We start from the raw sequence: 67,037 nt of genomic DNA, 5'->3' as shown, positions 1-67,037 counted from the left end.
GGTGCGGTGGCTAACGCCTGTAATCCCAGCACTTTGGGAGGCCAGGGTGGATAGATCACGAGGTCAGGAGTTCAAGACCAGCCTGGCCAACATGGTGAAATTTCATCTCTACTAAAAGCACAAAAATTATCCAGGTGTGGTGGCACACACCTGTAATCCCAGCTACTCGGGAGGCTGGGACAGAGAACTGCTTAAACCCAGGAGGTGGAGGTTGCAGTGAGCTGAGATCACGCCACTGCACTCCAGCCTGGGCGACTGAGTGAGATTCTGTATCAAAAAAAAAAAGAAAGAAAAAGAAAGAAAGAAAAACCAGTGTAGAGGCTCAGGCACAGAGTCCTGGAAATGCCACCTGGACCTCCCAGGGGTCCTCTGGGCCTCCTTGACCACCTCTGCCTAGTGGGTCCATTCCAGTTTCAGCCTGCTCTGGAGAACAAGGCCCCTGCCCCACTGCCCAGGGACCTGAGGCCGCAGCTGGTCCCCAGGCAGGTCTGGGGCTGCAGAAAGCGGAAAGAGGAGATCCTGGGGTTTGGGCTCCTCTGGTCTATACTTCCAGCTTCTCTGGAGGCTGGATCACGTGACACAGTAGGGGCTGGTCCTGCCCCATGGGATTACCTTGCAGGCAGCTGAGCGCCCCCACCCCACCCCACTGACGCTGCCCAGGCGTCAGCTCCACCTCCGCAGGCAGGGTGCTGCCTGTCCTGAGACTGACGCTCCATATGCTGGGGGGATGCCCTTCCAGAAGTGACGTTCTGTGACTGTCTGGCCTTCTCCGGAGCAGTGGTGGTGCCAGTGCAGCTGCTGGGGCCTGGGGAGGCAGAGAAGGCACCAGGGCTGTGGGGGTGGAGGAGGGCATGTGCCATCCTGCCTCTCAGGTGTGGAGGAGGGGTGGTGACAAGGAGGGTGTGAGAACAGCACAGGAGGAAGTCTGTGTACCCACTGGAGGTGGCGGTGGGAGGGCCCTTTGCATGGGCTTGAGTGGTGTGATGGGGGGTATGTGCCTGGGTGCACCCACACGGGGTAGATGTGTATATGCGTATGAGCAGGACTCTGACATCGGGGTGGGTGCAAGTTCATGTGGAAGGGTGTGATGTTCCCATCTCAGTGGGTGGGTCTCAGAAGCAGCCTGAGTTTAGGGTTCAAACTGGCCTGAATTGATTCCCAGTTGAGTTCCTTTCTGGCTGTATGACCTTGGCCAGGTCACTTGCCCTCTCTGAGCCCAATTTATCCCCTTCACAAGTACACCCTGAGATCTTGTGCCAGGAGCAAACAAGGCAGAGAAGGTCCAAACCTTCATGCAATTGGTGGTCTTGCCTCAGTTTCCCCATCTTTAAAGTGAGGATGGCAATATCCATCTTCCAGGCAACATCTGTCAAATGCAGGGCATCAGGTCCGAGTGCTCCGTGGATGTCTGTTTTCCTCCTCCTTCTGGAAATCTGGAAGGGCACTCCTTCTTCCAAGGGACACAGCTTTCAGCTGATGGGTAGAGGGAGCCAAGCTCTCCCCACTTAAGGCACAACTGAGCCCTTGCTCTGCTGTCTGCCGAGGGCCCTGGGAGGGAATGGCAAAGGCATCTGGGGTGGGTGGGTGAGACAGGGGCCTCGGCACTCCAAAGAGCCTGGCGCCTCCCAGGCAGTGAGGGGCGCGGGTCTGGAGGACAAAGATGCTCTGTGGGCCCCCATCAGAATTCCCCTGACACACCCAGTATAAGCACCAGGCACCGATGTGGGATAGAAACTCCTCCAACAAGCTGGGACACCCTCTTTCCCCGGGTAGGCGGGGTTCACGGGGTGGGGATGGGGGAAGAGCAGAGGAGGAGGCTGCCAACCTCCCACTGGGCAGTTGTTTACACCCAAGTGATGAGCTGGCTCTTGGCTTCATCATCTGCTCACCTGGCCAGGTGTGCCAGGAGAGGCAGGCTGTTCCTGCCTGGCCCCAGTCAGCATTCAAGGTTCTGGCCCTGCTGGGACTGGGCACGAGACTAAAGGGGTGACCAGGAGAGGATGACTGCAGGTCTTTGCTTGGAACCCGATGTCTGATTTTCCTCTGCCTGATTTCCCTTATGTGCCCACAGCAGCCCTGGAGTGAGAGGAGTGCCAGTTCCCTTTGCAGGGGAGGCTGGCAGGGATTTAGGGCATCCCTGGCCCGGAAAGAACAATGCCCTGCTAGAGGGATTGGTGACATCTCTCTCTCTCTCTCTCTCTCTCTCTTTTTTTTTCTGAGATGGAGTTTTGCTCTTGTTGCCCAGGTTGGAGTACAATGGCTCGATCTCGGCTTATCACAACCTCCACCCCCCAGGTTCAAGCAATTCTCCTGCCTCAGCCTCCCAAGTAGCTGGGATTACAGGCGTATGCCACCACGCCCAGCTAATTTTTTATCTTTAGTACAGATGGGGTTTTCTATGTTGTCCAGGCTGGTCTCAAACTCCTGACCTCCGGTGATCTGCCTACTTCGGCCTCCCAAAGTGCTGGGATTATAGGCGTGAGCCACCGCGCCCAGCCAGTGACCTCTCTTTTCCACATCAGTGAAGTGTTTGGGGTCTTGATAGAGGTGGCTGCCACCTGCCAGCCCAGAAGGCAGGTGGAGAGGAAGAAGTCTGTACCCAAAGTAGGAAGGACGCAGGTTAGACCCCAGAGAGTCATTGCAGCCCACGGAGGAGCTCTGGAGTTAGAAAGGGATGCTTCCTCACAGGACCTGCCTTTTGGTAGGGTAGGGAGGTGGAAGAGAGGCCAGGACAGATGGAGGAAGGGGCCAGGTCTCCTCTCCCTCTTGCCAAGTGAAGAGCATGTGGGCCCTTCACCCACCTACCCACCCACCCATTTCATTCCACGTTGCCAGCCAAGAGAACCCAGGCCTGGGAGTTGCACAGTTAGAACTGTAGGGAGATGATGAGCGAGCTCCTTTAACTTCTCTGAGCCTCAGTTTCCCTGTTCTGTATGATAAGCAGCATGTATTTGACTCTCAGGGCCCAGGCGTGACCAAATTGTGTACCAGGCACTTCACATGCGCCACGCACAGTATACCAGCCACATCGTATATGCCACGAACAGTGTACCGGGCACTCTGTATGAGCCACGCACCCTTGCACGTGGTGCCTGCCCTTAGTTCCTTCTTCTGAGGCAGGCACCATTATAGACCCATTTTACAGATAAGGAGATTGGGGCTTAGAGTCCAAGGGAGACACCAGGTAGGGCAAGAGATATCCCTGCCATGGGTCCCTGTCCTCTCCCAGATAGCAGGCAAGTAAGGCATGGTCTTGGACTGTGGCATGCAGGAGAGGCTGACAGCGCAGCTTGGGCTCTCACTGGCTCTGGCTCAGGGAGTTCTTGTAATCCAGGCAAGGTGTTCTCTCCTGGTGGCCTTCCAGAGCTTCGTTTCTTTACGCGATGCGTCACAGCTGCAGAGTCCGTCTCCCTTACTCAGGATGTGGGAGCACTGGCGAGTGGGTCCCCGGCTGTGGTTCGACCCTGTGCCTGCCATCCTCAGCTCACGGGGCTGCCTCCAGGACATCTGCTCCCTCTAAGGCCCCTGTCCAGGCAAGAGTGCTCCTCTCTACCCTGCAGCTGCTTCCTGCTTCCTTGTGTCTGTTTCTGGGTGCTGGGCATCCGCAGCCCTGGGTGTTTTGTGCTGCGGTGTCCAGAGACAGAGGCAGGAGGCTCTCTTTGTTCTGCCTCAGTTCCAACCTCACTTTTGTTATGTTCAAAAGACAAGAGGGATGGACTTCACACGCCATCAGGTACACGGCGGCCATGCCGCCAGGAAGAGGAGGCGCTGCCCCACCCCAGTGCCTGCACCACCAATTCTTTTCCTTTCTTTGTTTTTTTCCTTTTTTTTTTTTTTTTGAGTAGGAGTCTTGCTTTGTCACCCAGGCTAGAGTGCAGTGGATGATCTCGGCTCACTGCAACCCCCGCCTACCGGGTTCAAGCAATTCTCGTGCCTCGGCCTCTCAAAGTGCTGGGATTACAGGCGCGTGAGCTACTGCGCGCAGCTTGCCCTCCCTCCCTCCCTCCCTCCCTTCCTTCCTTCTTCTTTCTCTCTTTCTTTTTTTTTCCTGGGTTCAAGTGAGTCTTGTGCCTTGGCCTCCCAAAGTCCTGGGATTACAGGCATTAGCCACTGTGCCCAGCGTCCAATTTCTTCATTTTTCTTTCTCCATCATTCACAGGCATCCATTAAAGCTTATTCCCTCACCCCTCTTCCGTCATGTCACTGATGCCCAAGCTGTGGCCGCCTCTTTTCACCTGGACTCTACTCACCTCCCTCTGGCCTCCCAGACTCCAGCCTGGCCCCTTCCTGCACCCTCATCTGATCACCTCCTACCCGGGTGCTGAATCCTTCAATAGCTCCCCTTTGCTTCCTGATGAAGGCCGGGCTAGTGGCTCTGGCATTCAGCGCCTGCCCTGTGGAAACTGACAGGCGGAGAACCATGTGGGCCTGTGGCGCCTTCTCAGCCAGTGTCCAGGCCCGGAGTCAGCCCTGTGTGTGGAGGGGAGGGAGGCAACGGCTGCACGAGATGTCAAGTCATATGGCAGAGAAGCTCAGCAGAGGCCCTGCCCCTTTCCCCTGGGCCTTGCCCCTGCGGGCACTGGGCACCTGGGAGCCAAGAGACCCATGGGTAAGGCTGACCCCTCCTCCTGCCCTGTTGGCCTCCCGAATCCCCATAAATCAGAGCTGAAGAGCGGATGGCATTCTGCGCAAATCACCCTCGGTGCCGTGTGTGCCCATTGGCCTCGCTGCCCGCCACCCCCCCCACTGCCTGCTGCTCCCCGAAGCCATGAATGTCAGGGAAGCAGCCAGCCCAGCTGCCCCTCGAAGGCAGGTTTGGGGCACAGGCCCCCGAGGCCTCCTCCCAACTCCGTCCCAGGGGAAGCCCGAGGCTCAGCCCACTTCCCCCTCTCTGGGCAGAGAGGCCTCCACCCCGGTGCCCACCCTCCTGGCCCTGCCCAGGCGGCCTCCAGCAGGTTGTTTTCCCGGCTGCGCCTGGCTCAGCCTCCAGGTCCTGCCGGTCACGTAGCCAAACTCGTTCCTCCTCTCCTGCTGCCCAGGCTGCTGAGCACAGCGGTTTCCTGCCGGGGAGAGCACAATGGAGCCCGCCCCAAGGGACCCACCCCGGGGAGGCGCCAGCCCAGCTGTCTGTGAGCGCTGTGTGACCTGGGACTGGGCCCACGCCCTCTCTGAGACTTGGTTTCCCTCCTGAGACGGAAGGAGGTGAGGCGAGGTCACGGGAGGCCACTCTCCAGTAGTGACAGCCACCTTTCCCTGAGCACTGAGCCCACGCCAGGCTCTGCAGCCCCACGTCCTCACCGCCAGCCTTCGGGGCCAGGACAGAGTCAGGCTAACTCACTTGGCCACAGCCAAATCTCCCTTTTCTGGCCAACATCTCAGAGCTTCTTCCTGTCTCCTGTTTAGGAATCTGCTCTCCCTGTTCCCACCCCTGCCCTACCATCCGCCTCTTCCTCCCAGGAGGTGCCCAGCCGGGGCTGGGGTGGAGAAATCGGAGGAAGTGTTAGAAAGTACAAATTAGATCAGAGGGCACCTGGGCCAAGGTGGTCCTGGCCTGCCTGCCCCAGCTGTCTGGCGGGGAGGAGGTTTGGGAGCTGTGGGGAGAGAGGCTGATGTGGGGACACACAGGGAGGAGGGAGAGGGACTAGGGACTTTCAGAGGCTGAGAGTCAGTGGCCCTACAGAGTTTTGTTTTGTTTTGTTTTATTTTTTTGAGACAGTCTCGCTCTGTTGCCAGGAGCCAGGCTGGAATGCAATGGCGCGACCTCGGCTCACTGCAACCTCCACCTCCCGGGTTCAAGCAATTCTTCTGCCTCAGCATCCCAAGTAGCTGGGACTACAGGCGTGTGCCACCACGCCCAGCTAATTTTTGTATTTTTTAGTAGAGACGGCATTTCACCATGTTGGCCAGGATGGTCTCGATCTCCTGATCTCGTGATCCGCTTGTCTTGGCCTCCCAAAGTGCTGGGATTACAGGTGTGAGCCACCGTGCCCGGCCAGCCCTATGGAGTTCTGTTCCTGCCTCCCTACCCCTGCTTCTGCCACGTCATCGCCTTCAGCCTGATGGCGATCTTACACCTTTTCTGCCCAGAGCCTGGACCCAAGGCCTCTCAGTAGTGGGGAAGGAGGAGGGCTACCCTCCCCATAGTGACGAGCAGCCCTAAGCCCCAAGTTCTCACAACCTCAGTGTGCCTCCCCAGTTTAAACCCATGTTCATGAGCTCCATTCCCAAGTCCTGGGTCAAGTTGAATTAACCCAAGTCCAAGCCCTGGAAAACTGTTATTTGCAAATATTGTTGTAACCATTTAGAAATATGTGCACACCTGGTTTTGTCTTTTGAGAAAAACTATCCGCCTATAAAAAACTACCTTGACAAAAACAGTTCTGGTTTGACTGATCGTTTTTTTTCTTTTTTTTCTTTTGAGATGGAGTCTCACTCTTGCTGCCCAGGCTGGAGTGCAGTGGCGCCATCTCGGCTCACTGCAGCCTCCACCTCCCAGGTTCAAGCAAGTCTCCTCCCTTAGCCTCCTGTAGCTGAGATTATAGGTGCCTACCACCATGCCCAGCTAATTTTTAGTATAAACGAGATTTTGTCATGTTGGCCAGGCTGGTCTCGAACTCCTGGCCTCAGGTGAAACACTTGCCTCAGCCTCCCAAAGTGCTGGGATCACAGAGTGAGCCACCTGCCTGGGCCATTTTGTTTCTTCTTCTTTTTTTTTTTTTTTTAGATGAGTTTCACTCTTTTTGCCCAGGCTGGAGTGCAATCTTGACTCACTGCAACTTCTGCCTCCCGGGTTCAAGCAATTCTCAATTCTCCTGCCTCGGCCTCCTGAGTAGCTGGGATTACAGGTATGCACCGCCATGCCCAGCTAATTTTGTATTTTTAGTACAGATGGGGTTTTACCATGTTGGTCAGGCTGGTCTCAAACTCCTGACCTCAGGTGATCCACCTGCCTCTGCCTCCCAAAGTTCTGGGATTACAGGTGTAAGCCACCAAGCCCGGCCTCCCATTTTGTTTCTTTAAATGGTAAGTGTACGCAGGGTGGGTCCTGGGCGAGCCCACATTGCACGGTGGATGTATTTCTATGTCCGCGTGCTATCTGAACAGAAGGCACCCTGAATAGCAATGTTGCTTTGAAGCAATATTTGTAGAACATGCAAACTTCTGTATTTGTATTTGGAAAAAATGAAACAGGTTCTTGTGCTTAAGAAAAAAAAAAGAGGAAGGCACCAGGCACAATCGCTTAGGTTTATAATTCCAGCAGTTCGGGAAGTTAAGGTGGGAGGATCGCTTGAGCTCAGGAGTTCAAGACCAGCCCCGGCAACATAGCGAGCACCATCTCTACAAAAAATTTTAAAAACTAGCCGGGTGTGATGTCGTTTCTACTCAGGAGGCTGACATAGAAGGCTCGCTTGAGCCTGGAAGGTTGAGGCTGCAGTGAGCTGAGTCAAGACAAAGGGGGAAAAAAAAAAAAAAAGAGCAAGACCAGGCATGGTGTCGCACACACCTGTAATCCCAGCACACTTCGGGAGGCTGAGATGGAAGAATGGCTGGAGTCCAGGGGTTTGTGACTGGCCTGAGCAATATAGTGAGATCCTCTATTAAAAAAAAAAGCACAGCTCAGACCCCCTGCCTGACAGTGCCATGGGTCCGGGGCTGCCCAGGTGTGTCCCCAGAAAAGTGGGTCTGCAAAGCAGGGCTTCCTCAGAGCACTGCTGAGGTTTCTGGTGAGAACCAGGGAGATGGCAAGGAGCAGTCCTTCCCTGGCAGGGCCTGGGAGGATCCCTTGAAGGGAAGAGGAAGTGACCACTGTCCCCAAAGCCACTTCTCTCCCCTCCTCGGTCCGAGGTCTGGCAAACACGCCTGAGTCCACCACCCCAGCCCTCCAGGATCAGAAGGTTTGACCTTGCCGCTGCTCAGCCCCGACCTCCATCCTGGCCCAGCCAGGCCCTGGAAGTGTCAGCAGCAATTCAACCCTGAAGCCCAGGGTCCACAGGGGGACCAGCCCCAGCGCAGCTGGCCCATGCTCTCCTTCTCCCCTCCTGTCTCCATCTTGAGATTTGGAGCGCTGCGCTCTGGATGCCCTCTTGGGCGATGGAATTTGGAGTCCTAGCACTTGCCTCTTAGGGCCTCCATTTCCTCGTCCGCACAACCGTCCTCTAAACAATCCCACTTCCTCAGCTGGTTGTGAGGACAAAAAGGGACAATGTACAGAGGAGCCTCACCCAAGAGGTGCAGAATCATATGAATGTTTTTTTCTTTTCTTTTCTTTTTTCTGGAGACAGAGTTTCACTCTTGTTGCCCAGGCTGGAGTGCAGTGGCTCGATCGGCTCACTGCAACCTCCGCCTCCCGGGTTTAAGCGGGAGCCTCCTGAGTAGCTGGGATTGCAGGTGTGCACCACCACACCTGCTTAGTTTTTGTATTTTTAATAGAGACAGGGTTTCACCACATTGGCCAGGCTGGTCCCGAACTCCTGACCTCAGGTGATCTGCCCTCCTTAGCCTCCCAAAGTGCTGGGATTACAGGCGTGAGCCACCACACCTGGCCATGAATGTTTATTTCTAATTGAATTGTCTCGCCCACCCTCTCTGTCTCCCACCCATCCCCTTCTCTCCTGCACTTCTGACTTTTTAATTTCCACTGTTGCCTCCTTCTGGCCTCTAAGTCTGTGGAAGTCCCCCTTCTTGACAGAGCCTGTCCTGGAGCCTGTTCCGTCCCACCCTTCCCCACTTGGCTTCTGCCCTTCCCAGCAGGTCTGAAAGCCCAGTTCAGGGAGCCGGGTGTGGTGGCGGGTGCCTGTAGTCCCAGCTACTCAGGAGGCTGAGCCAGGAGGATTGCTGGGGCCAGGAGTTCGGGCCTTCAGTAAGCTATGATTGTGCCACTGCACTCTGGACTGGGAGACAGAGCAAGACTTGTCTTTAAAAAAAAAAGTGGGATGTTGGGGAAGAACTTTTTTTTTTTTTTTTTGAGATAGAATCTTGTGCTGTCACCCAAACTGGAGTGCAGTAGTGTGATATCGGCTCACTGCAATCTCTGCCTCCTGGATTTAAGAGATTCTCCTGCCTTAGCCTCCCGAGTAGCTGGGACTACAGGTGTGTGCTATCACACCCTGCTAATTTTTGTATTTTTGTAGAGACAGAGTTTTACCATGTTGGCCAGTCTCGTCTTGAACTCCTGAGCTCAAGTGATCTACCCACCTCGGCTTCCCAGAGTGCTGGGATTACAGGGGTGAGCCACCACACCCAGTCAGAATTTTTTTTTAAAAGAAGGAAAAAAACCCCATTTGGGGACTTCCTACACGTCAGTCTATTCTCCACCCTGGCAGGGAGCTCAGAGTTCCTACCAACTCAGGGAACCAGGACCTGGTGGCAGGGAGAGGGGGTGGAAGGACCCTGCAGTCTGTACATTCACTGAGCTTGCTGGGGGGCTGCTGCCCACCGCTCCTCCCCCAGGCAGGAACATCTCACAGGCAGGTGAGCCCTGGGGTCCACCCCTCGGCTGGTGCCGCCCTGACCCGGCCTTGTGCCCCCTCCACACCTCTGCTGGGAAAAACACTTTCCCACAGTGTGAGTTTCTCCGCCCCACCCCCACCCGCTTCTTGGGTTGGGAAGGCAGGAGTGGGCCGGGCAGGGCTGGGCAGGGCCGGGCAGGGGAGACCAGCTGGGCTGTGTTTGTTTTGGGGTTTTCTTCTTAGACTGGTTCTCTAAACAAAAGGCCTGGATGGTTGTGGAGACAGAGCCAGCCCCAGCCCCTCCTGGGGCCAAGGTAGTCCCAACAGAAGAGTCCCTACCCTCTCCTCCTTCAAACTCCCTCCCTCCCCTCCCCACCCCCCCCTCAGTGCAGTCGTGTTTCCGCCCCCAAATCTCCCAGCCTCTGCCTCTCGCTCTCTCTTCTCCAGGCGGCTCCATCCTCAGTTTTGTCCTCGTCAGTCTCCCCCAGGGTGGGCACAAGCCCCTGGTGGCAACATCCCAACCACTGACACCAGGCCATGACAATGCCATGTCAGGAGTTTGCATGGGCCACGCTCTGTTCCAAAAGGTTTTACCCAAGATTAGCTGCCCAGTCCTCACAGCAGCTCTGGGAGGTGAGTACTATTCCTATCCTTGCTTTGCAGGTGAGGAAGCTGAGACCCAGAGAGGGGACATCACTGACGGTAGGTGGCGGAGCCCGTGTTCAAACCCAGGCAGCCTGGCCCCGGGGCCCACACACTTGCTTCTCCATACGCCCCTCTGGCCCTCCAGCCTAGACCTCTGACCTGGACTTCAGGCTGGACATCTCTCCCCCAGCTAGGGAGAGACGGGAGCTATGGTGGCAGAGGAGGGACATTGCCCTGGGCACCATCCCTGCCTCGCCCCCACCATAGCTCCCATCTCATTCTGTGTTGGGCCTTGTTGCCCCATGACCCCGCCCCACCCCCTTGGGTCCCATTCATTCATGGCCAGGTCCTTTTGCCCAGCACAGCAGACAGGGCCCACAGTAGGGCCTCAGAATGAGTTCTCATAGGAACAAAGTGGATTCCAGTCCTGGATCCAGCCCCAGCTTCCCCAGAGTGCCCTCTGCTGGTCAGACCAGACACTGCCCCAAGGCCTCCAGGCCGTCATCCCTGCTTGATGCTGGATCACCTAATAAACCCCTGGGTTTACAGAGTTCCGTTCTCCCACCGAGCTCAAAGCACTTTCCCATCTGTGATCTCTCTGGCCTGGGACCCACCCCAGAAGTGTGGGAGGGCCCAGTATTCATCTCCCCATTTTACAGAGATGAACCAAGGCCTGGAGAGTGATGGGCAAGCCCCAGCGTGCTGCTGGCAGATGCAGAAAAGAACATACGGGTCCATTCATCCAGCCCTCTAGGGTACAGATGAACACACTGAGGCCCAGAGGGAAAGAGACTTGCCCTGATGAGTCCTGGGCTAGAACCCTGGTGTCCTAAATGCCATCTGGGGCTTTCCCACGACATCAAGATCACTGCCTGCAGAGACAAGGAGCAAGGCCTTGACCAAGTCGTCAAACATGAGGAGCGTCTATTATCCTGTTCGCACTTTCCTCTCCTGCCTTCCTCCCAGGGGATGACTGGCAGGGAAGGGCTCCTGATCTGCTGTGAAGGCTGTGAGGCTAGGTGAGGTCAGGTGAGGCCAGGTGAGGTGGTGATGAGAGCAGTGGCCTCTACTGCAGATTTGGCCGGGAGCCTTCCCTCTGCCTGGCATAAACGCTGACCCAGCAGGAGTTCCTCACCCAAGGCTTTGCCTTCTGAGGGACCAGCACGCTGTCTGCTACCCCCATCCTGCCCTGGCTGACCTGGTCGGGGGACCAAAGGTGAAAATCAATGGTCAACCAGTCCGACCCTGAGCGCCAGTTCCTGGCCCCTGTCGTGCCCCTCCTGGTACCTGTGATGTGTCAACTTATTTATTCCAGTGACTTGTTAACGTTCTGTCCTCTGCCACATTCTAGGCATCATAGCTCACTGCAGCCTCAACCTTCTGGACTCTCCCGATACTCCCACTTCTGCCTCCAGACTAGCTGAGACTACAGGTACATGGCAGCATGCTTGGCTAATTAAAAAAATTTTTGGCCAGATGCGGTGGCTCACGCCTGTAATTCCAGCACTTCGGGAGGCCAAGATGGGCAGATCACCTGAGGACAGGAGTTTGAGACCAGCCTGACCAAAAAGGAGAAACCCTGTCTCTACTAAAAATACAAAATTAGCTAGGGGTGGTGGTGCATGCCGGTAATCCCAGCTACTCAGGAGGCTGAGGCAGGAGAATCGCTTGAACCAGAGAGGCAGAGGTTGTGGTGAGCCGAGATCGCGCCATTGCATTCCAGCCTGGGCAACAAGAGCGAAACTCTGTCTCAAAACAAAACAAAACAAAACTGTAGATACAAGGTCTCACTATATTGCTTAGGCTGGTCTTAAACTCCTAGGCTCAAGTGAGCTTCCCATCTCGACCTCCTGAAGTGCTGGGATGATAGGTGTGAACCACCATGTCCAGCCTATTTTCAGCTTTGAGGGCCTTGCCATCTCTGTCTACACCACCGTGCCGTGGGAGGGTGGGGCAATGAGAGACAATAGGTAAACAAATGAGCGTAGATATGTTTCAATAAAACTTTGTTTAGGCCAGGTGCGGTGGCTCATGTCTGTAATCCCAGCACTTTGGGAGGCTGAGGTGGACGAATCATCTGAGGTCAGGAGTTCGAGACTAGCCTGGCCAACATGGCGAAACCCCCATCACCACTAAAAATTAAAAAATTAGCCAGGAGTGGTGGCACATGCCCATAGTCCCAGCTACTCAGGAGGCTGGGGCAGGAAAATTGCTTGAACCAGGGAGGCAGGGGTTGCAGTGAGCCGAGATTGTGCCACTGCACTCCAGCCTGGTGACAAAGTGAGACTCCGACTCAAATAAATAAATAACATAAAATACAATAAAAATTTACTTAGAAAAACAGACTGTTTTCTGTATTTGGCCCACAGGCCATAGTTTGGGGGCCCCTGCTGTAATCTCCAGGGCCGGCAGGCCATCTCCAGACCATGGCTGTGCCTGAGCTGTTCCCTCTGCCTTGGAGGCTGAGCATGGCTGTTCGCTGTCAGCTGTAACTCACTGTAGGTGCTGCTTCAATCAACATTTGATGAATAAAGGTGGGAACAGAGAGTGAAACAGGCAGGACCTCTGTGGGTAGGACTCAAGGATGTGTGAGCTGTGGACTGATCGTGGTGGGGTGTGCAGCTTGTACAAATGTCCAGAGGCAGGAATGGGGGGGATGCTCAGTCCACAGTGGTTACCAGGCTCAGGATTGCCCCCAAGGTCAAGATAGAGGGGAATACCAAGCATCTAAGGGCTGTCCCAGCATGATGATGGCTTGGACCACCCCCTACCCCTCCCAGGGTTACTGGGAGGGTGAAACAGGACAGGTGGATAAGGGCCTGCATGCATCTGACACACAGAAGGGCCTCAGCTGCCGTGGTTATTATTGGTATTGTTAATAACCCAGACACCTGCAACCGCCCCTCAAGCTCCCACCAATGGCTGGACTCGTTCAGCAGGGCTCTCGCCACACTGGGGCTGGACCCTCAGAATGACCATGAAATGTCTCTGGAGGAGCTGAGGACACCTTGGCACCTCATCAGGCTGGGAGCTTTCCCAGCACAGGGACTGGATTATTCCGTGTTCCCAGTGCTCAGGACAGGGCCTGACAGCATGGCTGTGTCTCCTCCATCAGACTTGGAATTCCCTGCAGGTTCTGTCTCCCCCATCAGACTAGGTAGGGCCTTGACTTCTGTCTCTCCTTATCCCACCTAGTCTAGCTGGTTGCCTGGGGAGCTCCCTGAGGGCCCTGACGTGACATCCAATTTCAGTCAGAGCCTGGAAGTCGGCACATTCCAAGAATGGCCTGTGACTTTCTCAGGCTCCCCAGAAAGGCCCCAAGCTCCAGCCCCGGGGCACCCCCAGGCAGGGCCAGGACACCAGAAGTGGCACCTAGCACCTGACACCACCAGACTGGAGCCGGGGGAGTCCTGCTGCCTGCAGGGTTCCAGTCCCTGCCGTGCTCCTAACTGGCCTTGGTTCCTTTCCTGGGGCTCAGTCTCCACATCTGTACAATGGGGGTCGGGACCAGGCGCTGTCTGACTTCAGGAGCCTGGCTAGGCCGTACAGAGACTTTGTGCAGATTTGTAAAAGGCCTTCCCTCTTGGTAGATGCAGCCTGTGAGCACACAGCTTAAAGGATGTGACACCTTTGTGCTAGGAAAAAATCCGCCCTGTCCTGGGGCAGACACAGAGTTCTACACAGCGGTAGGGCTCAGGGCTTTGGGACCAGAGCACGGGCAGGTTTTGGTCCCCTCCCGCTCAGCCGGGCATCTCTGCGCTGGGTGCACCATGCACCACCTGCAGCCATGGCTGGTGCTGAGTTACCAGCCGGTACTTTCTGGGTCAGCTGACCAAGGGAGGCAGGAAAGGAAAGCAACAGAGAATGATGCTGTCTCAGGCTGCCCCCTGGTGGCCAGCGGCTGCCTCACGCTCACAGCTCCGGAAAAGCAATGGTTCTAGCAGAGGGGCTTCCTCTCACCTGCAGAGAGCTGAGATCCTGAGATCTAGGAATTGGGGCACCAGCCCTCTGAATCCTGACAAAGGGACCTGTCACAAAACAGCCAACGTGGGCCGGACCAGGCCTCTTCCTTTTTTTTTTTTTTTTTTTTGAGACAAAGTCCCGCTCTGTCATCCAGGCTGGAGTGCAATGGCATGATCTTGGCTCACTGCAGCCTCCATCTCCCGGGTTCAAGCAATTCTCTTGCCTCAGCCTCCCACGTAGCTGGGATTACAGGCTCGCGCCACCGCACCTGGCTAATTTTTTTGTATTTTTAGTAGAGATGGGGTTTTACCATGTTGGCCAGGCTGGTCTCAAACTCCTGACCTCTGGTGATCCTCCTCCTTCGGCCTCCCAGAGTGCTGGGATTACACGCATGAGCCACCACACCTGGCCTGGGGCACCTCTTTACCTACCAGGCTGGAAGCTCCCAGGGCAAGGGCTGGTCTCACCCCAGTGTCTCTGTGCCCAGCACAGCGGCTGTGTCTCCTCTGTCAAACTTGGAGCTCCCTGAGGGCTCTGTCTCCCCCATCAGACTAAGGGCTTAAACTTCTCTCTCTCCCTAGTCCAGCTGGTTGCCTGCGGATGAGGCAGGGAGATGGCCTGACACCCAACTCTAGCCAGCAGCCCCAGCCCCGAGCCTGGAGCTGAAAGTGGGCCCATTCTTTCTCAGTGCCCCCTAAGAGGCCCCAAGCCCTTGCCCCGGAACCCCCAGGCAGGGCTGGGCCTCCAGAGAAAACAGAGAATTCCCCTGGAAACTCATTTGTGCCTCCATCTCACCGAGAATGAATGGAGGGCGGTTTGGTTCACAGATGAGGAAACAAGAGATACACTTTGGACAAAGACCAGATTCTACTCTGAGGCCCTGCAGGAGGAGCTGCTGCCTCTATCCTCCTCCTGGGACCTGGTCCTTCCCTCCCACCTCCAGACCGTGGCAGTCACCTAGCCTCTCTGCCCAGCCCTCTGCCTTGGAGGCCCTCCCCTCTCTCTGCCTAGCTAAGTCCCACTCATCCATCAGCTGTGAGCTCTGTCACTGCCACTTCTCTGGATGTGCCCTTCATGCCTGGGACCAGACGAAGTCCTCCTCTCCACTCTCAAGGGCTCCTTTCTGAGCTCCTCCAGGGCTGTGATTCTAAATGTATCTGGGTCATCATTGGATTAACACCTGCCTCCCCCACCAGAACCGTAAGCTCCAATGATCGGGGCCCTGAGCACCTCCGTCTCATTCATGCTGCAATCTCGGCATAGACAGCGCTTGGCACACAGGAGATGCTCAGTGAGCAATTGCTGGATGAATGAAAGATTGACTCAGTCCTGGCTGATTGAACCATGTTCTAGGTGTAGAACCTTGGACAAGTCTCACTTTCTTCCATTCACTCAGCAGATACTTACTGAGCATCTATCTACTGCATGTTGGTTTTGGCACAGGATTCAAACCCAGCTGTCTGGCCTTCGACCATGCTGTTCTCTTTCTGCTTTGCAAGCTCTGCCCTTCCTGCGATGTTTGGGGCCCGGGGAAGGGGTCCAGCCCCACCCACTCCCACTGGTCCCTGGATGTCATAGATGCCAGTCCACTGTGGCCCCCTGCCTCCAAACCTTTGTGCACACAGAGCCTTCTACCACCCACAGCCCACTCGACCTTCAAAATCCACTTCTAGGGTCACAATCTTCTGAAAGCCATCCCCACAGCCCTTGGCAGAAGTGACTCTCCTGTCACACACTTGGCTGGCATGGAGATGCAGCACTGTCCACCCTGACCCTGTGCTATTTATGCACGTGGCTCCTGCAGCATCCCCGCCCCACCCCCCAGGGCTGCCAGGGCAGGGCCTGATCTGATTCATCACCGTAATGGTTGGCCTTGATTAATCTTTCTCTGATCAAACCCTGCAGCTGCTCCTCTCCACGCTCCAGTGCCCAGCCAACCAGGGCCAGGCACTCAGGGCTGGTGAATGTCCGGAGCAAGGCCACAGGAGTGGGGGTTCTGCCTGGATCCTTGAAATTATGACAGGAGAATGGGCTGCCAGGTGTGAAGGGCACAGCTTGGACACTCTCTCCTCTCCTCTTTGCCCCAGCAGCGGGCATAGCAAGGAGGGCCCTGGGGGTGGGCAGGGGAAGGTCACAGGGCAGACGGGCTGTGGGGTGAGCTGGGAAAGGACAGTGTGGTCCCAGAGAGGACAATCACACACCTTGGAGCTGTCTGGACATTGTCCACTTCAGCAGAATTCCAAGGTGAATGTGAGGGTGCAAAGATAGCCACCGCCCCTGCGTGGGCTGACCTCAGGCTGGTGCCAGGGATGGGCTGACAGGCAGGAGACCTGGGTTCTAGTCCTCACTCTACCACTGATTTGCTGTGTGACCTTGAGCAAGCCCCTGGCCCTCTCTGAGTGCCAGTGTGTACAAGGAGAGAACTGAGTCAGTGTGGAATTGACTAGCGTGAACACCAGAGGCCAGAGAGTCAGCTCTCCAGCCCAGTCATCTCTGAGAGGGTCAGCAAGGGACCCCAGGTGGGCCCACTGCCTAGTCCTGCCCTCCTGTCCCTGGCTTAGGCTAAAGGGGGAACAGTGGGGTGCCCAGGCATCCTCTCCCCTATGAGCTGCCCTGTCCTCTCCTCAAGGGTCCCCCTCCCTGCCCCATCTGCCCCCAAAGCTGTCAGGCTGCCAGCAGGGAACATCAGCTGCCATGACGGAGCATCCTGCGTCATAGTGACTCAGAGCCCTCCTCCAAGCCAGATCCAGTCACTCGGTGACAGGAAGAAGAGAAGGACACCGCTGCCTTTACAAGCCCGGGCCACACAGGATGGGACCCCAGAGCCTGGCACAGGCAGATCCACCTTTCCTTCTCCACACAAGGGCAGGCACACGCCTGGCACCCAGGCATCCAAGGTGATAGCAGGCCATCCCTTCTGAGCCACCCCCTCCAGGGCCAGACCCGGAGGATGCAGTTAGGGGGCCTCTGAGCACCTGTGATGGAATACAGTGCTGACTCAAGGATGGGCACATCTGTCTTGCTCACACTGGCACAAAGTAGATGCTTTATATGTATCTGTTGAATGGAAGTTCTCCAGCTTCCCTGTGGTTGTGGGGAAACTGTGATGGAGTAATAACGCATCATACCCGTCTGTGTTCACCTATCACTATTATTTATTTTTAGTCCTGAGTACCTACTATGTGCCAGTCATTTTGCATATATTAATTTCATTAGCCCTCACAGCAATCCCATGAGGTGAGATTTTTACCATAAGTTAACAGATGAAAAAACTCAGAGAGGTGAAGCAACTTACCCAAGGTCACACAGCTTGTGTGAGCTGAGCCCTTATTCACCCAAGTCTGCTGACACCAGGGCCAGGCACAGAACTGCTCTCCACCCAGACTTTACTGGGCAGAGAGCACCCAGCGTAGAGAAAGAAGTCAGCAACCACTCCCTGGCCCATCTGTCCCGGTAGCACCCCCTGGCCCAGATCCTGCCCCTCAAAAGGCCTCCAGCCCCACCCCATGCTGCTGCCTCAAACCTCATTCATTCTTTTTTTTTTTTTTTTTTTTAGGCAGAGTCTTGCTCTGTCACCTAGGCTGGAGAGCAGTGGCACAATTTCGGCTCACTGCAACCTCCGCCTCCCAAGTTCAAGTGATTCTCCTGAATCGACCTCCCAAGTAGCTGGGGTTACAGGCATGCACCACCACGCTCAGCTAATTGTTTATATTTTTGGTAGAGATGGGGTTTCACCATGTTGGCCAGGCTGATGGTCTTGAACTCCTGACCTCAAGTGATCCACCTGCCTCAGGCTCCCAAAGTGCTGGGATTACAGGCATGAGCCACCACGCCGGTCCCTCCTTATTTGTTCTTCAAAACCCCTCTCTGCCAAAACCAGTGAACCTGGCTGCTTCACCTGGAAAACAGACACAAGAATGGCTGCCCTGCCTGGTGCACAGGTGGGCGTGAGGAAGGAGCGAGATGCCATGTGTGAGTGAGGGTCTCAGACACTGGCACTGGGAAGTTTTGCTAAAGGATCTTCACACCTCAGGAGCTGGGATGCGTGTGTGTGCAAATGCAAGCATACATAAATGTGAGTGTATAACTGTCATTGTGTAGGTGTGAGTGGGGGTATGTACACATGGGAGAGTGTGTGTGTATTCATGTGTAGGTATGTGTGTGTGTAATGCAAGTGTGTGTGTATATGTGTGTGCCTGTATGACTGTCAGTGTGTGAATGAGGGGGATGTACACATGGGAGAGTGTATGTATAGGTATGTGTGTGTCAGTGTGAATGACTACAGAGGCCGTCCAGGGCTGGGGAAAAAAACCGTGCCTCAGTTTACTCTGCCCTAGACAAGCCCTGAGAGGCAGCCTTGCCCCCATCTTCAGCCATCGCTGGAGATCCTTCATCCAGCCACCAGGCCACCAGCGTACCATCCCCTCTCTCTCTACCCCAACTTTGGGCATGTATGGTTTTGCATATGTTAATTTCAACAGTTCTGAATGAGGTGTTGACAGTCAAAAGTCGCTGAATTCACAGCTTAGGGCTTTCAGGCAGGGCCTCTGACTTCTGCGAGCCTCACTTTCGCCCTCTGCAAAATGGGCCTGATGGAACTGTTGTTCTTGCGCGCACCCCTCCCCGCCCCCAAGCCCTCGTGCCCAGTCGTCGCAGTTGTGGTTAAATTCATCTTGTTTACTTTGTGTCCCAAATGCCAGGAGTCTCCCCGCCCCCTCCGTCTCCTTCCCTGACCTTCAGCCCGGGCCATCCCGGGAGGTGCCGGAGACCCGAAGGGACAGAGGTGGCTTTCCAGCGCGCCGCGGCCACAGGTGCGCCCAGGCCTCCCGGCTGCACTGCCCCTGGCCCCGCCCGCCGCGCCCCGCGGTGTCGCCCTTCCCTGGCAGCGGCAGGCGCGGGGCGGGAGGCGGCGGCGCGAGGCGAGCCAGGCGCGGCGGCGGCGGGGACAATCCGGGCGGGAGAGGAGACCGATCCGAGGGCGCCCGAACCCCCTCCCCGCGCGTCCTCTGGCTGCGCAGCGCTCAGCCCCGGGCACGCGGAGACATGAGCGCCCCGCGGCCCCACGTACCCCGGGCGCAGCGGCCCGGCCACGCGGCCCCGTGATGGGCTCCTGCGTGTCGCGAGGTGAGGGGGCCCGGCCGGTGGTGGGGGGATCGGGTGCCGGGAACCCGCGCGGTCCCCTCGCTGCTAGGAGACCTGGGGGGTGGAGCTGGCGACCCGCCCTTCATGGCCCGGCCGCACCCTCGGGGACACGGCGTCCTGAGGGGGACAGGGCTGGGGACGGTAGGGGGCGGGGGGCAACACAGCGCGCGTGCAGAGGTCACCGCATCCCCGCCTGGGTTCGGTTCGCAGCCCTGCAGGTGACACGAAGCAGGGTCCCGCGCCGCGCTCTCAGCCCTACAGCCACACACCCCCTGCCGGGTGCCTGGGAGGGGAGGAGGCTCCGGTTCTTCCTGGCTTACCGGAGGAACTGCGGGGCACCCGGAGAACTAGCAGACCCTCCCTCTCCCACCCCTCCCCAAGACACAGGCCTTACCAGCTAACCCCCCCCACCTCCCCCCCCACGCCTTACCGGGTGCCCCCATCTGTAGAGCCCCGGAACCCTGTTGGCAGGAAAGGGTTAATGGTGGGGCACAGGTTATCAAGAAGGTTCCCCTGCCCCCACCTTTATCCCTAATCCTCCTCCCCACTCCCATCCTTGGTCTGGGGACAGAAGGGCCAGAGCACAGCTAATGTTCCCGGTTACCCTTGGGCCTTTCTGTGTCTGACCTGCCACCCTGCACTCTCCCACAGGTGGTACCCAGGGAGGTGGAGGGTCCTGCCCTTGTCTGGGGTCCCAGGGCAGACCCCGGCCCCTTCTATCTGTGAGGAGGGGTTGCAGAGTCTTGCACGGAGATTGGGGGATGGGCAGGTTGGTCTTTGGAGCCCCCTTCCTCCACCCCTGCACCACCACAAACTTTCCAACAGGCCTCTGGGCAGCATTTTAGACAGCGATTGGGCTGAGCCCTTCCCCAACCTTGGTCCATCCCCCCACAGTGGGATCAGGGGGTGTGGCTGGGAGTGGGACTGGCTTTGGCCTTGGTTCAGGCTCTGTAGGCTGAGGCCAAACCCATGGACCACCACCACACCTGTTACCCCTAGTAGCTTATCGGGAATAGAGGGGACCTTGTCCTGGCGGTGTTGAGCAAGGAGCACAATGCCCTGCCCCCATCCTCTGGACTCTAAGGGCTTCTGCTTGGGAGTTCCTGTGGGCATTCAGGTAAGTGGCTCAGGATGTCTCCGGGAGATGTCAGGAGTGGGATCATGGCTGAGGAATCGGATGGTACAGGGTCGCTGTAACTTCTCTGCCTTTTGTGGCCCGGCCGCACCCCTTGGGCAGGCGATGTCCTGAGGGGGACAGGGCTGGGGACGGTGGGGGGCGGGGGGGGCAGCACAGAGAGCAAGCATGCAGAGGTCAGTCACCGCACACATCCCCACCCCAATTCGCAGCCCGGAAGGGAACAGGGTCCCAGGCGGTGCTCTCATCCCTGCAGCCACACACCCCCTGCCGGGAGTGTAAGGACTGTGTGAGGTTCCTTTACTTATCCATGCATTAAGCTGATATTAACATGATGCCCGCCATGTGCCAGGCACTGTGTGCACGCTGGGATCCAGCAGCAAGGAACCCAGCACAGCACCTGGTCCAGGAGGCCTGCAGCCTAGCGGGAGGGGAAGGGAGTTTGAAGAGTAAGGAGTGCTGGGGGTTCTTTAGGCTCTCAAGAGTCTGAGGGTGTCTCCAGAAACTCCAAAGGCTCTAGGCAGTCTCTGGCTGGGACCAGCTCCAGGTAGAGGCGATCTGAGTGTTTCTTCAGTGATCACATCCCTTCCCTTTCACTCGGCCACCCCATGCCAGGTGCCTTGGGGTCCCAGCCCAGGTGGACTGGCCTGTGAGCTGAGGACCCACTGAGCACAGAGCAGAGGCTGGGGAGGAAGAGATGCCTGCTAAGGTCACCCTGAGAGGCTGGGGCCCAGGTCCTCTGACCCCACACCTGGGGTTCCCTCCACCGGCCCCTCTTCCAGGGCTCTTTGGGGCCACAGCAGGCAAGATGCGCTCCCTCCACCCTTCCTCTGCAGCCTGGGCTTCCCCAGTGCCCCCAGAGCTGACTCTATAGTTCAGCCTTGTCCCGCTCCTGAGCTCCTGAGAGGACCGGGCCCCTGGCAGTCTCGACATGCGCCCAGCAGAGTTGGGTAGAGGTGAAAGGAGTATGGGGAGCCACGTGGGCAGAGGAAGCCAGGGTCCCAGAGACTCCGGGTGGCTGCACCACCGACTGCCCCCCCAGCTTCTCCTTGTCACTGATGCTCTCCGAAGCATACTAGTCTGAAAGTTTTAGGCAGATAAAGCTGGTTTGAGTTACATAGGAACACAGTCTCCATCTTACAAGTGGAAAACTGAGGCAGAGGGCAGTGGAGAGACTTGACCAGGGTCACACAGCTAGGAAAGTATAAGCCAAGATTAAAACCATGCTGCGCTGACTCCGCAGCCTGGGGCCTCAGTCTCTGCACTCGCAGCCAGCCCTCGGCCCTGTTGCCTGCACCTGTCTACTCTCCTGCAGCTGCAGGCTGCTGAGCTCCCACCTGGCCCCAGCACCGGCAATTGATTGCTAATCGTAGCCTCTGAGCACTGAGTGCCTGCTGGGCCAGGTGGGCACTGCTGTAGAAGGAAGGGTGGAGGGAGTACCTCCACCCTTGGCCAAGGGCAAGGATTGCAGGCCTCAGGCTGATGCCCATATTGAGCCCAGAGCTTGCACCCAGCTGGGGCCATGCAGCCAAACCCCAAACCCCAGGTCAGGCCACACCTGGGAGAACCACCCCATCCCAGCGTCGGCAGCAGTTGGCTCCTGCATACTCGACAGAGAGGATAGGAGTGCAGAATATGAACCAGGACTCCCCCATTTACCAGCTCTGTGACCTCAGCAAATGACTTGACCTTGTGTGTGTACCTCAGTGTTCCCATCTCTAAATTGGGGATTATAACAGTATTGATGTCATAGGGTTGCTGGGGGGACTAAATGGCTTAATTCATATAAGGCACTCAGACCAGTACCCAACACATAGTAAGCACTTGTACATAGTAGCTATTGCTCTCTTATTTATTTATTTATTTATTTTTGAGACAGAGTCTTGCTCTGTCGCCCAGGCTGGCTCGATCTCGGCTCACTGCAACCTCTGCCTCCTGGGTTCAAGCGATTCTCCTGCTTCAGCCTCCCAAGTAGCTGGGACTACAGGCGTGTACCACCATGCCCGGCTAATTTTTGTATTTTTAGTAGAGAAGGGGTTTCACCATGTTGGCCAGGCTGGTCTCAAACTCCTGACCTCAGGTGATCCACCCACTTTGGCTTCCCAAAATGCTGGGATTACAGGTGTGAGCCACCACGCTCAACCTCATTTTTACTTTTAATGTTAAGATTTTATATATTATAATAGAGACAGGCTTACTTAGAACTCCTGGCTTCAAGCCATCCTCCACCTCGGCCTCCCAAAGTGCTGGGATTACAGGTGTGAGCCACTGTGCCCGGCCTTTAATTTGTATTACCCGTCTGTGCAGACAGCTAATGCAGGTCTTCGTGGCTGGAAGGGGAACCTACAGAGATCTGAAGCCTCACCCTGCCTCATGGGAAAAGCAGCGGGTGGCAGGCACTCAAGGTGCCAAGGACATCGGGAAAGTGATTGGGACAGATTAAGGCAACAAACGCTGTTTCCAGGAGCTGTTTTGTGTTCATTATCTATTTTTAAGCTACCGTTTGTCGAGCGCTTATCCTGAGCCGGGCTGAATCTTTGCTCTCCTGACCTAGTTAGTTCTCATTCAACCCTGTGACAAGGGACGTGGGGCTCAGAGAACGGGAGGGTCTTCCCTCAGGTCACATGGGCAGAGTATGGAGAGGCAGGACTCGAATCCAGGTCAGTGTGACCCCAGAGCCTGAATGTGGAAACCCTGTCCTTTGCTCTCTCATGTCCCTACATGGAGAGAGGTGCTGTGGCTTACGCTTATAATCTAAACACTGGGAGGCCGAGGTGGGAGGATCGCTTGAGCCCACGAGTTCAAGACCAGCTTGTGCAACATAGTAAGAACTCGTCTCTACAAAAAAAAATTTTAAAATGAGCTAGGTGGCCGGGTGCAGTGACTCACACCTGTAATCCCAGCACTTTGGGAGGCCGAGGCAGGTGGATCACAAGGTCAGGAGTTCAAGATCAGCCTGGCCAATATGGTGAAACCCCGTCTCTCCTAAAAATACAAAAATTAGCTGGGCGTGGTGGCGTGCGTCTGTAGTCCCACTACTATGGAGGCTGAGGCAGGAGAATCGCTTAAACCTGGAAGGCAGAAGTTGCAGTGAGCCGAGATCACACCATTGCACTCCAGCCTGGGCGACAGAGCAAGACTCCATCTAAAAACAAACAAACTAGGTGTGGTGGTGTGCGTCAGTAGTCCCAGCTACTTGGGAAGCTGAGGCAGGAGGATGGCTTGTGAGGGCGGGAGGTCAAAGCTGCAGTGAGCTGTGATTGCTCCACTGCACTGTAGCCTGGGCAACAAAGACCCTGTCTCAAAAACAAAAAGAAGTGCTAAGTATATGGCCAGTGCTTAGAACAACCTTTTGGAATAGCTTGAATAGTTCCTATTTGTTTGAGACTCTGCAGCCAGTGGCAGTCTGTATGGAACAGAGAGGAAGTTAATATTTGCCCCCTTCTCTCCAGCTCCGGGGGCTCAGTACCCACTCCACGCCCTTGGTGCCATAACCACTCTGCCTGCCCACTCATGCCCCAGCCCTCTCCTCCAGACCAACTGATCAGCTCCCTGGCCCCACCCTGAGGTTCTCCAATGCACTGGGGGCCGGTGGGGTCGGGGGTGAGAGTAGAAATTAGAGACCGAGGCTGGGTGCAGTGGCTCATGCCTGCAATCCCAGCACTTTGGGAGGCCAAGGCAGGTGGATCACCTGAGGTCAGGAGTTCGAAACCAGCCTGGCCAATATGGCGAAACCCCGTCTCTACTAAAAACACAAAAATCAGCTGGGCATGGTGGTGGGCATCTATAATCCCAGCTGCTCTGGAGGCTGAGGCAAGAGAATGGCTTGAACCTGGGAGGTGGAGGTTGCAGTGAGCTGAGATTGCACCATTGCACTCCAGTCTGGGCAAGAGAGCAATCCTCCAACTCAGAAAAAAAAAAAAATTAGAGATCGAGAATTTTCCTCTGGAAAGTCAGACATCTGATCATGTCTGGGAGAAGGCACATGCTCTAAGGTGGCTGACTAAGGCCACCCACAGTTTCCAAGTCCTGAGCAGTCCTACACCTGGAACTGTGGGGGACTGAGGACAGGATAGTGGGACCTTGCCCTTCAGGGGCTCACAGTCTGATGAGAGAGGTACAGCTTTGTCCTTGGAGTAGCCTAATGGGGGAGGCAGGATGCATGGACACTTGGAAGAATGCCCCAAGGACCCTGTCTGGAGATCAGCGTCGTTTAGGGGTGGGACACCAGCTTTGGCGTTTCAATCAGGCTGAAGTTTGATCCTTATATCTGCTGCTTATTAGCGGGTGACCTTGCTTTTATCCTCTCTGACCCTCTGTTTCCCTGTCTGTAAAATGGGCATAACACTTACTTTGCGGGATTGTTGTGTGAGTTAAATGAGAGATCATGGGTGAATAAGTCATTTATTCTCTCCAAGCCTCCATTTCCCTATCTGAAAAATGGGCATAACACCTACTTTGCAGGATTGCCAAGTGGGTTAAATGAGAGATCATGGGTGAATAGGCCTAGGACAGTACCTGACACTTAGTAGGTGCTCAGTAAACAGTGGTGGCAAATCACTGCAGGCCAGACTTTGCCCATTAGGGCCACTGGTGAGGGAGTCACCTAATCCAGCAGAGGCCAATCTGGGCATGTTGCTTTGGTGAGGTGAGTCTAGAACAAGATGTTCCCAGAGGCAGGGTCACAGAATGGGAGGGAGCCTGGGGAAGGAAGTGAGGAGGAGCTGGGGGTGTGGAAGTCCCGAGGAGGAGCCCATTTTCTCTCTCCATCCTTGCAAGGGGAGGGAACAGGACCCCCACCCCCAGCAGCTCTGAGCTGCGCCAACCCATGGATGAGGTACTGTCACGGCTCAGGTGACCCATAAACAAATGTCCTGGGGTGGAGGGGACACTCAGTCCACTTGAGGCCTGGCCTCTGCCAATCTGTGGCCTGCTCCCCTGGCAGTGACTCATCTGGCAAAGAGGCCAAGGACTCACCCTCAAAGGCCTCCCTCTGCAGAGCCTCCAGGCCCAGCTCCAGCCCTGGGGACAGAACCAGAGGAATAGATGACCAGATGTGTCTCATTGTCCAGAGAGAGACACCGAGGGGAGGCAGAGGAGCGGCTGCCGCTTACGGACCACTTACTGTGGTGGTATTATTTCATGGATGAGAATCCAGGGCTCACAGAGCCTAAGTCACATGCCCACCTCCCGGAGCGGGAAGTGAGAAGTTGGGACTTAAACCCAGCTCAGGGGCTGTCAGCGGAATGCCTTGGCCACTTATGTTCTCTTCAGAGCCAACGGCAGAGCCCAGCACGACACAGCTGGGCAGCACACACCCGGGCAGTGCTGGCTGGAGGGACCGCATCATGCCCTCGGCTGCAGGTGCCCCAAGAAGCTGAGTGGAGAAGCTCGAGGCTGGCCAGGGAGGGGCGTCACAGGGCACTTTGGCCCCAGGCTGCTGCTCAGTTCCTGTGTGATTTCAAGAGGATTTTTACCCTCCCTGGGCTGCTGCAGAGATAAACACGGTCCCTCTCTGCCCTTTGGGGTGCAGAACCACGGTGACTAATGGGCGGGACACGGAACCCCAAAGAACCGGCTTAAAGAGGCTTGAAGGCCCTGTAGCAGGTGAGAGGAGGCTGAGAGGTTGTACTGCAGACTCACCCAAGGATCACGCAGAGAAGACCAGTATGGGAACTGCAGCAAGACGGTTTTTTGTTTTTGTTTTTCTTTTTGAGACAGAGTCTCACTCTATCGCCCAGGCTGGAGTGCAATGGTACGATCTTGGCTCACTGCAACCTCTGCCACCTGGGTTCAAGTGATTCTCCTGCCTCAGCCTCCTGAGTAGCTGGGATTACAGACGCCTGACACTGCACCTGGCTAATTTTTGTATTTTTAGTAGAGACGGGGTTTCACCATTTTGGCCAGGCTGGTCTTGAACTCATGACCTTGTGATCCACCCACCTCAGCCTCCCAAAGTGCTGGGATTACAGGCGTAAGCCACCACACACGCCTCAAGAGAGTTTTAGGCTAGACATCAGGCGAACTGTGTGGGAGGTTAGACTCTAAAGCAGACTGAAGAGAAGCTGGCATAAGAAGGCAGGAAGCATCCTCAAGATGCAGAGGAGAAGCTCTGGTTGAAGACGGAGGGATGGAGGACACATCTGCTGACACCCTCTCCTCGAAGGATCAAGATGGCCTTCTCCAGGTTGCCATGGCAACCAGAAGCCTGTCACTCTTGTGGACAGAGGAGGTAGGGGAGGGAACAGGTCTGAAAAGGGACCTCTGACCTTGAGGTCAGGAGAGTAGGGTATGGACTGAAAGAAAGGCAGTGTCCTTCTGGGAGAGGGGGCCATGGGAGCAGGTGCTAGCGGTGCCCTCGGGCTGCCCCCCCACCCCACATGACACTCTGTGTTTTTCCAGTTGCTGGTGGTGACGTGGCCACCAGTCCCAGCTGGGCGAAGAACAGCCTGTGATTTCACCCTGGGCTGGCTCATTACCTGACGTATCCGTGGCAACCAGCCTGTGACATCACGGGGCCAAAGTCCTCAGGGGGAGCAGGCAGCTTTGGAAGAGGCACCTGCACCCCAACTGAGGTGGGGGGCCTGGCAGGCTGGGGAGGGGGTGGGAGCCAGGAGTCCGCCAAGTCCACCACCTTCTCAACGAACGACCTTGTTCAAGTCACGCCTCTGCCAGGCTTTGGCATCACCGCCAGCCTCCTCTGTGCCCGGCCCCCCTCCCCATCAACCTTGCTCCCTAGTCTGTGGCTGGAGAGTTGTAAAAAAGCTTCAGAGGGCTGGGCACGGCGGCTCATGCCTGTAATCCCAGTACTTTGGGAGGCCCAGGTGTGTGGATCATGAGGTCAGGAGTTCGAGACCAGCCTGACCAACAAGGTGAAACCTCGTCTCTATTAAAAATATTAAAAAACTAGCAGGCATGGTGGCACACACCTGTAATCCCAGCTACTCAGGAGGCTGAGGCAGGAGAATTGCTTGAACCCAGGAGGTGAAGTTGCAGTGAGCTGAGATCGAGCCATTGCCATTATACTCCAGCCTGGGTGACAGAGTGAGACTCCATCTCAAAAAAACAAAAACAAAAGAAAAACACCTTCAGGGGATGGCCAGGGGTCCTAGAAATACTCTAACACCCCTGAAGTTCCCAGGGTCAGCCTATGGCCAGTACCACCTGTCTGCACCTTGGTGGGTGCTGGCTTGTGCAGGACATGCAGAATTTCCAGAACCTCAAGATTGGCAACTTTCAAACTATTTTGACTGGACACATAGGAGTAATGTGTTTGGCATCACGACTCAGTATATACACATAGAAAATGGTTACTGTGTGTGTGTTGCAGACACACACGTGCACAGACTTGTATCTGCAGAAACAGAAACTTCATGAAGTCATACTTAATCTGACTTGCAGTGGGCTCTGATATTTTCCATTCTATTCCATTCTTTTTTTTTTTGAGATGGAGTTTCACTCTTGTTGCCCAGGCTGGAGTGCAATGGCGTGATCTCGGCTCACCGCAACCTCCGCCTCCCGGGTTCAAGCAATTCTCCTGCCTCAGCCTCCTGAGTAGCTGGGATTATAGGCATGTGCCACTACGCCCGGTTAACTTTTTTTTTTTTTTTTTAGTAGAGACGGGGTTTCTCCATGTTGGTCAGGCTGGTCTGGAACTCCCGACCTCAAGTGATCTGCCTCGGCCTCCCAAAGTGCTGGGATTACAGGTGTGAGCCACCTCACCCGGCCTATTTCATTCTATTTCATTTAAAAAATAAGACCTATAATAAATAAATGGCTTGCATGACCCACTGAAAGATGTACTCCCAGTTTAAACATTGCCTTTGAGGGGCCTGGACAACATGGCCTTTGTAGAAATGAAGGTCCTGGAGCCCAGAGAGGGGCGGGACTAGCTCAGGGTCACACAGTGGGGGCTCAGGAAAAAGAACAAGATGAGCTGAGCGCTGTGGTGTGCAGGCTCACGGCTCAGCCCACACGATCCCATGCTGCCTCGGATGCTCTCACCTCCTTAGACCTGGGTCATGGGCGGGGCGGTTAATCCCAGTCTCTGCCTCCAGCCTCCCTGACTTGCCCACCTACTTACAGCCTTTGGGTAGATCCCTTCTGCAAACTAAGTCGAATCCAGATAGGGTGAAAACTTTAATCTCGCCTCCAATTCACTGCTCACCTTCCCCCTGCCAGCCAGGGCTGGTGACCTGCGGGCCACAGTGGATTCTCCACTCTGCTGACCTCTGTCCTCTCTTGGCATTTCTTTTTCCTCTGGCGTGCTGGGGTCTGGCATGAAGGATTTCAGAGAAAGGGCCAAGACATTTTTACTTTATCAGGGGCTTTAGGGTCTCACTGGGCCAATACTGGCTCACTGTTGAGACGTCTGTGTCGCAGGCACCCAAATATTCATGCCTTCATTCTTACCCAAATGTGCCATGAGTGCCTCCGTGTGCCAGGCCCAATGGCAGGTGCTGAGGCTGCCGTGGTGAAGGAAACAGACGAGGGCCCAGCCCTGGCAGAGCTTGTATCCTAGTGAGAGTCAATGGATGAGATGGACACGCGCGATGAGGAGGGGCATGGGAGCTATGACCCAAACAGGATGGGGACAGAGAAAGGGTCGGCTATAAATCAGACAGTTGCGGGAAGCCCGGCTGAGGTCCTAAGCACTGGGGCAGAGAGCTTCGGAGACCCAAAGGCAGGAGTGTCTGGGCAGCTCTGAGGATGCCCTAGGAGTGGGATCAGCGTGGTTGGAGGGGAGCGAGATGGGAGAGGGGTGGGGGCTGAGGGGGAGCGGTCCCCCTGATCTCCCAGCTTTGAGTGTGTGAGTTTCCTGGGGGGCCATCTGGGTGGCAGTTGTGGGGGGGGCTCCTAACGATAGGACCTCTGTCATGGGAGGCCTGACCTGGCTTGACCTCTTCCATTCCCTGCCCAACTCCCCTCTCCTCCTCCAGGCTCCCCTGCAGCCTCTGGGCGCTGTGGGCCCCTTGCCCTGCAAGCAGCCCTCTAGGGAGTCTCAGGGGGGCCCAGCTGTGACTCTTTCCTATTTGTCTGCTTTGTCTTGAACATCTCACAATCCTTGCCATAGCACAGGCTGGAGGGCTGGCTGCTCCCCTGCCCACCCTGCCCCCGCCTGCCCCACCCTGCGCTCTCTCACTGGTTATAGGGACATCTAACTGGGGCCTTGCCTGCCTCTGCAGGCCGCCCACATTTCTGCACGAGATCTTGTGGGAACCTTCTCATTAGTGGGGAGACGTGGGTGGTCGGAGTCAGAAGGGCGGTTTTGGCCGCATTAGAGACGGGGTCATCTCCCTCCCCACCGATGACAGCGGCTTGCTTGGAAACATGGGGGCTTCAAGGCCTCTGTGTTCTCAGTTTTAGATCCCGCTAGACAATTCCTGGTGAACAAGAACGGTCTCCCTCAATGGCCCACTCTATAGATGAGAAAATGGGCAAGGGGAAGGCACTTGCTTAGGTCCCGGAGGTGGCAAGGGCAGGGCTGGGATTCCGACGGGACAGTCTGGCTCCAGGCCCTGACCCGGTGGGCTTTGGAGCAGTTCCTCAGAAGCTGCCCCTGAAATGAGGATTTGGGTACAAGTGATACATGGTGATCCTTCCAGAGGAAGCCAATGGGGAACCGGATGAGAGAAGGCCAGCCAGGCAGGGGGGTGGTCTGAGGCCCGGCCTCAGCCTGGTCCTGCAGGGTGCACCCACCTGCTTACAAACGTTGGGTAGATCCCAGAAATCTGTGATCTCTTCTGCAAACTAAGTCTAATCCGGTTGGGATGAAAACTTTAATCAGGAGGGTAAGTGAAGGGGAATTTTCTGATCCCAAAGGAGCTGGGGTCTTGCACCTGGTAGTCATTGGCTCTGGGACCCTCTGGGTGGGGCCAGCGGAAATTTACCAAGGGCAGCCCCGGTAGAGAAAGCCTCAGGTGGTGCCTCTTAGAAGCCATTCAGGGGTGGAGGCAAAAACAGGAGAAAGGAATCCAGGGGAAGTGGGGGCAGCACCCTTGTGGTCCCCTGACCCCAGTGATACAATCTGGCCTAGAGCACGAAGTCCCTCTGCTGCCGGGCTGAGAGTGAGCGCAGAGACCATTGTCCAGGGAGGGAGGATGCCTGCAGCAGGGAAGCCCTGGGAGAAGGGAGGGGGAGACCCGGGATAGTCCTAGGGGAGGGCTAATAGGGTTTGCTGGTTGACTGGGTGGCCCCGGGGAGAATGGGGGACGGCAAGACCCTGAGAAACTCCTGGGTTGTAGTTGGTGCGGGGATGAGGGGCGTAGAGGAGAGGATGGACCGAGATTTGGGAGTCCGCTTTTTGCCCAGGTGTGCTTGAGGTGCCTCTGGGGCATCCGTGTAGAGAGTTGGAAACTCAGTTGGGAGCTCAAGTGTGGAGTTAGGGCTGGAGGTGTGCATGTGGGCAGCAGGCAGCAGAAACACCCAGGTGAGACCTCCTGAGGAGAGAGGGTGGAGAAGGGCCAGGAAGTGTGGTGCCAGCCAACAGGCAGGGGTGAGCCAGGGAGAAGCCACAAAGGGGACCCAGGACAGCAGTCAGAGAGGTCAGAGGCCAGGATAAGAGCGAGGCTTAAGAGGGCAGGCAGGCTGCACAGCTTGAGCTCCAAGAAGAGGCTAGAGCGGCCCCCACTGGACTTGGCCCCATGGAGGGTCCTGGCAGCTTGGCAAGGGCTGCCTCATGAGAGCCTGCTAGGAGCGGGTGGAGGAGAAGTGGAGGACGAGGAAGCAGAGGTGGGACCCAGCTCTCTGCACGTCCGGTAAGAAGGGAGCAGAGGAACGGGCACGTTGCTGGAGGGAAACTGGTCACGACAAGGTTCTGAAAAGACAGCAGATGCTTGGGCTGCTGGGATGCTGACGGCGCCACCCAGTGGTAAGGGGACAAAGGAGTGAGAATGCAGGAGGAGGTCCAGAGCCCAAGAAGCATGGCAGCATGTGCGATGCTGGATGAATGCTTCCAGCCGGATGGAGTGGAGAGGGCGCAGTGATGCCTTGGAGGGAGAGCAGAGCCGTGGGGTGGTGGGGGGAAGGCAGAGGCAGGACCCAGCCCGGGGGGATGGGCCGGCAGGTCTTGAGTGCAGCGGGAACAGCTCTTCTTTTGCTGCAGGAGGGAAAGGTGATGATGTGGGCAAAGGTGCAGGCAGGCTGGTGATTTGGTTGGAAAGATCCGGGTGACACCTTTCCAAGGATCCTAGACCCAGTGAGGGAGGGGCGAAGCCCCCCACAGCGTGCAGGGGAGGGGAGGGGGGTGTGTTTCATGTCTGAGAAGGAAAGATGGGGTGACGTTGTCAACCTGGCAGGAAAGAAAGGCAGCAGGAAATGGAGAAACAGAGAAGGATCTGGGCAGCGTCACTTCTCTCGTCCCTCGGGAGGCTGGAGCTACCAAGCTCCTATGCGGCAGTCACTCTCCACCAACATTCAGCTCCTCAGATCCAGGCATGGGACAGGAGGGTCAAACTCAAACCGTCTGTGAAGGAGAGCTCGGAGGCCGTGCCAGGGGGTCAGCTGGGCCAGGTGCGAAAGAGGACGGGAGGAGCTAGTCGGGAAATACGAGGGTGAACGGATTAGAGGTCTCTACGAGGCCAAAAACACGCTGGAGCATGGGTGCTAGAAATCGCGGAAAGGGAGTAAAAAGAAGATGAGGCCAGTAACTCCCACTGAGGGGCACGGGCAGGAGGGCATCTGGCTGGACCCTCTCCTGCCGTGGACTTGAGTCTGCTTCCTGAACAATGATGCTGGGTAAGAATAAGGCCGTGCCCGTCTTACAGCGGGGCATGACCATGCTTTGTAAGCAGGAAAGGGCTGGGCTTTGCTGAGTTCCTCCTCTTGCTCTTATTTCCAGACCTGTTCACAAGTGCCCACAAGGACTGCCCCATGCCCCAGGGCACGAACCCCTTGAACCCAGACCTGCCCTCGGGCTGCACTCCCACCGTGGCTCCAGACCATGTCACTGGCAAGGTAACTGATTCCTGTGCCACCCATGCCCTGGTTCTGACCTGTCCCCTACAGCTCCCCACAGGGAGCAGAATCCATTCCGGTCTCCTTCCTTCCCTGCAAACCCGCTTCTCCCTGTGGAATCAGGGGCCCTAAGTCCTGGTATTCAGCGGCATGAGGGGCTGGACTGGGCTGAGCATCCAGGGACTGGACCAGGTTTGTTTAGGAAACCATCCACCCTGAAGGTCTTCCTGTGCAAATTAACTCAGCCCTGCAGACAGCACATTCGGCTACCAGCCCACTAATGAGCAGCCTCACAAATTATATATATTCATATAAATTATATGTAATCTCTCTATATATAGTTTATATATAAATTATATATTATATATAGTTTATATATAAATTATATATTATATATAGTTTATATATAAATTATATATTATATATAGTTTATATGAATATAATTTATATATAAATATATTATATGTAAATATATTTATAATGTTTGTAAAATATAAAATATATTTGTAATTTTTATATATAATATCTATATATAAATTATGTATCTATATTTCTCAGTCCAGATTGATTTGGAAGATGTTACTAAGGGTCACAAGGGACCCCAAATTCTGGTGCATAATTTCCACCCTCGCCTCAGGGTCTGTGGCATGAATCCACCGGTGGATGTCATTACCATTGCCCTCAGTACACCCCTCCCGCTAAGCCCTGCGCTCAGACCTCCGCCTCCATTGTTGTTTAGGCCTCACCACAACTCGTAGGGTGAATGGCATTGTCGCTGTTTTGCAGAGGAAGAGACGTATTCGGAGCTGTTAGGAATAGTCTAAGGATACCAGCTGGGAAACAGCAAACTCAGAACCCACACCCAAGCCTGCTGTATAAGCTGCACCCTCTGCCTCTCCTCCCAGCGCCACTGTGGCCCCCTCCTTCTTACTCTGCATGCCAGGGACACCAGGGCATGACTCATGAGAGGGCAGACCCCGACCTCACAAAGCACCAGAAGGCTGACCCCCACCCAGGGTGCCAGAACTCGGGCCATCTGCAGGCACAGTGTGCTGGGCCCTGCCTGACCCTTTCTCTCCTCTTGTTTCAGGACAAACAGATGGATTTCTGTTGGGATCCTTGGCAGGTCGGTGCACAGTGTGTCCCCCAGTCTAGCCTGCCCCAGCTGACACCACCACCCCTCCATCCTTTGTGCCCAGCCCAGGCACACAGTCCTGCCAGCCCTGGGGAAGGGGGTGTCTGATGAAACAGTGGGTGGAGGTGGTCCCGTGGGAGTTGGTAGGATCTCCCTGGCTTTAGCTGCCCTGTCCCTGCCCACTGCCCTCTCCCTGCCCACCTCCCAGAGGACCTGGTTGGCTGGGAGACAGGGATGGGTAGTGCTGGAGGGATGTCGGCCAGCAGCCTGGCCCAGCTCTGCTCAGCCCTCCTGCCCTTTCCTCCAGAGGTGCTTCCAGACCACCAATGGCTACCTGTCCGACTCCAGGTCCTGCTCCAGCAACTACAACGTGGCAGCCCTGGCCACCTCGTCCCTTGTGGGTAGGTTCTGGCTGCCCCTCTCCCGCCCGTGGAGACCACACGGTCCCACCCTAGACCCTGGTAGTGGGAAGGGCACAGCTGAGTTGCAGGTGGGAGGATGGCAACCTTGTTGCTCCGTTTTCTAAATGCCAGACTCCATGCTGGGTTCTGCAGGTCGCAGGGGGACTGGTGGCTTAGGGTTCTGCCTTGCCGCAGGTCAGCGTGGTCAGGTTAAACCGCTGGGTTCTCTAGAAGCTCTGAGGGGTTGGCCAGAGTTTTTCAGATATCTGCCTAGGGCGGTCTCCCTGCCTCTCTGCCAGTCACATCACCTTAGATCAGGTTCCCTGGAAGCAGAGCCTGGCATGGGCATGACTGTGCAGGTGATTCCCTGGAGACTGGCCTTCAAGAGAAGCCAGCAGACATCGGGGGAGGCAGAGGGGGTGGGGAAGGGGCTCGGCAGGAGTCTAGCCCTGCCCACCGGGTCTCACTGGGAGCTTGGGAGCATGCATGACACCCCAGAATTGACAGCATGCCAAGGCGAGGGGCTGGACTTTATATTCCCCCACAGTGACTCGCTGCCTGCCCCGGGGAGGACTCTGCAGCCTCCTAGGCATCTCTAGGTGAGGAGGCTCCCGGGAGCTCAGGGCAGTTCTCCAGATAAGGGTGTGAGCTCACAGCAGCAGCACCTGAAGCAGCTGGCCATGGGTTCCCAGGCTAGTAGAGGGGGTTTTGGTGGCCACCATGGCATCAGGTGGCCCCGGCACTAAATCCCACCCAGCTCCCCTGGGACCCCTGGGGCCCTCCTTCCCCGAATTGTCTGTGCCTTTCCTCCAGCCACAGCACCTTCCTCCGCCTCACCTGCCCTTCAAGGGCCACTTGAACCCCAACCTCCTCCGAAACACCCTCTCCAGCTGCCAACACTCCCCAGCTTGGTGGGAGGGAGAGTCTCCCCTTTTCTCCACACCCCCGTCTTCCCCGTTTTCCCCACTTTAATTACCTTCGTGCATACTTCTGCCTCCTTAAATACCGCCACTCCTCGCACCATGGCTTCCGGGACCTGGGTGACTCCCAGATCTGTTCTCAGCCTTGGTTAACGGCAGCGCCGTCTTCCTCTTCTACATCCAGCAGCTCTACTACTAAAGCCCTGACGCCTCCTCTCCGTCTGCCCAGCCCTTGCCTCGTTTCTTGTCGGGTCCCTGCGGTAGCCCCTAATCCTCCAACTGGAGCACTTTCTAAACAGGAGTGCCAACTGGTCACTCTCGTGCTCATTACCCTACTATGGCTCCCCGCTGCACAAGAAGAACACCTGAGTCCTCCACCTGGTTCTCTCCAAACCTGTCCTGGCCCTGATCAGCTCCCAACCTCTCCTGCTGCCCAGTCCGAGTGTGGACCCCATGTCTCACCCTGGCTAGTCCTGGACTCACGCCAGACTCTTCCATGCCTTCATCTTCTTGTCATCTCTGAAAAAGCCTCCCATCTTGCCTCTGTCTGTCTATACCCAACCCAACTTCAAATTCCAATCCCAGGTCTCCTCTTCCAGGAAGCCTTCCCTGCCTGTTCCACCCACCCAGGTCTCACCTTCAGCAGAGCTGGCACGGCCACAGAGACTTTCTTTCAGAATGTGTTTAAAGGATCCTGGAGAAAGCTGGGGGGTCATGAGTGGTCCTTGGGTGGATCTCCTTGGGTGGAAGGGTCTGAACTTGGTCAGAAAGGGAGTGAGGAGTATGGGTGGTTGGGGAAGAAGCACCAGTGGGCAGGAGCATGGACTGGGAGTTGGATGCCGGGAGGAAATGCACACACTGGTGGGTGGGGCATGCAGGGGAGGGCCAGGGCAGGAGTGGGCAGGAGGCACTGGAGGGCACAAGGAGTTAGATGGGTACAGGCCCCTGGGGAGGTGTGGGGCACTGATGGAGATTGTGGTGCACTGAAAGAATGTCAGGTACAGGCCCCTGGGTGGGCTGAGGCACGGGGGCCAGGCCCTGAGCTGGGGCTTGCGTCAGACAGTCACCCAGATGCCCTCCATGCCCCCAGGGGTGGTGCAGAGCATCAAGGACCACATCACGAAGCCCACGGCCATGGCCCGAGGCCGCGTGGCCCACCTCATCGAGTGGAAGGGCTGGAGTGCCCATCGGGCAGGCTGGGAGCTGTCCCCAGCCGAGGACGAGCATTACTGCTGCCTCCCGGATGAGCTGCGTGAGGCCCGCTTTGCTGCAGGTCGGCGTGGAGAGGGACTGGCAGGGGCACCGTGGGGGTGAAGCTGGGTCCTTGGGGGGCCCAGATCACTGCATGGGAATTGTCTGGGCAGGAAAAAATAATGGCATGAGGGGGGATTCAGTGAGCACTTCCGACCACTGGGGTGTGGATGGGCAGCCCAGAGAGGCGGCCACCCTCCAGCCTGTCCTGGAGCAGCTCCATCGGGCACTGAGGAAATGCACCTGTGCCCCCACCTGTGCCCCCCTGAGCCAGATCTCGCTGTCCCCTCAGGGGTCGCCGAGCAGTTTGCCATCACGGAGGCCACACTGAGCGCTTGGTCCTCGCTGGACGACGAGGAGTTGCACCCCAAGGACAGCCCCCAGGACATCAGCCAGCTCCAGGGTACAGCCCAGGGGGTCCAGGGTGGGTGGGCAGAGTGGAGCTGAGGCTGGATGCCTGCCCACCAGCAAATGCAGTGTGACCTCGGCTGAGCCCCTTCCTTTTCTCAGCCTAAGTTTCTGCATCTGCAAAATGGGGCAGTGATCCTTGGCCTGCCCATTGCCCGGCAGCGCCAGGAGCGTGAAGGAGAGAATGAGCACAGTGGAGGCGGGAATCGGGCGCTTGCCACACTGAGGCTGGGCACGAGGCATCTCACAGAATCCTCACAGCAGCCCTAGGAAGTGGGTCCTGTTGCCCCATTTTTCTAATTAATAAGGAAACTGAGGCACTCAGGTTCAGAAACTTACTCCAAATGACACAGCTAGAAGCATCAGAGACAGATCTGAAATTTACCAGCAGGCAAAAGCAACTGGCTTTCTAGAAGCCCAGGTTACTACTGAGGGCTTCAAGAAGCCTTGGCCCTGGGGGAACCTGAACTTAATCCTCCCTGACAGATGGAGAGGGATGGGGAGGGGAAGAGCTTCAGGGGGAGCCCTGTTGCCCCAGTTCTCAGAGAGCACAGGCTGGCTCCAAGCCCACTCTTAACTCCTCCGTTCACTGCCTTGAGGAGGAACCGGGAGCGCAGAGAGTTTTGGTGACTTGACGAAGGTCACACGCTCGGAAGTCACACAGTGAGATTTGGAGGCAGGTCTTCTGCCCTTGCCCTCCTTCACACACCCAGAGAGGGCGAGGAGCTGGATCTGGGACGCCATTCCTCCCTCACCCGGTTGCTTTTCCAGACCTGGAGAGCAGCTACCTTCAGGACAGCCTTCCCAGCGGCCCCTGGCAGGACGACAGCCTTCAGGCCTTCTCCTCACCCAGCCTCTCCCCTGACAGCTGTCCCTCACCTGAGGAGCCCCCCAGCACTGCTGGCATCCTGCAGCCCCCAAGCCCAGAGCTGCAGCATCGGCGGCGGCTGCCTGGGACCCAAAGACCCAAGGGTGGGACACACCTGCCAGGATCCCTCCCCTCCGTGGACAGCGGCTCCCTCTGGGAGGAGGACGAGGTGTTCTATAACTGAGGAGGGGGCTGGGCTGGTCCTGCACTGCTCACACCACCATCTCACCTCGTGGGCAGCCCAGGCATATCTGGACCCCGGGGTCCAGGGCAGGGCATCTCTTGACCCCTTGGGTAGGCACGGGGTCGGTGCAGCAGGGATGGGGCCAGCGCTCATGGTGTTCTCTCTGTGCCTCAGTGGACCTGTCCCTGGCAGTGGGAGCCATAACCCCCTCCCCCTTCATTATGTCACTCAGGTGGGCACCTTCCCCTGCAGGGGATCTGCCCTCAGGGAACTCAAGGATTTTCAGAGACGGCCCAGAGGAGCCACAGCCAGGCCCCAGGGGACAGCCAGGGAGAGAGCTGGGACCCACTTAGAGCAGGGTCTGGGAACCCTGCCTGTACCTGGGGCTCAGGCCCTCCCCACTCCCTCTGTGTATCTGCCCCCCAGCAAAGGTGGGGTGGCCACTTCTGGTAGCTAAGCACCCGCTCCCCAGCTCTCCTCACCAGGACATCTGCCTCTGTGGAGTGTCTGTCTGTCTGTCCCTCCCTCTCTGAACCTGCTTCCTCGGTGCTCCCTGCTCCTCACCCCAGGGAGCCCACTCCCCATCCTTGCAGCTCCCTCCCATCTCACTCAAGGTTCTCTGAAGACATTAAAGTGGTGGATTCACCCTGGATGACCTTGGCCTGGTCTCTGCTGGGGAAGATGTGACCTTGGGCCCCTGGGTGGAGACCAGAGGGAGTCAGGGAGGCCCCCTAACCCCAACACACACACACTGCTGCTACTCAGCCCGAAAGGACCCATGGAGGATGCCCAAGGCTCTTTGGACTCCCCAAGGAGCCACACTTAGGGACCCAGCTTTATGAGCTGTGGCTCAGCCAAGCAGGAGACTAGGGCTTGAGCGACACAGGGTCCCGCTTGTCCATGAGGACAAACATCATAGACCTGGTGGGAGCCCCTCTTTCCCTGGCATCTCCCTGGCAAGAAGTGGAACATGAGGAGGAGCCCAGGGACCCGAGCCTGCAGTGCCCATGTGGCCATGGGAAACTCATTCTGGACCAGTGCAGGTGGGGAGGTCATGTCCCAGGCCGGCACCCTTGCAGCCGAGATGAGGGATGGACAGCAGCTCTGGGAACCAGCTTTATTTTTCTCAGGAGCCTCTCACTGGGAATTAGACAACTCCAGAGAGCATCTGTGCCTGCCCTCGGTGACAGCATACCCCAACCTTGTCATTCATTAATGTGATGGTCAGTCACTGAGCACCTGCCAGATACTGGTTTTCTGGCATCTCACGCTCTGAGCTCTGTCCAAGGTGGGATTTGGTTTTCAATCAGGAGCCATTGTTTCTTCCAGGATGAGCCATCCTCTTCCGGGCTAGGTTAGAGCTGCCTCTTATGCCAAGGAACGGAGCTGAGCTGGAGGGAGGGGTGGGTGGTGATGGGGGAAGAGAGGCAGGGTCTCAGCCCAGCCTCAGCTCCAGGGCAGCTGGGGTGCCCTGCATCATCTTGCTGGGCTGGCTCACTGTGGGGCTGGTGGATTTGTCAGGTTGGAAATTGCTTTCTTCATCTAGAACAGAGAAAGGGGGTGGGGATTGGGGGGATGTAGAGGAGGTTGAGAGGGGGCCTCCAGCATTTTTAGTTCCCCTAAGGGTTGTTTCTGGGCTGAATTGCAGAGCCCGTGCCACCCCATTGCACAGATGGGATCACCAAGGCCCAGAGAGGGGCAGGCTGGCCACTGGCCAGAAAACAAGGTAGGGAGAGCCAGGCCCAGTGGCCAACCTAGGCCAGGAAGAGGGGCTCATCGGTATCCTCTGAACCCCCCAGGTTTGGATGGGAGCATGCTGGTGTCCCCCCAGCTCCCCAGCCTTCTCAGCATGGGTCCCCTGCTTTGCTCTGCCCTGGAGACCCTGGTACCTCTACCCAGGACACGCAGCCCACAGCTCTGCCCCGCGATGTCACGAAGAGGGACTGAAGGTTCAACAGCTCAAAGAGGTTGTGTGCCTGGAGGAGGGATTGTTAGCAAATGCTGGAGGGCAGAAGGCGTCCAGCCCACCTTCTGGCCACCTTCCTGCCCAGGCCTCTGAGCCAGGAAGAGGGGCCGGGCCTGATGTGCGTGTGAGACCAGAGACCCAGGTCTGCAATGTCCAGTGTGGCCACTGGGGGATGCCAGAGTCCATGCAAGAGGCTGGGTGGGCAGCGGGTAGACAGGACCCAATATCCAGCACTCTCCAGCGGCACAGAGGGGGCAGCGCCATCTCCAGGTCCCCTGCCGGCCTCTGCCCCTCCCCCGCCCGTGTGTCAGGCTCTGTCCCGAGTGGCTACGTCATTTGTCCAAGATCACACAGAGAAAATGTGCTGGACCCGAAACTGAAATGCACGTGTGCCTCAGTGCAACTCCATTGTCTCCACGCGGAGACTTCCCTTTGCCAAGCCCCCCACTTCTCTTCTCTCTGCATCATCCCCACAATCCTGGCAGTGAGGGGCAACAGGGCAGGAGCTTCCCTGCCCGGCATGCTGGTGAGGACACAGACCCAGGAGGGGCAGGGGCGGGGGTGGGAGGGGAGGCTGGAGCCTGAGCGCCTTATCAGCTCTTCCCCAACACAGGGGCCTCGAGTGCCTGCTCTCCCTAACTCTCCTGTTACCTCATGGAGGGAGGTCTCTGGGGACAGCTTCAGGGTCACTGGTTCCATGGGGCAGCCCCCAGCCAAGATGTCCTGGAGACACTGCCAGGGTTAGGGAAGGGTCACGGGTGCAGAGCCAGCACCCCCAGGCTGCCTCTCTCAGACCACCTCACCCTCAGATCAGCGGGCCCCTCCCCTCCCAGCCCTGCTGACCGACCCACACCCCATTCCCACACCCCTCAGGAGTACCCACCTGCTGTCCCGGAGCCCAGGAAAGAGGCTCAGCCTGGAGGGCCTGCACCAGCTGGGGCCTTCGCATGATGCCCACCAGGATCTGGGACTCTGGCAGGTGGAGAGGGAGAGGGAGGGAGGCAGGTTACAAAGAAACAGGGACTCACATTGACTTAGCACCTACTTAGCCAAGAACTGTGCTGGGTGTTCCTGTGGGGCCATTGTAACTTGTCACCCTTTATAAAGGACAGAAAACAGGCTCGGCGGCACAGAGAGGCCATTGTCTTGCCCAAGGACATTCAGCTTCTGAAGTAGAGGTGTGGTAGCTGAGGGTGGCTGAGTGAGGCTGCCAGGGGGCCAGCAGGGACCCTGGCCACCACCGAGATCCCCCATGTTGCAGGTCCTCAAGACTGGAGCAAGCTGGGGACGCTGGCGTGACGACGTCTGTGTGTCGGGGCTGGGCTTTCTCCTTCATTTTCCAAGAGGTGTCACATCTGGCACAGCCCAGTGAAAGTGTGAGCCCAGGAGGCCACCGTGTTCTGAGGCCCTACTGTGTGCTGGGGGCCTTGGCAAGCTTCACCCTGGCCCTGGGGTATCACTGGCATTGTCGGATATTTCATTTTGAGGGCCCAGCTTGCTGTTTTAGCTTTCTGTTGAGTAGAATAAAAACTTGACACCCAGACACATACATGCCCCCTTCCCTGTATTTTTCTTTTCTTTTTTTGGTTATCTCCTCAAGTTAAAAGACATTTTTTTTTCTTTGAGACAGAGTCTCACTCTGTTGCCCAGGCTGGAGTGCAGTGGCGCGATCTCGGCTCACTGCAACCTCTGCCTCCCGAGTAGCTGGGACTACAGGTGCGTGCCACCACGCCTGGCTAATTTTTTGTTTTTAGTAGAGACAGGGTTTCACCATGTTAGCCAGGATGGTCTCGATCACCTGATCTCGTGATCTGCCCGCCTTGGCCTCTCAAAACTCTAGGATTACAGACATGAGCCACCGCGCCCGCCCCCCTCCCCCCTTTAAAATGAACAATGAGGCTATTTCTTGGGTGAGCAGTGGGGCCCCACAGCCTGGGCCTGTGTTGGTTGAAGCACTTTGCTGTGGCTCTAAGGGTAAAAGAAGACTTTGTCTTAGAGGCTCATTCTTCCTTTGCTCCAGGAGGTGAAGCCTCTTGGTGGGGTCATCCCAACGCAAACCTTTTCAGATGAGATATTTGGCATGTTCCACGGTGTAATGCTAACAGTCTTCCGATCAGTGGGGAAAAAAGGGCCCAGCATTTGGGGTGAGAACATCTGGCAACCCTATACTCTCTTGATCCCTACTTTCCAGATGATGAAAATGCAGTACACAGAGCTTCAGTGGAATACTCACAATTCTTTAGCTCATAAGTGGATCAATCCCTCTTGGGGTGGGCATAGGGGTGACCCATATGGTTGCACAGGTTGCTCACTGCACAAGGTGCCTGCCCAAAGTGCAAGTGGAGACCAAAATCCAGCTAAATCCAGCTGTGCTGTGCTTGCCAGGTGTGCACCTTGTCTCATCTGCACAGGGAGACACGGGGCTGACAGCGGCCTTGAGTGGGTAGGACTACCCCCCAACCCCACCTTGTCTTCTGGATGCAGATGCCGGACCTGTCCCCACAGGAAATGATGCTCTAGTAAAGGTTTCCCCAAGCACTGAGTTCCAGACCTTTTAACAAGGGCCACCATGCTTTTGTCTTTAAGGAGATGTTTTCCTCATGGCAACAGGGATTTGGGGGAGGGGCCTCATCTGGGAAACGCATGGAGGCCTGAAGAGAAGCTTCTGAAAGACCCCTGGTGGTGTCCCCAATCTCTTACCCCAGCAGCTGCCCAGAGGCTGCCCTACAAGCACCCGGCCGTCTCTCTTTAGACAAGTCAACCACCCCAAGGGAGGAAGGCCATGATCTCCATTTTACTGATGAGGAAACTGAGGCTCAGGCAAAGTGACTTGCCCAAGGTCACACGGTTGGTTGCTAAGCCACAGAGCCTGGATGCAGACCCTGTCTGCCTGACAGGTCCAAGCAGGAGGCAGAGGGCATCCCCCCCGCCGACTTCCTCCCCGCTTCTGGCTGGCACCTGTGCTCTCCACCAGGGGATACTCGGCCACGTCTGTGGAAGTCACGACCTTGACCACCTCCTCCAGCGGCATGTCCTTGGCCAGCGTGGTGATGCTGTGGTTCATGAAGTGCTCCACCCTCACGCGGTGGGAGCTGCGGGCAGAGGGGCTCCCATCAGGTCCCGGGGTCAGGGATGTCAGACCCAGGCCGGGCTGGGGCATCTTGGGGGAGCTTTGCTGGAACCAGGGACTCACGGCTCTGGAGTGTGGGCAGAGCTGGAGAGGTTCCTGGAATGAGGGATGCCTAGAACCCACGGTGGGAGGAAAACCTGGAGACCACGTCCCTGATGGCCCAGTTCCGAATCCCCACCCCCCGCGCCTCCATGTCCTCCAGTCAGTTTCACTTTGGCCTTTTTTACCCAGCAGCCTTCTCTGGAGAATTCCATTTGAATAAAAAGTATATGGGGCTGGGCATGTACTGGCTCATGCCTGTAATCCCAGCACTTTGGGAGGCCAAAGCAGGTGGATCACTTGCGGCCAGGAGTTCAAGACCAGCCTGGCCAATATGGTGAAACCTCGTCTCTACTAAAAATATAAAAACAATCTGAGAATGGAGACACACACCTTGTCTGAGCTACCTGGGAGGCTGAGGCAGGAAAATTACTTGAATCTGGGAGGTGGAGGTTGCCGTGACTGAGATTGTGACACTGCACTTCAGCCTGTGTGACACGGCAAGAGAGACTCTATCTCAAAAAAAAAAAAAAAAAAGTATATCCTTCCTTCAGAGTAAGAACTTGAAGGTTTGGAAACCACTGGGGTGACAGCCCCATTTTGCAGAGAAACAGGTTCAGAGCAAGACAGCAGCTCGCTCGTGTTTGGGATGGGGCCTCGGACCCAGCGACTCTCACAGCCTCTTCGGTCTGCTTCTCTGGCGCCAGAATCTGCTCTGGTCTGATATGTCTGGTGGAGTGAGGACCTCAAAGCCCATTTCCGTTCTTGTTCCACCTCCTGCTCCTAAACTCCCAGTGAAGGCAGCAGAAGTGGGGAGAGGGGAGGACACCCAGCTCTGGTGCTGGAGCAGGACACGGCCCCTCTCTGAGCCCCGGCTTCCTCGCCCTGCACACGGGGCAGTATTCATCCTCCTGCTGTGAGGACCAGCTGACCACTAGACAGACACTGAGGCCTGAAGGCCGAGACCTTGCCCAAGGTCACCCGGGGCACTGGGGAGAGTGGAGACCAGAGCACAGCTGGTGTCAGCCCCTCCCAGCCCCCACGTCCAAGGTCAGCTGCGGTGGTGTTTCTTTTTGAGACGGAGTTTCCCTCTTGTTGCCCAGGCTGGAGTGAAATGGTGTGATCTCAGCTCACTGCAACCTCCACCTCCTGGGTTCAAGCGATTCTCCTGCCTCAGCCTCCCAAGTAGCTGGGACTACAAGTGCATGCCACCACATCTGGCTAATATTTGTATTTTTAGTAGAGATGGGCTTTCACCATGTTGGCCAGGATGGCCTTGATCTCTTGACCTCATAAGCTGCCTGCCTCGGCCTCCCAAAGTGCTGGAATTACAGCCCAGCCTGCGGTGGCGTTTCTTTTTAGAGGTGTCCTCCACCCCCGACCCTGCCCAGACACTGTGACCCCCTTCAGCCAGCCTGAGGTGGGCGCTGCTCACCCAATGTTGCGGCCGAGGATCCGTGGCAGGTATGGTAGCTTCTTAATGATGATGGTGCCTTCATAGAAGGAGGGCTGGCAGCTCTGTGCAATGGCGTTGGCTGCCAGCACCGCCATCAGCACGGGCAGTGCATGCACTATCTGGCCTGTCAGCTCAAAGGCCAGCAGCGCCGTGGAGATGGTGTGGGTCACAGCCCCTGAGAAGGCTGCAGCCCCTGTGGGGGCAGAGTCAGGCAGGGCAGCTCAGGCCAGGGGCCAGCCTCATGTGAGGGCAAGGCTGGCACAGCTGCAGCCAAGCTCCAGGCAACAGGCTGGGCACTGTGGGAAGTGCCCCAAGGCCTGAGCTTGATGAGTAAAGAGAGATAAGGGAGGCCACAGGGCATGGGGGGCAGGTCAGGAGCCCTGAGGGAGACATGGGACCTGGGGAATGGTGGGGCTCAGGAGGGACAGGCCCCCATGAGTGTTGGGGGACTCACTGGGGGGCTGGGGGGCTGCTCCGTGCCCTGTGGAACCACTGGTTGGTTCTCCAGGTCCAGCCCAGCCCCACGATGTTGCCCACCAGCCCCTGACCTACTCACCTGCCAGGGCGTACCCCCCGGGCATGATGGGATTGGTGACCCCTCCAGCCACGATGCCCTCGGGGAAAACGAAGGAGACAGTCTCCCCAAAGAGGCGCCCGATGGCAGCTCCTGACCACAGACTTAGGGTGAGGGGGAGCCAGGCTGACCCGGCCCCCACAGCCCTCCATCCCTGAGGACCATCCTCAGTACCACCCCAGAAGAGGGTGAACCAAGAGCCATGGCCCTGCCCCAAGAACCCCGAAACTCTCAGAACCTCAGGCCCCCAGACTCACCAAAGATGAAGACGGGCATGAAGTACCCGGCAGGCACGGGGATGGTGGTGGCCAGAATCAGCATCCAGAACTGTGGGAGGGGGGAGCCCAGGGCAGAGGTTAGAGGCCGCTGGGCAAGGCGTGGACAAGGGAGGACAGAACGGGGACAGGGGCGCATCCTAGAGAGAGAGGGTGCCCGGCCATGTGCCCATTGCCAGAGTCTGGCATTAGGGGAGGGTCCTCACCCTGGGAAATGCCCACTGTGTGCCTGGCACTGTGCCGGGTACATTTCTTTTTCCCTCCTCAGCCTTCCCAGTAACCACCCCATTTTAAAGATGGGAAGACTAAGGCCCAGAGAGCTGAAGCCACTTGCCCTGGACCATGTGGGGAGCAGGGGGCACATCAGGAAATACAGGTGGGAGGCCTGGGCTCTATGCCACCACTGCGGGGAGGCACTCCCCTCCCCACCAAAGCTGGTCCTGGCTCTGTGCACATGTGGGGGTCTGGGGGGCCCACCTTCATAATCAGGAAGAAGGCAAGGGTCCCAAAGATGGTGAACCTCGGGTGGTACCATTCCCACCACAGGTGCTGGGGGTCGAGCTCCTCAGGCCAGGGCGGGCTGGAGTTCCGGGTCATCAGCACCCAGGAGTGGTTGTCGAACAGCGAGTCCAGATGCTGCTGCATGGACAGCTGGGGCGGGGCAGGTGGGAATTGGACGTGAGGGGCCTGAGTGGCAGACCCCAGCCACCCGTGCACCACCTGACCCTGCCTGGAATCCTCCTCTGCCACTTCCCAGTGGGAGACCTTAGGCCTGAAGCTGTAGTCTCATCCGTAAAATAATGCCCAGGCATCTCCTCTATGGGATACTGGGGGAATTACATGAGATACACGCAAAGCGGGTAACAAACAGGGCTTCCCCACTCCTGCCACTCCAGCTCAGGGCCCCTTACCCGAGAAGCCAGGAAGCGGCCCATGCCAGGTGGGTAGGTGATGGAGGCAAGAACCAAGGCGGCCAGGGCAGAGTACACAGGCTTGCTGTGGGGCATGGGTGAGCTCCAGGGCTGGCCCTCCCTTTCCCCCATCTGGAGGAGAGGGAAGCAGGGCCTCGCCCAGGCAGGACAGCAAGGCAAGGACCAGGGAGGAAGAAGAGTGGGAACGGAGGACACGAACTGGGCCCGTTCCAGGGGACAGAACCTGTGGGTCAGCCCCACACTCCTGGGTATTTTTAGGGGTAGAGGCTGATAGGAGAATTGGACACAGGCAGGCTGGGAGGGAGGACAGAGTGGGGCCAGGCCAGGGCGGGGCTCATGCGCCTGGGGCAGGAGGGCTCAGCCAACATAAGGTTGGGGGCACACAGGGGGTGGGGCTCGCTGAGAGGTCCCCAGCCCCTAGTCCGGAGCCTACCTAGTGGCCATGAGCTTGGAGCTGAACCGATTGTTCTTGATGAAACCAAGGAAGACTCGCTGGCAGAAGAGGTAAGCACAGCTCACGATACCGCAGATACCCCTGGGGAGCACAGAGTCATGAGTTCAGAGCCCAACCCCAGAACCAGAGGTCCAGTCCAGACCTGGGGAATGCCATGTTGGACTCTCAGGGGCCCAAGGTTCCCACTCACCCCAGCACCACAAAAAAGAAGATCTCTGGCAGGTCGAAAGGGACGTCCACCCGGAAACTGGTCTTGAAGAGGGAGGTGATGGTCTCTGGGAAAAGAGGGCAGTGGGGAGCCTAGATGGCGCTCCCACCCCACCCAAACCCAAGTCCCGGGATAACAGGCCAGGGTGGAGGGGTGCCAGGTCCTGACCCTGAATCTGTTTCCTGGCATTCGAGGCCCCCACAATCAGGCTCCTGCCTCCCTGTCCAGCCTCGCCCCCTTCTACCCTCAGGCCCCTGCCTTTCATGTTTCACACAGGTCAGCCCCTCCATCCTGCCAGAAGGAGGTGGAAACAGGCAGGAGGGAAACGGGGCGGTGGGGGAGAGAGAAGGGAAGAGCAAGGAGTGTATACAGGGGAGGAAGGGGGAATCCTTGCCCCAGCCCCCAGGCAGGACCAGAGTCAGGCAGCCCAGGAGGCTCACCCTGCTTGCTGTTGAAGATCGCCAGGAGTCGGAACATGAAGGCCCCGCAGGTAGTCGCAAAGAAGCCCCTCCAGTAATCCCAGACAGAGAAGTGGGAAGACATGACCTCGATGCTGAACAGGACGCCTGGGGGCGACACTGATTTCAGGTGGGCTCCCCACCCCCACCCACCTGCGGCTGTAGAGCCCCCTCCCCATGTCGCCTCCTCCCTGACCCATCTGTCCTGCTCCCCTACAGCCTGGACAGGAACAGACAGGAGGGGAGGGCAGGGCATGCGTCCTGGGTGGGGAGGACCTCGCTGCCCAGGGACCTGTCCAGCCTGGAATGCAGGTGTGCGCCCTCTCACTGTCGGGCGGGGATGGTTACGATCCCCATTTTACAGAGGAGGAAGTCGGGCTCAGAGAGGCCAACGGGCCAGGATCACGAGTGGATTTCAAACCCACGTCTCTCTAATGTCACCCTGAAGCCTCTCAGCACCGCCCAACCACGTCCCCTCTCCCCGCCCTCACGTCCCTGGGGGGTGGCAGTCTCCAAGGCAGGGCTGAAGTAAGAACTAGAATGAGCCCCGCCCTCTCTTCCAGGCTCTCTGCGGGGCCGAGGGGGCCCAGGGTGTGAGGGGAGGAGCGTGAGGGACCCAGGGGGCGGGGCATGAGGGGTCTCACCGCTGAAGGGAGCTGCGAAGACTGTGGCCACGCCCACTGCCGCCGCTGCCGCCAGCATTTCGGTTTGCTTGCTCTTGTTCTAGGGGTATCCGAGTCCAGGGCTCAGCGTCAGCCCCTCCCTCCCCACTCCCATTCCTCCAGGGAAGCTCCCCAGCCCCTAACCTCAGGCTCCCCGATGGTCGCTGTGCGCACACGGCCCAGATAGGCAGCGATCATGACAGACAGGTGCACGAAGGGACCCTGCAGAGGGAGGGGCGGGCCCAGGGCCCAGGTGAGGGCAGCAGAAGAGCCTCACCCAGAGGCCACCGCAAGGCTTCCCCACCACACCCTCTCCTCCATCTCCCCAACCCCCAGGGCTGTCCTCAGGTGGCTTTTGTCACACTCTGGGGACCTGGCCTGCCTCTTCCCCCAAGACTGAGCTCCCTGAAGGCAGGGCCCAGCCCAAGTCCCTCTGACCCAGCTTTGGTGGTGATGGGGGAGAGGATAGGTTCAGGGTGGGGTGGGCGGGGTGGTTGGGGTGCCCTCATGCCTGCCCATACCACTTTGCCCAGGAAGACAGTGCTGCCACAGGCCAGGGTGCAGGAGAGGCCCACCACCTTGGCCCCAAAGTTCTTAATATCCAGGTAGTCCTCCAAGATCACACCCGACAAGATGGTCTTCACCTCAGGGACTCCGGAACCTTGGCGGGGGTGAGCAGAGTCAGAAGAGGGACAATCTCTAGATTAAAACTCTCAACACTCTACCCGCACGGTGTTTTCACATTACAGTCTTGCCAGATCAGCAGAACCCTCTCAAGTTAGGATTATTTTCCTTTGGGGACAGGGTCTGGCTCTGTTGGCCACGCTGGAGTACAGTGGCAGGATCATAGCTCACAGCAACCTCAGATGCCAGGGCTCAAGTTATCCTCCCACGTGAGCCTCCTGAATAGCTGGGACTACAGGCGGAGACCACTTCGCCCGGCTTATTTTTTCAAGTGAAGGAGTCTGGCTATGTTGCCTGGGCTGCTCTAGAACTCCTGACCTCAAGTGATCCGTCCCCTTATGGCTCCCAAAGGGCTGGGATTACAGGCATGAGCCAGTGTGTCCAGCTGGGTTAGGATTCCTTCGTTTGTTTCAGGCTGGAGTGCAGTGGTGAAACACGGCTCACTGCAGGACCGAATTCCCGGCTCAAGCAATTCTCACGCCTCAGCTTCCTGAGTAGCTCCGACCACGGGCACATGCAATCATGCCCAGCTGATTTTTTCCATTTGTTGTAGAGACAGGGTCTCCCTGCATTGCCCAGGCTGGTCTCAAACTCTAGGAACAAGTGATCCTCCTGCCTCAACCTTCTAAAGTTCTGGGATTACAGACATGAGTCACTGCACCTGGCCCAGGATAGGATCCTTGAACTCATTTTGCAGATTTGGACACTGAGCGTCACAGAGGGAATGTGAGTTGTTCACGTTCCTCCCCACCAGGCCTGACAGATGGCTGTGGCAGGATGGGGGAAGCCTGGATGAAACCTCAGGCCACTACTGAGCGAGCCTGGGGCTCCCTTCTGCTAGTCTGCAGCTGGAGACAGGGATGAGTGCCCTGGGGGAGCTGTGCTCCTCCACGGGCCCCTTCCTGGCACCAGTATAGGCCCCACAGGGGAATCTCTTTCCAAGGAGCCTTTGGAAAGTGGGTAGGGCCAGCAGTGACCCAAGAGTCAAGATCTAGCCTTCTTGCTGTGTGCCTTTGGGCAAGCCACACGACTCTTTCTTCTGGGCCTTCGTCTGTAAAATGAGGCTGCCGCTTCCCAACTCCCCCCATCAGAAGCCCCCTGGGATCTGAGAAGGTTTTGGCCAGTGGGGACTGGCAAGGTGACCGTGTACTCACCTCCAGAGGAGGGTGTGATGCTCTGGGAGAAGCCCGAGGAGAAAGAGATGAGGGCCACAGGGTACACGGTCCAGGAGAGATACCGGAGCAGGTGACTGTCCCCAATCTCCCGGTACAGCCATTGGTGAGCTGGGGACGGCCAGGTATCAGGGGGCCACCCACAGCCTCTGCAGCCCTCGGGACCAACACTGTGGTGCCCACTTACTGACCAGGAAATGAAGGCACGAAGAGGGGAGGACCAGGACACTCAGTGAGGGGCAGACCCCTGAGAGGAGGCAGGAGTGTGACCCTGGGTCCATATCCCAGGTTTACCACTTCCTAGCCCAGTGACCTTGGGCAACCACTCAAGCTCTCTGAGTCTCAGTTTCCCCATCTGTCAAGTGGGCTAGTGATGGGTTCTCCCTCACAGGCTCATTGTAGACTAAAGAGAGCCACTGAGAACTAAATGACACAGGTGTGAAGCTCCGAACACCACAGCAGGTCCTGCTTCAGGCAGCTGAGGGTCTCCAGAGAGCGTCTTAGACCCTTCCTGCCCACACCCCCTCTTTCAGGCAGGCCTCAGGGTGGAGGCAGGTTGCTGAGGAATGTGGGGGAAGGCTCCAAGTTTGCTGATCTGGGCAAGTCCCCCCACTCCTGTCCCAGGGCACGGAGGAGGGAAGGAGAAGGAATGGGGTGGCTGGAAGAGGAGACACAGAGCTCAGAGGAGGAAGGGCTGTGGGGAACATTCAGGCCTCTCTCCCTTGTGGAAATGAGATGACTGAGGCCCAGAGAGGGGCAGTAGCCTGCCCAGGATCACACAGCAAGTCAGGAGTAAAGCCAGGACCAGATCCCCACCCAGAGCCCTCTCCCCACCTCCGCTACACCTGGTGACATCCATCTGGCATCCCCAGAGTAAGCTGGGAATCCCTTGGCCCAGGACAGCACCCGCCAGGGAGAGGTTACCTCGGACCACACTCTCGACAGTGAAGTCCACGGCGTAGCTGACCAGGGCCATGAGCACCCCGAGGGCCATCAGGAAGTACCAGTCCTCTCCCAGGTGGAACAGCTTCTGCTTCAGCCACTCCAGGCCTCCTGGGGCAGGGCATAGGGGTCATGGCCCAGGGTGAGGCAGGGTACACAGACAGTCTCTTCCTTGGAGGCCTGCTGGGCTCCAGGCAGGGAGACTGGGGCAGGATGGGTGAAGCTAGGTGGTGGAGCATGGGGTAGTCCTGAGGGGGCCCTGCCTCACACTGGGGGCTGGGCGGGATTTGTGATGGGTGACAATCATGACACAGTGTGTGCCAGGACTGCTGCCCCTGCTGGAAAGCCTTTGACTTGTCCACCCTCTACATCCCTGCTTGTACTGGGGACTCCTGGGGTCAGGGAGTGTGGAGGGGGCTGAAGCTACGCTTTCACCCGAATCCCGCAGGGTCCGTAGCTTAGAGAGCTCCAGGGTCTAGCAGACTCCTGCGTGTCCCAGGACCTGTGGCGCCAGGTATCCTCTGGGTCCCCAGCAATGCCCCTGGCCCGCTGGCTGCCAGCCCAGTCTGGGAGCTGGCTGTCACTGACTGTGGGCACCAGCCCCTGGGGCTGCACTTAGCTTCCTTCTGGGATCTCTGCCTGCTCTGCCCCATAGCTGAGGGGTTCTAAGCAAAGATGCCAAGTGCAGGCTGCCCCAGCCCCTTGCTGTACCCCAGCTGTCCCAGCAGCTGACCCTCGGGGCCCCTCACTGGCACAGGTAGGTGAAGGAGAGGCCTGGGGGAAGGGTGGCCACAGTGACCAGGCCTCGGGCTGTATCTCTCAAAAGGCAGAGAGCAGATGCCCAGCCCATCTGACCCACAGACAGCTGGACAGACAGAACCCTTCCCTCCCTACACCCAGAAGACTGTGGGCAGTGATGTCCTCGACAAATGCCAGGAGGAGAGTGGCTCCTGGGCAGGGAGGTGGGGTGGGAGCTGGGCAGGGGGATGTCCTGAGGGGTCCGCCACAAGGGGAAGAGGACCTGGCTCTCACCTCGGATGCCTCGGCGGATACGGGGACATGGGCCCCACAGCTCCTGCAGAGTCACAGGGTCCCCTGAGGAGCCCTCACGCAGCCCCACCAGTTCCTCCATCAGGTCCCTGGGGAATCAGATAGAGGTAGGGACCCGAGTGAGCTGCTCTGGATAGAGGGAGGGACCCAGATGAGCTGCTCTGGATAGAGGCAGGGACCCGGGTAAGCTGCCCCACATCCTCTCTCGGCCTCTCAGCCCTTCCGGGGCTCTCCCTCCCAAATGAAGAGGAAGGATTGGGCTTCGTGTGCGTGTGTGCGTGTGTGTGTGTGTGTGTGTGTGTGTGTGTGTGTGTGATCGCATTAGGTCTGTGTGTGCCCTCATCCCTGAGGTTCTGTCACTGAGGGTGTGCCCCTGTGTGTGTCATTGTGTGGGATGGGGGTGGGATTCCTAGGTGTCCCCCCGTGTCCAGCAGCTGACTGGGCACAGGCCGGTGCCCAAGCCCTGCTCAGAGCCTTCCCCTTCTGTGGCCACCGCTCGCACCCTTCTGGATCGCTTGGTGCTTCCACTGCTGGGAGCAGTCTCTGGCCAGAGCTGTGACTCTCTCACTTCAGAGTCCCAGGGATGGCTCTGACTCTCCCTGTCCACTCCTGAGCAGCCCCCACCCCAGCTCAGGCCACAGAGGCAGGAAAACCCCAGGCCCAGAATGAGACCCCTCCAGGACCAAAGTGAGGTGTTGGCTCCTGCCCCTACCACCCCCCCTCCCTGCCTGCCTAGCCCTGGCAAGCCCCAGGTCCTTGCAGCCACCCCTCACCTGTCAGTCCTGCTGTGGCTGAGCTGGCCCTCCTCTCACAGAGCCTTCAGCTCCCCTGCACCTGGACAGGTGTGTGTTCCAACAATCAACAGCCTCCCCCCTTTCCTGCCTGGGCCGAGTTTATGGCAAACACTTCAAATGTCCTTGAAAACCAACCAGAACTGCCCAGGAGCAGAGCAGAGCAGAGTCGCCAAGAGAGAGGGGGGCAGCACCTTCCCCACCCACCAGAGCCACACAGAGGGTGGTGCCCGGCTGCACTCAGGCTCCCGAGGGGCTGCTGGGCAGGGGCCGGGGAAGGGGAGCTCATGCACACAGCAGGACAGCGAAGGGTCATCTGCCCGAGCTGAGGCTCAAGGCCCAGGGGGCTCAGAGCTGGACATGGAAGGTTTAGAAAAGCACAGAGGGAGATGGAGGGTGCCGGGCAGGGAAGGCGAGGACAGGCCAGCAAAGGTGAGTGGGGCAGCACGACCGCACCCTCCCTGTGTGCCAGGTACACAGTCAGCCTTCCCCAGATTAATCAACGTAAGTGCCCACAGAAACCCCATGAGGCAGGCAGGGTGATTCCGTTGTAGAGAAACGGCGTCTCAGGGAAGCGAGGCTGCCTGTCCAAGATCACAGAGGCCGAGGCACAGCCAGGACTCCCAGCTGGGGTTGCCCAGGTTCAACCATTCCTCCCTCACCCGGTTGCTTTTCCAGACCTGGAGAGCGGCTACCTTCAGGACAGCCTTCCCAGTGGTGCTTGCAAGACGACAGCCTTCAGGCCTTCTCCTCACCCAGCCTCTCCTCCAGCTGCTGGCCTTCTTCTGCGGAGCCCCCCAGCACCGCTGCCATCCCACGGCCCCCAGCCCAGAGCTGCAGCATCGGCGGCAGCTGCCTGGGACCCAAAGACCCAAGGGTGGGACACACCTGCCAGGATCCCTCCCCTCCGTGGACAGCGGCTCCCTCTGGGAGGAGGACGAGGTGTTCTATAACTGAGGAGGGGGCTGGGCTGGTCCTGCACTGCTCACACCACCATCTCACCTCGTGGGCAGCCCAGGCGTATCTGGACCCCGGGGTCCAGGGCAGGGCATCTCTTGACCCCTCGGGTAGGCACGGGGTCGGTGCAGCAGGGATGGGGCCAGCGCTCATGGTGTTCTCTCTGTGCCTCAGTGGACCTGTCCCTGGCAGTGGGAGCCATAACCCCCTCCCCCTTCATTATGTCACTCAGGTGGGCACCTTCCCCTGCAGGGGGTCTGCCCTCAGGGAACTCAAGGATTTTCAGAGACGGCCCAGAGGAGCCACAGCCAGGCCCCAGGGGACAGCCAGGGAGAGAGCTGGGACCCACTTAGAGCAGGGTCTGGGAACCCTGCCTGTACCTGGGGCTCAGGCCCTCCCCACTCCCTCTGTGTATCTGCCCCCCAGCAAAGGTGGGGTGGCCACTTCTGGTAGCTAAGCACCCGCTCCCCAGCTCTCCTCACCAGGACATCTGCCTCTGTGGAGTGTCTGTCTGTCTGTCCCTCCCTCTCTGAACCTGCTTCCTCGGTGCTCCCTGCTCCTCACCCCAGGGAGCCCACTCCCCCTCCTTGCAGCTCCCTCCCATCTCACTCAAGGTTCTCTGAAGACATTAAAGTGGTGGATTCACCCTGGATGACCTTGGCCTGGTCTCTGCTGGGGAAGATGTGACCTTGGGCCCCTGGGTGGAGACTAGAGGGAGTCAGGGAGGCCCCCTAACCCCAACACACACACACTGCTGCTACTCAGCCCGAAAGGACCCATGGAGGATGCCCAAGGCTCTTTGGACTCCCCAAGGAGCCACACTTAGGGACCCGGCTTTATGAGCTGTGGCTCAGCCAAGCAGGAGACTAGTGCTTGAGCGACACAGGGTCCCGCTTATCCATGAGGACAAGCATCATAGACCTGGTGGGAGCCCCTCTTTCCCTGGCATCTCCCTGGCAAGAAGTGGAACATGAGGAGGAGCCCAGGGACCCGAGCCTGCAGTGCCCATGTGGCCATGGGAAACTCATTCTGGACCAGTGCAGGTGGGGAGGTCATGTCCCAGGCCGGCACCCTTGCAGCCGAGATGAGGGATGGGCAGCAGCTCTGGGAACCAGCTTTATTTTTCTCAGGAGCCTCTCACTGGGAATTAGACAACCCCAGAGAGCATCTGTGCCTGCCCTCGGTGACAGCATACCCCAACCTTGTCATTCATTAATGTGATGGTCAGTCACTGAGCACCTGCCAGATACTGGTTTTCTGGCATCTCACGCTCTGAGCTCTGTCCAAGGTGGGATTTGGTTTTCAATCAGGAGCCATCGTTTCTTCCAGGATGAGCCATCCTCTTCCGGGCTAGGTTAGAGCTGCCTCTTATGCCAAGGAATGGAGCTGAGCTGGAGGGAGGGGTGGGTGGTGATGGGGGAAGAGAGGCAGGGTCTCAGCCCAGCCTCAGCTCCAGGGCAGCTGGGGTGCCCTGCATCATCTTGCTGGGCCGGCTCACTGTGGGGCTGGTGGATTTGTCAGGTTGGAAATTGCTTTCTTCATCTAGAACAGAGAAAGGGGGTGGCGGTTGGGGGGATGTAGAGGAGGTTGAGAGGGGGCCTCCAGCATTTTTAGTTCCCCTAAGGGTTGTTTCTGGGCTGAATTGCAGAGCCCGTGCCACCCCATTGCACAGATGGGATCACCAAGGCCCAGAGAGGGGCAGGCTGGCCACTGGCCAGAAAACAAGGTAGGGAGAGCCAGGCCCAGTGGCCAACCTAGGCCAGGAAGAGGGGCTCATCGGTATCCTCTGAACCCCCCAGGTTTGGATGGGAGCATGCTGGTGTCCCCCCAGCTCCCCAGCCTTCTCAGCATGGGTCCCCTGCTTTGCTCTGCCCTGGAGACCCTGGTACCTCTACCCAGGACACGCAGCCCACAGCTCTGCCCCGCGATGTCACGAAGAGGGACTGAAGGTTCAACAGCTCAAAGAGGTTGTGTGCCTGGAGGAGGGATTGTTAGCAAATGCTGGAGGGCAGAAGGCGTCCAGCCCACCTTCTGGCCACCTTCCTGCCCAGGCCTCTGAGCCAGGAAGAGGGGCCGGGCCTGATGTGCGTGTGAGACCAGAGACCCAGGTCTGCAATGTCCAGTGTGGCCACTGGGGGATGCCAGAGTCCATGCAAGAGGCTGGGTGGGCAGCGGGTGGACAGGACCCAATATCCAGCACTCTCCAGCGGCACAGAGGGGGCAGCGCCATCTCCAGGTCCCCTGCCGGCCTCTGCCCCTCCCCCGCCCGTGTGTCAGGCTCTGTCCCGAGTGGCTACATCATTTGTCCAAGATCACATGTGTGCCTTGTTGCAACTCCATTGTCTCCACCCAGAGACTTCCCTTTGCCAAGCCCCCCTTCCCTTCTCCCTGCATCATCCCCACAACTCTGGCAGTGAGGTTGACGACAGGGCAGGAGCTGCCCTGCCTGGTGTGCTAGTGAGGGCACAGGCCCAGGAGGGGCAGGGAGCAGCACAAGGCAGGTGGGTGGGGCGGGGGTGGGAGGGGAGGCTGGGGCCTGAGCTCCTCATCAGCTCTTGCCCCTCCCCAGGGGCCTCACATGTCGCACTCCCCAATACTTGTTACCTGGTGCAGGGAGGTCTCTGGGAATAGCGTCAGGGTCATTGGTTCCGTGGGGCAGCCCCTAGCCAAGATGTCCTGGAGACTCTTCTGAGGTGGAGAAGGGTTATGGGTGCAGGGCCGGCCCCCCCCAGGCTGCCTCTCTCAGACCACCTCTCCCTCAGGAGATCAGGAGGCCCATCCCCTCCCAGCCCTGCTGACTGACCCCCACCCCATCCCTACGCTCCTCAAGAGTACCCACCTGATTTCCCGGAGCCCAGGAAGAAGGTTCAACCCGGAGGGCCTGCACCAGCTGGGGCCTTCGCACGATGCCCACCAGGATCTGGGACTCTAGCAGGTGAAGAGGGAGAGGGAGAGGGAGGGAGGCACGTTACAAAGAAACAGGCCTGAGGGCAAAGCTTCTGGAAGTCCCCATGCTCCTACCCCAGCAGCTGCCCAGGGGCTGCCTTACAAGCACCCCGCCGTCTCTCTTTAAACAAGTCAATCACCCCAAGGGAGGAAGGCCATGATCTCCATTTTACTGATGAGGAAACTGAGGCTCAGGCAAAGTGACTTGCCCAAGGTCACAGAGTTGGTTGCTAAGCCACAGAGCCTGGATGCAGACCCTGTCTGCCTGACGGGTCCAAGCAGGAGGCAGAGGGCATTCCCCCCTGACTTCCTCCCCCTTCTGGCTGGCACCTGTGCTCTCCACCAGGGGATACTCGGCCATGTCTGTGGAGGTCACGACCTTGACCACCTCCTCCAGCAGCATGTCCTTAGCCAGCGTGGTGATTCTGCGATTCATGAAGTGCTCCACCCTCACGCAGTGCGAGCTGTGGGCAGAGGGCCTCCCATCAGGTCCCAGAGTCAAGGATGTCAGACCCAGGCCGGGCAGGGGGATGTGGTGGGAGCTTTGCTCGAACCAGGGACCCACGGCGGCTCTGGAGTGTGAGCAGGGCTGGAGAGGTTCCTGGAATGAGGGACGCCTAGAACCTATTGTGGTAACCTGGGGACCACATCCCTGATGGCCCAGTTCCGAATCCCCAGTCCCCTGGGTCCCCATGTCCCCCAGACCAGCTCCACTTGGGTCTGTTTTACCCAACAGCCTTCTCTGGAGAATTCCATTTGATTAAAAAGTATATGTCGCCCCCAAGGAAAAACTTGAAAGTTTGAAAACCACTGGGATAAGCAGCCCCATTTTACAGATGGAGAAACGGGTTCAGAGCAAGGCAGCAGCTTGCGTGTGCGTGGATCCTGGCCTCAGACCCGGGGACTCTCAGAGCCTCTTCGGTCTGCTTCTCTGGCGCCAGAAGCCGCTCTGGTACTATCTGGTTGAGTGAGGACCTCTAAACCCATTTCCATTCTCGTTCTACCTCCTGCTCCCAAAGTCCCAGCAAGGAGGCAGGAGTGGGGAGAGGGGCGGAGAACTCTGGAATCTGGTGCCGACTCTCCATGTCATCTGGAGCGGGACACGGCCCCTCTCTGAGCCCCGGTTTCCTCAACCTGCACACGGGACAATATTCATCCTCCTGCTGTGAATACCAGCTGACTGCTAGACAGACACTGAGGGCTGAAGGCCAAGGCCTTGCCCAAGGTCACTGGGGGCACTAGGGAGAGTGGAGACCAGAGCGCGGCTGTGTGTCAGCTCCTCCCAGCCCCCATGTCCAAGGTGTTTCGGTGGCGTTTCTTTTCGGAGGTGCCCTCCACCTCTAGCCAAGCCCAAACACTGTGACCCCCTTCAGCCAGCCTGAGGTGGGCGCCGCTCACCCAATGTTGCGGCCGAGGATCCGTGGCAGGTATGGTAGCTTCTTAATGAGGATGGTGCCTTCATAGAAGGAGGGCTGGCAGCTCTGTGCAATGGCGTTGGCTGCCAGCACCGCCATCAGCACGGGCAGCGCATGCACTATCTGGCCGGTCAGCTCAAAGGCCAGCAGGGCCGTGGAGATGGTGTGGGTCACAGCCCCTGAGAAGGCCGCAGCCCCTGCAGGGGCAGAGTCAGGCAGCGTGGCTCAGGCCAGGAGTCAGGGGGCCAGGGGTCAGGGGCCAGCCTCATGTGAAGGCATAACTAGCCTGGCTGCGGCCAGGGACTAAGGTGGCATTTGTAAGAGGCCACAGCCTGGGCACTGTGGGAAGTGCCCCAAGGCCGAAGCTTAGTGAGAAGAGAGGTATAAGGGAGTCCACAGAGCTGGTGATGGGACAGAAGCCATGAGGGAGTGACAGAGCTTGGGGAATTGTGGGGCTCAGGAGGGACAAGACCTTGCAATGCAGGGCTCGGTGGCTGCTCTGGCCCTGGGGAACCACTGGCCAATTCTTCAGGTCCAGTCCAGCCCCACGACATTGCCCATCCAGCAGGGCCCTGACCCACTCACCTGCCAGGGCATACCCTCCGGGCATGATGGGATTGGTGATCCCTCCAGCCACGATGCCTTCAGGGAAGGTGACAGCAAGAGCCTCTCCCAAGAGGCGCCCAATGGCAGCTCCTGGCCACAGACTTAGGGTGAGGGGGAGCCAGGCTGACCCGGCCCCCACACCCCTCCATCCCTGAGGACCATCCTCAGTATCACCCCAGAAAAGGGTGAACCAGGAGCCATAGCCCTGCCCCAAGAACCCTGAAACTCTCAGAACCTCAGGGCCCCAGACTCACCAAGGATGAAGATGGGCATGAAGTACCCGGCAGGCATGGGGATGGTGGTGGCCAGAATCAGCATCCAGAACTGTGGGAGGCGGGAGCCCAGGGCAGAGGTTAGAGGCCACTGGGCAAGGCGTGGACAAGGGAGGACAGAACAGGGGACAGGGGCGCATCCTAGAGAGAGAGGGTGCCCGGCCATGTGCCCATTGCCAGAGTTTGGCATTAGGGGAGGGTCCTCACCCTGGGAAATGCCCACTGTGTGCCTGGCACTGTGCCGGGTACGTTCCTTTTTCCCTCCTCAGCCTTCCCAGTAACCACCCCATTTTAAAGATGGGAAGACTGAGGCCCAGAGAGCTGAAGCCACTTGCCCTGGACCATGTGGGGAGCAGGGGGCACATCATGAAGTATGGGTGGGAGGCCTGGGCTCCATGCCAACAACTGCGGGGAGGCACCCTCCTCCCCACCAAAGCTGGTCCTGGCTCTGTGCACATGTGGGGGTCTGGGGGGCCCACCTTCATAACCAGGAAGAAGGCAAGGGTCCCAAAGATGGTGAACCTCGGGTGGTACCATTCCCACCACAGGTGCTGGGGGTCGAGCTCCTCAGGCCAGGGCGGGCTGGAGTTCCGGGTCATCAGCACCCAGGAGTGGTTGTCGAACAGCGAGTCCAGATGCTGCTGCATGGACAGCTGGGGCGGGGCAGGTGGGAATTGGACGTGAGGGGCCTGAGTGGCAGACCCCAGCCACCCGTGCACCACCTGACCCTGCCTGGAATCCTCCTCTGCCACTTCCCATTGGGGGACCTTGGGCAGAGCTCTGAAAGCCACCCCCCCACCCAGCTACGGTCTCCTTATCTGTAAAACGATGCCCAGGTGTTGCCTTTGTGGGGTACTGAGGGGATTATGTGAGATACGTGCTAAGGGGAAAACAAATGGGGGTTCCCACTCCTGCCACTCCAGCTCAGGGCCCCTTACCCGAGAAGCTAGGAAGCGGCCCACGCCAGGCGGGTAGGTGATGGAGGCGAGAACCAAGGCAGCCAGGGCGGAGTACACAGGCTTGCTGTGGGGCATGGGTGAGCTCCAGGGCTGGCCCTCCCTTTCCCCCATCCGGAGGAGAGGGAAGCAGGGCCTCGTCCAGACAGCAGTAGAGCTCCCCCCCCCCCTGCCCCCAGGGGCTGACAGTGAGGCAAGGACTGGGGAGGAGGAAGGGCGGGAGCAGGGAGCATGACCCCCTCCAGGGGGTGGAACCTGTGAGGTGAGCTCCTGACTACTGGGTATGATTGGGGGCAGAGGAATCATAAGGGTGATTGAGAGGAGAATTGGGGCAGAGCAGGCTGGGAGGGAGGAGAGAGTGGGCGGGACCAGGGTGGGCCAAGTGCATCTCGGGGCAAGAGGGCTGGCCAATGTCAAGTCCAATGCTTTGCTGGAACCAGGGACCCAGGGGCCACACAGGGTTTGAAGGGGCACAAGGTTTGAGGCTCAATGAGAGAGTAGGGTTTCAATGGGGGGTTTGTAGCGAGGTAAGGAAGAGGGGACACTGACTGTGGGGACTTGGAGATGGGGTGTTAGGTGCTCCATGGGCTAGGGAGGGATTGAGGGGTTCAGTGGGAGGATGGGGGTGGGGCTTTCTCATAAGTTTGGGAGCCCACACGGGACTCGCTGACAGGTCCCCAGCCCCTATCCCAGAGCCTACCTGGTGGCCAGCAGTTTGGAGCTGAACCTATTGGTCCTGATGAAGCAGAGGAAGGTTCGCTGACAGAAGAGGTAAACGCAGCTCAGGACACCGCAGATACCACTGGGAGGTGGAGGGAGGTAAGAGCAGAGCCCGAGCCCAGTACTAGGGGCCACAGTCCAGGCCCGGGGCAGGCAGGGCAGAAGGGCACACGCTCACCCCAGCGCCACAAAAAAGAAGATCTCTGGCAGGTCGAAGGGGACGTCCACCCGGAAACTGGTCTTGAAGAGAGAGGTGATGGTCTCTGGGGAAGGAGGGCAGTGGGGAGCCTAGATGGCGCTCCCACCCCACCCAAATCCAAGTCCCGGGATAACAGGCCAGGGTGGAGGGGTGCCAGGTCCTGACCCTGAATCTGTTTCCTGGCATTCGAGGCCCCCACAACCAGGCTCCTGCCTCCCTGTCCAGCCTCGCCCCCTTCTACCCTCAGGGTCCTGCCATTCATGCTCCACACAGGTCAGCCCCTCCATCCTCCCAGAAGGAGGTGGAAACAGGCAGGAGGGAAACAGGAGAGAAAGAAGGAAGGGAAGAACAAGGGATGTACACAGGGGAGAAGGGAAGCCCCCTCCACCCAGCCCCCAGGCAGGGCCAGGGTCAGGCAGCCCAGAAGGCTCACCCTGCTCGCTGTTGAAGACCGCCAGGAGTCGGAACATGAAGGCCCCGCAGGTGGCTGCAAAGAAGCCCCTCCAGTAATCCCAGACAGAGAAGTGGGAAGACATGACCTCGATGCTGAACAGGACGCCTGCGGGGGACACTGATCTCAGGCGGGCTCCCCACCCCCACCCACCTGCGGCTGTAGAGCCCCTCCCCATGTCACCTCCTCCCTGATCCATCTGTCCTGCTCCCCTACAGCCTGGACAGGAACAGACAGGAGGGGAGGGCAGGGCAGGGCATGCGCCCTGGGTGGGGAGGACCCTGCTGCCCAGGGACCCGCGTCCAGCCTGGAATGCAGGTGTGCGCCCTCTCACTATCAGGTGGGGACGGTTATGATCTCCATTTTACAGAGGAGGAAGCTGGGCTCAGAGAGGCCAACGGGCCAGGATCACGAGTGGATTTCAAACCCACGTCTCTCTAATGTCACCCTGAAGCCTCTCAGCACCGACAACCACGTCCCCTCTCCCCCCACTTCACGTCCCTGGGGGGTGGCTGTCCCCAAGGCAGGGCTGACGTAAGAACTAGAATGAGCCCCGCCCCCTCTTCCAGGCTCTCAGCGGGGCCGAGGGAGCCCGGGGTGTGAGGGGAGGAGCGTGAGGGACCCAGGGGGCGGGGCACGAGGGGTCTCACCGCTGAAGGGAGCTGCGAAGACTGTGGCCACGCCCACTGCCGCCGCTGCCGCCAGCATTTCGGTTTGCTTGCTCTTGTTCTAGGGGTATCCGAGTCCAGGGCTCAGCGTCAGCCCCTCCCTCCCCACTCCCATTCCTCCAGGGAAGCTCCCCAGCCCCTAACCTCAGGCTCCCCGATGGTCGCTGTGCGCACACGGCCCAGATAGGCAGCGATCATGACAGACAGGTGCACGAAGGGACCCTGCAGAGGGAGGGGCGGGCCCAGGGCCCAAGTGAGGGCAGCAGAAGAGCCTCACCCAGAGGCCACCGCAAGGCTTCCCCACCACACCCTCTCCTCCATCTCCCCAACCCCCAGGGCTGTCCTCAGGTGGCTTTTGTCACACTCTGGGGACCTGGCCTGCCTCTTCCCCCAAGACTGAGCTCCCTGAAGGCAGGGCCCAGCCCAAGTCCCTCTGACCCAGCTTTGGTGGTGATGGGGGAGAGGATAGGTTCAGGGTGGGGTGGGCGGGGTGGTTGGGGTGCCCTCATGCCTGCCCATACCACTTTGCCCAGGAAGACAGTGCTGCCACAGGCCAGGGTGCAGGAGAGGCCCACCACCTTGGCCCCAAAGTTCTTAATATCCAGATAGTCCTCCAAGATCACACCCGACAGCATGGTCTTCAGCTCTGGGATTCCAGAACCTTAGCGGGAGAGGACAGGAATGAGAACGGGACAATCTCTAGATTAAAACTCTCAACACTCTACCCACACGGTGTTTTCACATGATGATTTTTTTTTCCTTTGAGACAGGGTATCACTCTATCGTTCAGGCTGGAATGCAGTGGTTTGATCTCAGCTGACTGCATCCCTGACCTCTTCAGGCTCAAAAGTGATCCTCCTATCTCAGCCTCTCAAGTAGCTGGGACTACAGGCGGGTACCACCAATCCTGGCTAACTTCTTGTTGTCATGGTTGTTTTTTGTTATTTGTAGAGATGAGGTTTCACTATGTTGTCCAAAGTGGTCTTGAACTCCTGCAATCAAGCAATCCACCCACCTCCCTAAATGCTGGGATTATAGACCGAGTCACCATGCCTGGCCCTATCATGACCTCGCCAGCTCCGCAGAACCTTCTGAGGTTAGGATGCATAAACTCATTTTGCAGATGTGGACGCTGAGAGGCAGAGAGGGAATGCTAATTGTCCCTGTTCCTCCCGGCGAGCCTGGGAGATGGTGTGGCAGGGTGGGAGCCCTGAACAGAATCTCAGGCCACCACTGAGCGAGCCTGGAGCTCCCTTCTGCTGGCCTGCAGCTGGAGACAGGGCTGAGCGCCCTGGGGGAGCTGTGCCTCCTCCACAGGCCCCTCAAGACACCAGCACAGGCCCCACAGGGGAATCTCTTTCCAAGGAGCCCTTGGAAAGTGGGTAGGGCCAGCAGTGACCCAAGAGTTAAGCTGGCCTTCTTGCTGTGTGCCTTTGGGCAAGCCACACAACTCTTTCTTCTGGGCCTTCATCTGTAAAATGAGGCTGCCGCTTCCCGACTCCCCCCATCAGAAGCCCCCTGGGATCTGAGAAGGTTTTGGCCAGTGGGGACTGGCAAGGTGACCGTGTACTCACCTCCAGAGGAGGGTGTGATGCTCTGGGAGAAGCCCGAGGAGAAAGAGATGAGGGCCACAGGGTACATGGTCCAGGAGAGATAACGGAGCAGGTGACCGTCCCCAATCTCCCGGTACAGCCACTGGTGCGCTGGGGACGGCCGGGTATCAGGGGGCCACCCACAGCCTCTGCAGCCCTCGGGACCAACACTGTGGTGCCCACTTACTGACCAGGAAATGAAGGCACGAAGAGGGGAGGACCAGGACACTCAGTGAGGGGCAGACCCCCGAGAAGAGTCAGGCGTGAGACCCTGGGTCCCTATCCTAGGTTTACCACTTCCTAGCCCAGTGACCTTGGGCAACCACTCAAGCTCTCTGAGTCTCAGTTTCCCCATCTGTCAAGTGGGCTAGTGATGGGTTCTCCCTCACAGGCTCATTGTAGACTAGAGAGAGCCACTGAGAACTAAATGACACAGGTGTGAAGCTCCGAACACCACAGCAGGTCCTGCTTCAGGCAGCTGAGGGTCTCCAGAGAGTGTCTTAGACCCTTCCTGCCCACACCCTCTCTTCCAGGCAGGCCTCAGGGTGGAGGCAGGCTGCTGAGGAATGGGGGGGAAGGCTCCAAGTCTGGTGATCTAGGCAAGTCCCCCTACTCCTGCCCCAGGGCACGGAGGAGGGAAGGAGAAGGAACGGGGTGGCTGGAAGAGGAGACACAGAGCTCAGAGGAGGAAGGGCTGTGGGGAACATTCAGGCCTCTCCCCTTCATGGAAATGAGATGACTGAGGCCCAGAGAGGGGCAGTAGCCTGCCCAGGATCACACAGCAAGTCAGGAGTGGAACCAGAGCCCTCCCCCCGACCCAGATCCCTCCCTGCACTGCTGCACCTGGTGGCCCATCTGGTATCGTCAGAGCATGCTCAGAATCCCTTGGCCCAGAGCAGCGCCAGCCAGGGAGGACTTACCTTGGACCACACGCCCGATGGCAAAGTTCATGGCGTAGCTGACCAGGGCCATGAGCACCCCGAGGGCCATCAGGAAGTACCAGTCCTCGCCCAGGCGGAACAGCTTCTGCTTCAGCCACTCCAGGCCTCCTGGGGCAGGGCATAGGGGTCCTGGCTTATGTTGGGAAAGGGGGCACAGACAGCCCCCTCCGTGGAGGCCTGCTTGGTTCCAGGTAGGGAGGACCCTGCTAGTGGAGTCTGGGGTAGTCCTGAGGGGGCCCTGCCTCACACTGGGGGCTGGGCAGGATTTGTGGCGGGTGACAGTGGCAGCACAGTGGGTACCAGGCCTGCCACCCCTGCCAGAGGCCTTTGACCTGTCCACCCTCCGTACTGGGGGCCCCTGGGGGACAGGGAGTGTGGAGGGGGCTGGCAGCTACACTTTCACCTGAATCCCCGCAGGGTCCATAGCTTAGAGAGCTCCAGGGTCTAGCAGACTCCTGCGTGTCCCAGGACCTGTGGTGCCCGGTATCCTCTGGGTCCCCAGCAATGCCCCTGGTCCGCTGGCTGCCAGCCCAGTCTGGGAGCTGGCTGTCACTGACTGTGGGCACCAGCCCCTGGGGCTGCACTTAGCTTCCTTCTGGGGTCCCTGCCTGCTCTGCCCCATAGTTGAGGGCCTCTAAGAAAAGGTGCCCAATGTAGGCTTCCCCAGCCCCTTGCTGTATCCCAGCTGTCCCAGCAGCTGACCCTCGGGGCCCCTCATTGGCACAGGTAGGTGAAGGAGAGGCCTGGGAGGAGGGTGGGCACAGTGACCAGGCCTGTATCTCTCAAAAGGCAGAGGGCAGATGCCCAGCCCATCTGACCCACAGACAGCTGGACAGACAGACCCCTTCCCTCCCTACACCCAGGAGACTCTGGGCAGTGATGTCCTGGACAAATGCCAGGAGGAGGGTGGCTCCTGGGCAGGGAGGTGGGGTGGGAGCCGGGCAGGGGGATGTCTTGAGGGGTCCACCACAGGGAGGGGAAGAGGACCTGGCTCTCACCTCGGATGCCTCGGCGGATGAGGGGACATGGGCCCCACAGTTCCTGCAGAGTCACAGGGTCCCCTGAGGAGCCCTCACGCAGCCCCACCAGTTCCTCCATCAGGTCCCTGGGGAAGCGGATAGAGGTAGGGACCCGAGTGAGCTGCTCTGGATAGAGGGAGGGACCCGAGTGAGCTGCTTTGGATAGAGGAAGGGACCCAGATGAGCTGCTCTGGATAGAGGCAGGGACCCGGGTAAGCTGCCCCACATCCTCTCTCGGCCTCTCAGCCCTTCCGGGGCTCTCCCTCCCAAATGAAGAGGAAGGATTGGGCTTCGTGTGCGTGTGCGTGTGTGTGTGTGTGTGTGTGTGTGTGATCACATTAGGTCTGTGTGTGCCCTCATCCCTGAGGTTCTGTCACTGAGGGTGTGCCCCTGTGTGTGTCATTGTGTGGGATGGGGGTGGGATTCCTAGGTGTCCCCCCGTGTCCAGCAGCTGACTGGGCACAGGCCGGTGCCCAAGCTCTGCTCAGAGCCTTCCCCTTCTGTGGCCACCGCTCACACCCTTCTGGATCGCTTGGCGCTTCCACTGCTGGGAGCAGTCTCTGGCCAGAGCTGTGACTCTCTCACTGCAGAGTCCCAGGGATGGCTCTGACTCTCCCTGTCCATCTTGGAGCACCCTCATCTCTCCCCAGTAACTCAGACCACAGAGGCAGGAAAGCCCCAGGTCCAGAAGGAGACCCCTGCAAAGCCAAAGCGAGGTACTGGCTCTTGCCCCTACCATCCCCTCTGCCCTGCCTGCCTGGTGCTGCCAGGTCCATACCCCAGTTCATGCCCAGAGTCCCCTTACCTCTCAGTCCTCCTGCTGTGGCCGAACTGGCCCTCCCGTCACGGAGCCTCCTTTGCTCCCAGCTGCAGTGCACCTAGACAGGTGTATGCTCCATGCTCCACCAATCATCATCCTCTCCCCACCGCCCCCCCCAACCTGGGGTTTACTGTGGAGATTTCAAATGTCCTTGACAAACCAACCTGAACTGTGCAGCCCGGAGCCGTGCAGGGCAGAGCTGCCAAGAGAGAGGGGGGCAGCAGCTTCCCCACCCACCAGAGCCACACAGAGGGTGGTACCCGGCTGCACTCAGGCTCCCGAGGGGCTGCTGGGCAGGGGCCGGGGAAGGGGAGCTCATGCACACAGCAGGACAGCGAAGGGTCATCTGCCCGAGCTGAGGCTCAAGGCCTAGGGGGCTCAGAGCTGGACATGGAAGGTTTAGAAAAGCACAGAGGGAGATGGAGGAGGCCGGGCAGGGAAGGCGAGGACAGGCCAGCAAAGGTGAGTGGGGCAGCACGACCGCACCCTCCCTGTGTGCCAGGTACACAGTCAGCCTTCCCCAGATTAATCAACGTAAGTGGCCACAGAAACCCCATGAGGCAGGCAGGGTGATTCCGTTGTAGAGAAACGGCGTCTCAGGGAAGCGAGGCTGCCTGTCCAAGATCAGAGGCCGAGGCAGAGTCAAGACTCCCAGCCAGGGTTTGCCTGGCTCCAGAGCCTACAGGCCGTGCCACATGGTCCCGTCCTGATAACCCTTCTTGTCCAGGGCTGGCGAGGAGGCCAACGCCTGGGGAGAGGCGGTGAATTGGGGTGAGGAACTTGAACTTGATCCTTGTGTCCAGACCCTCCAGGCTCAGGAAATGCCTGTCAAAGCACACGTCCAAGGGGCAGCGGCTCTGGCTGGGGACTTCTGGGTAATTCCACAGACTGTCCCACTCTAACAGAGGACAGGAGCGCAGGAGTGAGGGAACATGGCGAGGAACAAGCAGGTGTTATGTGCCTGCTACGTGCAGAAGCTTCACATCCGCAGCTCAAGTCCCCCTCCACACACCCTGTGAATGGGGGGAGCAATGCCATTTTGCAGATGTTCAGAGAGGTGAGTCACTCATCCAGGGTCACTCAGCAGAGGCTGAACCCAGCCCTCCATCATGCAGCTCTTCCTCTACCCAAATCTCCTCCAGCTCCTGAGGCTCAACCAGGGCAACGGTTTGGGTACACAGCAGAAGAGTTGAGTCTGATGCCACTTTTGGGCAAGAGGTTGGTCC

The 67,037-nt window shown here is 58.1% G+C and overlaps 3 protein-coding genes and 1 long non-coding RNA gene across 8 annotated transcripts; 1 reads left to right on the top strand and 3 right to left on the bottom strand.

Annotated features, from left to right (window-relative positions):
* Window positions 1-18,956: 18,956 nt before the first annotated feature.
* FAM131C (family with sequence similarity 131 member C) lies at window positions 18,957-38,108 on the top strand. Its single transcript, XM_012440217.3, has 7 exons — window positions 18,957-19,181; window positions 32,174-32,289; window positions 33,380-33,415; window positions 33,732-33,825; window positions 35,836-36,018; window positions 36,289-36,399; window positions 37,176-38,108. The coding sequence occupies exons 1-7, from the start codon at window positions 19,160-19,162 to the stop codon at window positions 37,454-37,456; spliced, it is 843 nt and encodes a 280-aa protein (XP_012295640.2). The 5' UTR covers window positions 18,957-19,159; the 3' UTR covers window positions 37,457-38,108.
* Window positions 38,109-38,559: 451 nt separating this feature from the next.
* LOC105708373 (chloride channel protein ClC-Kb) lies at window positions 38,560-52,446 on the bottom strand. Of its 4 annotated transcripts, XM_021668380.2 has the most exons (20): window positions 52,232-52,446; window positions 51,441-51,547; window positions 50,391-50,519; window positions 49,449-49,577; window positions 48,132-48,271; window positions 47,755-47,832; window positions 47,593-47,671; window positions 46,931-47,056; window positions 46,473-46,557; window positions 46,262-46,363; window positions 45,808-45,892; window positions 45,374-45,547; window positions 44,879-44,948; window positions 44,604-44,714; window positions 44,027-44,240; window positions 42,381-42,514; window positions 40,306-40,394; window positions 40,074-40,154; window positions 39,346-39,432; window positions 38,560-38,998 (listed from the first exon to the last, which is right to left on the bottom strand). In XM_021668380.2, exons 2-20 carry the CDS (start codon window positions 51,538-51,540, stop codon window positions 38,951-38,953), a joined length of 2,061 nt encoding a protein of 686 aa, XP_021524055.2. In that variant the 5' UTR covers window positions 51,541-51,547; window positions 52,232-52,446; the 3' UTR covers window positions 38,560-38,950. The 4 variants fall into 4 exon arrangements, 3 of the variants coding, with proteins under 3 accessions (XP_021524055.2, XP_064219414.1, XP_021524058.2); XM_064363344.1 differs by lacking the exon at window positions 40,074-40,154; XR_010337728.1 differs by lacking the exons at window positions 38,560-38,998; window positions 39,346-39,432; window positions 40,074-40,154 and adding an exon at window positions 41,656-41,825 and having other exon boundaries at window positions 40,380-40,394; window positions 52,232-52,445.
* Window positions 52,447-53,348: 902 nt separating this feature from the next.
* On the bottom strand, window positions 53,349-54,143 carry LOC135269436 (uncharacterized). The gene is made up of 2 exons (XR_010337729.1): window positions 53,689-54,143; window positions 53,349-53,391 (listed from the first exon to the last, which is right to left on the bottom strand). It is a non-coding gene; the product is annotated as an uncharacterized LOC135269436 (long non-coding RNA).
* Window positions 54,144-54,309: 166 nt separating this feature from the next.
* Window positions 54,310-65,880, bottom strand: CLCNKA (chloride voltage-gated channel Ka). 2 transcript variants are annotated; one of them, XM_021668384.2, is made up of 20 exons: window positions 65,797-65,880; window positions 64,971-65,077; window positions 63,952-64,080; window positions 63,014-63,142; window positions 61,961-62,100; window positions 61,584-61,661; window positions 61,422-61,500; window positions 60,754-60,879; window positions 60,300-60,384; window positions 60,102-60,203; window positions 59,384-59,468; window positions 58,925-59,098; window positions 58,428-58,497; window positions 58,153-58,263; window positions 57,551-57,764; window positions 56,483-56,616; window positions 56,046-56,134; window positions 55,811-55,894; window positions 55,096-55,182; window positions 54,310-54,748 (listed from the first exon to the last, which is right to left on the bottom strand). In XM_021668384.2, exons 2-20 carry the CDS (start codon window positions 65,068-65,070, stop codon window positions 54,701-54,703), a joined length of 2,064 nt encoding a protein of 687 aa, XP_021524059.2. In that variant the 5' UTR covers window positions 65,071-65,077; window positions 65,797-65,880; the 3' UTR covers window positions 54,310-54,700. The 2 variants fall into 2 exon arrangements, with proteins under 2 accessions (XP_021524059.2, XP_064219413.1); XM_064363343.1 differs by having other exon boundaries at window positions 55,811-55,891.
* Window positions 65,881-67,037: the final 1,157 nt, after the last annotated feature.

The sequence above is a fragment of the Aotus nancymaae genome, unplaced genomic scaffold (genome assembly GCF_030222135.1).
Source record: "Aotus nancymaae isolate 86718 unplaced genomic scaffold, 86718_ANA_hifiasm-v0.15.2.pri h1tg000053l, whole genome shotgun sequence".
NCBI classification, from domain to species: domain Eukaryota; kingdom Metazoa; phylum Chordata; class Mammalia; order Primates; family Aotidae; genus Aotus; species Aotus nancymaae.
Note: the sequence above shows the minus strand (reverse complement) of the source record. Positions and strands in the feature narration are given on the sequence as shown.

Excerpts from the sequence above, each read along its gene's own strand:
- FAM131C (XM_012440217.3), top strand. The coding sequence starts at position 19,160 with ATGGGCTCCTGCGTGTCGCGAG. Across the intron at positions 32,290-33,379 it reads CAGACCATGTCACTGGCAAG|GACAAACAGATGGATTTCTG; the intron begins GTAACTGATTCC and ends CTCTTGTTTCAG. Across the intron at positions 33,826-35,835 it reads GGCCACCTCGTCCCTTGTGG|GGGTGGTGCAGAGCATCAAG; the intron begins GTAGGTTCTGGC and ends CCATGCCCCCAG.
- LOC105708373 (XM_021668380.2), bottom strand. The coding sequence starts at position 51,540 with ATGGAGGAACTGGTGGGGCTGCGTGAGGGCTCCTCAGGGGACCCTGTG. Across the intron at positions 40,155-40,305 it reads CCTGGGCTCCGGGACAGCAG|TGTCTCCAGGACATCTTGGC; the intron begins GTGGGTACTCCT and ends TAACCCTGGCAG. Across the intron at positions 39,433-40,073 it reads CAGAGACCTCCCTCCATGAG|GCACACAACCTCTTTGAGCT; the intron begins GTAACAGGAGAG and ends TCCCTCCTCCAG.
- CLCNKA (XM_021668384.2), bottom strand. The coding sequence starts at position 65,070 with ATGGAGGAACTGGTGGGGCTGCGTGAGGGCTCCTCAGGGGACCCTGTG. Across the intron at positions 60,385-60,753 it reads GGTCTTCAACAGCGAGCAGG|AGACCATCACCTCTCTCTTC; the intron begins GTGAGCCTTCTG and ends CTCCTTCCCCAG. Across the intron at positions 54,749-55,095 it reads GCTGCGTGTCCTGGGTAGAG|ATGAAGAAAGCAATTTCCAA; the intron begins GTACCAGGGTCT and ends TCTCTGTTCTAG.